A 72,089-nucleotide genomic window follows, 5' to 3' on the forward strand; every position below is an offset into this window, starting at 1 on the left:
ACATTATTGCTTATGATATGATATTCATCACCACGACCATGATTTCCCAAACAAGTTCTAAACAACCCTAGTGTTCTACTTGCACGACTTTACAAACGGGCCTAATGCAAGTATGCAACAATTGTGCAAATTGTCGTCATCAACGGAAAAGTCTGGTCTTACACGACATTTGGTACCCTTTATAATGGTGGACGATTCAAACTTATACTATTTGTTTTCTAAATCTGTCGTTGAATAAAAAATCATCTACCGATTTATTAAGTGGATAAAAAGAAAAAGTAGACTTCCAGGTACTTTTGAAAACGCTTAACCACTAAATTGGTCGATAATTTTATCATGAATTATCGATTTGACAACCAACATAAAAATTAAGTTAAAAAATATTAGTTTCTGCCTAAATTAGTGAGTGTTTAGATTATAGTTTGCAAACGAAAGTTTGCATAAAATTGATTCTATAAAATTGATTTTGATGATAAATAAGTTTGGATTAACGTAATTTATGTTTGGCAATTTTTATATCAAAATTGGTTATAATAAAATAAATATTGTTTGTATTATACAACTCAAAATCACTTTTAGATGAAAAATTACTAAAAGAGACATCAATTTAAATAATTTTTTTTATATACGTGCAAAATCAGAACACTATCAAAAATAATATAAAAAGTATTTATCATATAAATAAAATAAATACAATAAAAAATAAAAATATAAAAGAAAGTACTATAAATTTTATAATGTCAGATAAAAAAATATTCTATAATTTTTTTAGTACCGTCAATACTCTTTAATTTAATATTATTTTAGACTGTAAATTTTTATTATTTATGACTCTATTATTTCTTGTAACTAATTTTTTATTTGTTTTGTCCTTTTTTATAGGATCATAATTTATATTATACAAAATTTTGATAATAAACATAGTATATAATAATAACAATTACAAATTTTACAAAGTCAGAATATAAAATAAAAAAATTAATACAAAATAAAAATAGAGTACATCAAAAAATAGAAAAAAATCATACAGATAAGAAATAATAAAAATTTCATAAAACCAACAACATATATCATATAAACAAAAAAATAGCATAAAAAATAAATAAAATTCATATGAAAAAATAATAAAAGTATCATATAAATTAATAAAATATTTAAAAAATCAGAGCACCATAAAAAATAAAAAAAATTAACAATATTTGTCATATGAATAAAAAAATATAATAAAATAAATAAAAAATCATATAAACAAAACTAACCAAAAATAAAAAAATTATAAAAAATATACATATAAAAAATAATATAGTAGGAAGAACTATAAAGAACGATCCTGAAAGTAATAGTTACTGCTGGTATCATTCTTATAGAAGAAAATGAAGGGTAGGGTTGGTAAAAAATAAATAAATTTTTTACCTAATTTCTAATGGCAGTCAGCAACCATGAACGTGAAACGCAGAAGCTACAAATTTTAGCTTCTGCTGAACGTGCGTTCAGAGGCAGAATCAATTTTGGGTTTAGAAAGATAAAAATTACCAAACATCAAAGTGAAACTTTCAAGAAGCTCAAACGTGCTTCTCTTCTCCTCAACGTATTTGCCAAACACAGTTGTTAGTAATAAAATTCTTTAAGAATATAAATATAAGAAGAGTGCTAGGATCAAGTAATTTGTAGTTATCAATTAATCATTATTAGTGTTTTTAATGATATAAAATTATATTTAATACTGTGAGATTAGCCACTTTTTTGCTATTAAATATTGACCAAATTTTAATAAAAGTACTAATTTTTTAGACTTTTTTTTTTAAATGTAAAGTTTTGTTTATTGAAAACGTAAGTTTTTAAATTGACAATAATATTAAACACTCCATATCTACTGTTGTAAAATATGTATCTAAAAAAATTATCAAATTTAGAAGTAATAAGTTATCTTTTATATTGTAGACAATTATAAAAGCAGATAAAATTGTTTCTTGCTTAAAACTTTAATTAGAAATACGGGTTATTAATTGACTAATGTTGATAATTGAGAGGCATGTCTCCTTTTGGCTCTTGGAGTAATGGTGATGCTGCAGCTTCACCAGCTTTGGGCACAAATTGGGCACCTTGGTAAATTGCGATCAGAATAATGCTTTCTTCCTCATTTTATTCCTTTTGTACTTAGCTTCCAAAAATATCTTGAAAGTTGAAAGTCTTACTCCATTTAATTACTATGACAAATTATGGAAATGAAAATGACTGGAATCACCGAGTCACTGGACACAATATAAGGAAAGAATAAATGTCTACGCGTGTAGATACATTTTTTTTCTTACATATTGGTATAATTTTGGTGTAATACTCAATCATTGGATTTTATGGTGTTTTTTAAAATTGTGAAAACAGTACAATACGCCCCCCTTGTATTGACAATACGCCCCCTTTGTATTGGATATTTTAATTTTTCAAGTTTCTAAAAAAAAAAGACTAAACTTAACTATATATATATATATATATATATATATATATATATAATGTGTTGCAGATTTACACATTAAATTTGCGGATACAGATATTTCTACAATTTATAGATCGAAAATGGATATATATATGATTTGCGAATATTATTCGATTCATATTCACCTATATACACGTATTCTCTCTTCTTTCCATGGGCTTTATATATCAAATTCTTTTTGGACAAGTCTGAGTCCATTAATCCAACCCGAACAAACCTAAACCGGATAAAATCCTAAATTTCCATGTTCACCTATACACACACATTCTCTCTTCTTTCCATGGGTTTCATATATCAAATTTTTTTTTTAGTGGATCTGGGTCGAATAATCCAACCCAAATAAATCTAAACCGGATAAAATCCTAAATTTCAATTACAACTACTCTAACTATTCCCAAAACATAATTTAATCATAGCTAGAATGTGAATCTAGTATGCTTTTTTTTTCTTTTGGTCATACAACACACTCATTCACACATTCCATACACACATACAAACCTAGCAACTGCACTAGGATTCGAACCTAGTATGGCTTTCTTTTTGAAGCAAATATTTTTGTCACTACATCACATGCCTCAACTACACCTGGTATGTTTTTTAATCAAGCAAATATAATTATCACTGAACCAGGCCTTACAGTGCAAGTAAGGCTGGATGTGAGCTGAGCTGAATCAAACTAGATCAAACTCAAGCTCGACTCACAAAAATTGAACTTGGCTCACGGCTCGATTTATTAACAATCGAACTTATTTTTTAAGTTCAAACTCGGCTCACGAAAGCTCACGAGCTGGATCAAATAATAAAAACATAAATACATAATCTATAATTCTATATCAATAATTATAACTTATATATTTTAAAAAATATTTAAAAAGATCAATTTTATATATTATTTATTTATCAATAAATTATAAATTTTGTATTTATGTCCTATATTAAAATTATATGTAAAAAATAAATATAAAATTTTAAATAATTAAGATAATTAATATATATAATTATATTTTATTATTTCATATGTATATATATAATATTAAAAATATAGATTAAATGCATATAGGATATATATATACGAGTTTAGCTCGGCTCATTTAATTTATGAGATCAATTTTAAGTTCAAGCTTGATTTACCAGCTCACGAATTTAGCTCATCAAACTATTAACGAATCGAATTCGAGTTGACTCATAAGTTAGCTTGACTCACTTTCAACCCTAAGTATAATGAACTGGGCACCAGACCATTCTTATGCGAAAGCAAATCCTTTGTTTCTATACGAGTTTTATTAAGCTACTTTGGGTGCCATACTATTCACCTTCTAGCCTAGGAGCCTCAGAAATGGCATGGGCTCAACCGGTAATTTCAAATGAGTGGCTGAGACGTGGCTAAATGAAATTGTCGGACCTTTATTCAATAAAATCCAATTGCAAGCAAGACTTTATCCTTTATTATTATTACTTTTGGACATTTGACTTTGCAGTTTTTGACGACTTTTTGTGTATGTGTGTGCCAGTTTTTTTCCCTCGTTTTTTGGAATTATGTGTGTGATATTTTTTTAAGGGAAAAAGACAAATAGGTCTCTAACTTTTTAAACTTTTGACAAATACATCTCTGACAAAATTTAAATACAAAAAAGTCTCTGACTTTAACAAACGAAGGACAATTTAGTCCTTCCGTCTATTTGCCTCTCATACACCTAACAGAACTGACTGACGTGGCTAAAACGGTGTCCAGGTGTCCGTTACGGTGCCACGTTGGAAGGGAAAAAAAGTTCAAAGGACAAATAAGTCCTTAACGTCATTTTACAAATAAAGTTCGAAGGACAAATAAAGTTCGAGGGTAGATATTTTTTCAAAAAAAAAGAGAAAAAAAATAAAAAAATAAAACCAATTACAAAAAAAACATATCAGCGTGTTTTTAGTAGTTTAAACTTTTATCAAATAATTCAAACAAAAAAAATTACGGCTGTACACCAAAAAAAAAAAAAAACGGCTCCTAAATCAGACCAAAGTATACAAAAGAGTTATTGCTCTGTCATAAGGGTAATTTTGGTATTGTGCGAGTTTTTTTAATCAATATCCACGTTTTGTTTCTTATAATGATAGTTTTAAGATTTAATTTATTATAATAAAATTTATTAACAATTTATTTTTTCAACAAATATTACATTTTTATTAAAAGCTATAGAGGAGCAATCTGTTTAATGAAAATATTTCTCAAAACCTTTTAAAATACTATACAATTTAATGAAAACCAAAATATTCGATATGAAATTCATAGAAAGTAGGGATCACTTTTGGTATTTACTCTTTCAAATGGAATGAAAATATATACTACAAGAAAATGTACATTAATTACGGTTAATTAGTTGTAAAAAATAATTATCATATTAGTAGAACAATTTTTACGGTCATTAATTAATTATAAAAAAAGTGTTTAATATATTTTATGTAAATTGGTAACTAATTTTCAAAAAAAATGATATTCTTAACATTCAAATCATTGTAATAGAAAAAAAATTACTGACATTTAGAAATTATTGTTTTGATAGTAAAAACATAAGTGTCAATAAACTAAAAGTATTACCAAATCATTTTTAATAGTGTTGTAAAAAATATCTTTGAAAATGTTATTTACAGTCATTACACAAATAAAAATAACCTAACAAACTAATTAATTAATTTTACTAATAGTTAACGGTCTAATTTTTCTTCCAGTGGTAGAAAATGAAATTGTCTAATGCGAAAACTTCATTCAGACCCATTTTTTTGGCGGGGAGAAGAGAAAGGGGGGGGGGGGGGGGGATGTGGTTTTATTTTGTTGTGTGTTATACTTTTAATCAGCGTTAGTTTAACTATTTTATTTTATAGGGTGTTAAGTTGAACTTGGAAGAAGTGTATGTGTATGTGTGATCTATATTCTTGTTAAAAATGGGGTAAAACCTTAATTCTTCATCAAGTAAATGACATAATAAGCCTTTCTTGTTGAAGTTACACATAAATCTGATATATGTTCGGGAAGATAATCTAGACATTTTAAGATAAAAGGGTAAAATGAAGATTTTAAATTTTTAGAGGATTCCTTCACTAAAGTATGTACAAAGAAATTCAAAGAGAACTTTAAAAATTTGGCAGTGAGCACATTAATTATTGACTAAATAAAAAAAAAGGGCAAAACTCATTGAGTGGAAGACATAAATTTATTATTAATTTTTTAAATGATATAATTTATATTTCAATTTGATTTAGTGTTAATATTTGTTAAATATTTAATTTGATTTTGATTTGTTTAGTAGTATTTTTAGGTATTTTAAATTTAAATCAAATCTAATCTAATAAAATTAAATTTGATTTAAATTAGTTATCATATCTTTTAAATTTTAATTTAAATCAAATTTAATTTAAATTAATGATGCTAATTTTAGAGCCATATCTAAAAGATGCGGTGGATATTCTAATAAAGATTTTATAATTGTTTGGAATAAATATTGTTTTGGTCCCTAACGTTTAGGGTCGAAATCAAATTCATCCCCAACGATATTTTGGATTTAAAATCAGCCCCAACATTTTAAAACGGTATTAAATTTATCCTTTTTAATAATTTTTTTAAATGACAAAAATACCCCTTTTTCCATCGATTCTTCTTCTATTAATAAAATTTAAACTACAAATCCTTCTTCTTCGTCTATTAACAAAATTTAAAATTACAAATCTTTAAATACAATTAACAAAACTCAAGATTATGATGAACAAAAACAAGAACAAAAATTAGAAAATTAGAGATTGTGATGAACAACATCAAATTCTCAAATCCAACAACAACAACAGATTCAGATTTAAAAACAAAAACAAAAAAAATGAAAAAAATAACAACATCCAGAAGTAAATCCAGAAACAACAACAAAACAAAAATAAGCTTCAAATTTAACAACAACAACAACCACAATAACAACAGATTTAAATTTAAAAAATAAAAAACAGAAAATTAAAAAAGCAACAACAATCTAAAAATAAGAACAAAAATTAGAGAATGTGGTTGCAGTAGCAGCAGCAGCAACGTAGGGAGGGGAGTAGCTCGGCGACGACCTCCTTCATAGCCTCAATTTGAAAATTAGGGATTGTGATGAAATAGAACAGGAATTAGGAACTTGAATCTTAACTTGCCTGTGATGACAATGATGGTGGAGCTGCATGGTGGTGGTGGCAGTGAATCTGGATAGCGGAGAGTAAGTAGGGAAGGGAAATTGAGGCGCGACCGTGATGCTGGAAACGCAAGGAACACAACGACCACCACCACCACCTCCTCAACAACGACAAGGAACAAGAAGCGAGGGCGAGGGCCAGGTACGGTGAGGCAAGGCGAGGCAAGGGCGAGGCGCGGTGAAGCAAGGGCGAGGGGGAAGGCGAGGCACAGCGAGGCGATGTCGAGGGGGAGGGCGTCGGCGACCACGATGGCGACAACGAGACTTTCTTCTCTCCTTTTCTCTCTGAGTCTCTGCTCTGAATTTTTGCTTCTCTCTTCTTTGAATGTGAGTGAGAAGAAGTAAAGAACGAAGAAGAGCCTTACTTCTCTCTTTTTGACTTGTAATATACCCAAGGGTAAAATCATCCAAAAGGATGTTTTTAATACCAAATAAAACGTTGAGACGATTTTAAATTTAAAATAACGTTAGGGACGAATTTGATTCCGACCCTAAACATTAGGGACCAAAACAATACTTACCCCTAATTATTTTCATATAAAGATATTTTATTTTGACCATTACATGATATATTTTAGGCTTTGACTTTTATATGTTATAAAAATGCTATTTTTGTTTAAAGTGTAACAAATAAATAAGTCACATTTTTTAAACCAAAATTATCATGAGAAGATGTTTTTAATATTTTTATTGAAGTAGTAGTTGTTTAACTAAAAAGATTTAACTATTTTTAGGTTAATATGTTAAGAGTCTATTTAAATATTTTTTGTGAAAATAAAAATTTTGAATTACTTTATGTACGTTTTTTTATGTGTCATTATTAAGTAAGGTGGTAATTTGTTTTGCTTGTTGTACAAATAAATTTAAAAGAGCCAACCTAAAGTAATTTTTTAGTACTTCTAATTTTCAGCCTTTTAATATAGGTTGTTAATAATAACTTCTTTGAAAGTCTAATAATTAAAAAAACTTTTGAGTGACTTAAATTGCTAGAAACAATTTTTTTAGTTTAATTTAGTAAAAAAAAAAAATCTGTATCTATTATTTTGTGTTTTCGCGATTCTAATTGTTATCCTTTTCTTCCCCCGGCCTTTCAATTCGTCTGACATTTTCTTATCAAAATCCCTACCATTATATCTCTGAATATTACTTTATTTATAATCATATAGCTAGAGTTATAATAATCTCTCTTTTGGGTCAACAATCAAAGAGTTAGTAGTCCATGTACGAAATTACATAAACCTCGAAAGAGGGATCAAAGAAGAGTAACGTCTAAGGGAAACATTAAGATACAACTACGTACTTTATTTCCTGGCACGGTTTAATTTCTTGGTTGCTACAAACTACAAAGTCTTATTATGCTTATATTATGGGGTATGCTACTTATTAGATTCTCATCATATCAATTCTCATGACACATGCAATATGCTTATTGACTACCATATAATAAAGAAAACAACAGGCATCATGCACACACATATATATAATAAATAATTAATGAAGTGGATTCTATTTAATTACTAACTACATCTGAATAATTTACCAAACTTGTCTTTCTGATTAATCAATGCATGCTGCATGTCTTCTTCGTTACGGCACATGCATAATAATATGTATATGACTTTGAGGACGTTGACACCTTATTTCACAGGGAACATACCTGAATGCTACGCTAGCTGGCTACTGAGTTACCCTATATATTTTTGTTGTAAATTAGTAATAATAATAATAATAATAGTAATAATAATAATAATAATAATAATAATAATAATAAGGGTACAGGGTGACAAATTAACTAAAAAATGATAGAATTTGCATCTTCTTCAATAATGGTATTTAAGTATTTATTACGAGGATTGTGGATGTTATTTTTTCGAAAAATATTATGGGTAGCAGATTTTGTGAGTTATAGCCATCAATAATGTATTTAATGATGTGAGATTTCATCTAATAGTGGAGAATCATTCATTTTTATTTTATTGGCTAAGTGCTGGCCAAATTTTAACAAATCTGCTGGCCCTAAACTTTTTCTATTCATATGTAAGTTTACTTTAACTATAATTTAATTAAACTATATGAGAAATGTTAGAGATTAATATTTTTTATTAATATCAGTACTATTTTCGGTGAATATCTTATTTTTATATTACTAAAATTTAGAGTTAAGATTGTTTATTATTTAAAATTTATTTTTTTATTTAGAATTGGTCAAATATTGATTTTTTTTTACTGAAAATGTAACATCGTTAGTAAATAATTATACTGTTATGAAACCCCATTGTTGTGTGTCAGTGTCACCTATCATTTAGTTATGTTTTGTTTTGTTATGGATGATATAAATAGTTTAATTTTTATTCGGATATCAAGATTGTCTATTCTACTAAAAATATTTTTACAAAAAATATTATATGTCATTTAATTTGAAGAGTTCATATAGAATATTTAAAAGGGAAAACTCATATGTCTTATAAGCAACTTATTAGATTAGTCTAGTAGTTAATATACTAACTTATTTAATAAAAGAGTACAATATTTTAAAAAAAAGACTTATTATTAGAGGTAATAAATAATTAATAGGTTTTAGGATTTTATTTTCTATAATCTTACAAAAAGTGATTAACCTAATTATTAACATATTATTCTTTTAAAATATGAACCATTGATATAGAATATAATAAATAAATAATTAACATTTATTTCATGAACATTGATATAAAATAATTTACAATTTTGATAACTTTGAATATTGTCTTAATTATTTATAGTTTTTCAAGATTTATTTTAACATACTAAATAACTAAATACATTTTTGTAGAAAAATTCTTATTTATTCTATAGAGTAAAAAAAAACTACTTCCCTATTATATATTCATCTATCTTTAATTTTTACTTCTCTCTTTTTTTTCTTTTCTCTTAAGTACTTTTTCAATTTTAATAGATATATTATTTTTTGGAGAAAAAATTTCTTGTTCCATGGTATATATAAGAATACGTCTTATATTTTTATTTAATTAATACTTAAAAATATTATTATTATACGATTACTCTGGTTAAAAATTATGTCCCTCTTCAGTCGGTCCTTTTATGTAAAGTTAACTAAAAATGTGGATAGGAAATTAGGAGAAAAAGAAAACATTCAGCAATAGGTCCAATGTATTAAATGGGATTCAATCTGCTTACATGATTTCAGCCCCACAAAAGCATGTGCTGTCTTTGGCCACTGTCATACCCTTTAACCCTTTGCTGTACGAATATTCGCTAAAGAAAAGGAAGGAACATTATATTTATATGATTTATTGTAATATATTTCTGGTGATGACAATGTTCCACATGATCCTTAATTAATCACTAGCTGTTACAAGCTCAAATGAGATTCAAAATAAATTATTATGCTAAAGCTGGGTGTTACAGTAGGAGGATTTAAGTAACTATTTATTAGCATATTGTTGTTTGGAGTACAGGGTGAGTGGTGACCAACAATTATTCTTTCCAAAAAATAATCTTAAATAAGACATTTTGGATATAAGCTATTATGCAAGGGTATATATATATAAAGTAAGTTAAATGCACAACAATAATGAAAAGAATTTTTAAGAAAGATTTTGTTAAAAATTAAACTGGATAACATGATTGGTTTTGAACGATATTCTAAACCCATCAGATCAAGAACTAATCTGTTACGGATTAAAACTTTATGTAAAGGTTTGTCATTGGCTAATGGATTGCACAATGTGAGATTCAAATATTCGCGACACTTATTTAAACAAATTAATGAGATAATTACTAGACGAAGTTAGTTAACTAGACAACGTGATTATTGACCATTAGATGAATAACTAGGATAGATCATACTACTTAATTTAGTTCATAATTAATATAAGAAGGTCATCAGAATGCTAACTGCTAAATGCTATCGTTTGTTTGATTAGATTTAAAAAAAAAAACAATTAGGTTATTGCATATAATATAATATACCATAAGTGAAATAATCTCTCGCAGGATTTCCTTATATTTTTCTTTTTAAGAAAATGTATTTTCTTTGAACTGACAAATTAAACTAATAAGAACCGAGTGATTGTTGGAAGAGAATAATTATTTATCTTGTGTTACACCTAATTTAGTCAAACATATAGCATATAAATGGAACAACAGAAACAAAGTGGAAAACTCCAGCTCTACCTCCTCTGCTTCAGTATCAATAATAATGTCATTATCACTGAGTTGCAATGTATTCAATGGATAGGATGGGACCTCCCATGCACATCTTACAGCTAATTTTAAATTTGATTAATTTGGAATATGCTTCAATAACATGAGGGAATCCTTCATCATCTTAGAGAATAGTTTAAGTTAATACAAGAATCTCTTATGCTAGAATATAATTGTTCATAGTCCTTGAGCAGGCATTCAATTATTTATTAAAATAGATGTGTTAGTTGTGCTTAATAAACTATACAATACTTAATATTAGATAGAGTATAAAATCTATTTCATGTGAATCTTATACTGCTGATATATACTAATTTATCAATGATTTACTTTTTTTTTTCTTTGTATGAATCATATATTTTTTTGGTTTAATTATTCGGTTGGTCTTTATAATTTCAAAAAAATTTTAATTAGAATCTTATACCTTTTTTCTTTTTAATTGAGTCCTTGCACTAAATTTTTTTTAATCAAATAAGTATACTTTTTTTTCTTTTATTTAATTTAGATTTTTGTACTAATTTTTTTTAATTAGGTCCCTATTTAATTAAACAACTACTGTGAATAAGGATCTAATTGAAAAAAAAATTAGTATAGGGATTAAATTAAAAAAATATATAGGACCTAATTAAAAATTTTATAAAATTATAAAGACTAACAGAATAATTAAACTTTTTTTTATCAAAAATAATTTTATTCGATTAGGAAATGTCTATATTGGGTCATGTTATGATAGAGTATTTTTCAATAAAAGGTGGAGTTACTCATTTTATAACAAAAATATTATATATAATACACACTCTTTTAAAAATTTAATTATAATCCTCATTTTTTTTTTTTACCTAACTTCATTCTTAAAAAAAAAAATTCTTCGGCCGACTAACTTTCTGCCCTACAATTTTCTCCATAATCAAAATTCAAATCCAACACATCCCTTTAAAAAAATAAGCATGTGGCATGGTTAAAATTTATAAAAATATTTCTCTTCCTAAAATACTTAACTAATTAATATTTAATAGGGTCATGAAATGAATATTTGAAGTCATCTAATCTAATCTAATCTAACCTGGTTCGTACGGTACCTATGTGGACTCTTTGTCTGTCTTTAATCACACTTTGTATCCAAGCCAATGTCAACCGCTACACCTTGTCTTCTTCTAATGGTAACCCAACAAACCATATTTTTATTACTTGAAACTTGACTTGATGTGAAAGCATATTCTAGCAGGACCATTTTTCTTAATACACAACTTCCAAGTCAACTTCAAATCACAACATAATACAATGCATAATTTAATAATTTGATAAATTGATCAACTATAATGCATACTATAAATTGTTGAGAGGGATAAAATCTTGGTCATAGTAATATTATTATATTGACATAAACTATTGTAGTATATACTATCTACTCCTCTTAAGTTTTGAACATTTATTAATTATTACAATCTTAAATTCTTTGCAGTATATATATAATTTTTTTTTCATTATTTCTTGATTGTATGTACAACCAATATATTTTTTCTTACTCAATCAACTTCATTTGGGTGCTATACAGATATGAAGAAATACAAGGGAAAATAAAAATAAAATAAATAAATAAAAATAACATATCATGAACAGAGCTTAGGCAAAGATCTTGCATAACTATTGGGTGGTACTTTTGATTTTGTGATCTTTGCCATCTGAGTTTGCATTTTCTTACAGATTTTCTCTAATTCCATAACCCTCCATTGCATTCCTTGCAAATGTGCCTTGAGTCTCTCATTATCAGATGAAGCATCAAAGTCTCCAGTAGAAGAATACAACACAACTTGGTCATTGCTTTTGTCTTTGTTTCCCTTTTGTGCATTAACATTTGTAAAGCAGAAAGGGGGTGATGAGCCATTGAGTAATGGTGATGTAGCTGGAGTAGATTGGATCAAGTTTTTGAGCTTTGATTGTTGTGATATGAGAGCCTGAACTGCTGATTTTGATGGGAATTTTGGGTTCTGAGAAAGGTGTATGCAAGCTTGAGGTGAAAGCTTATCATAGTTTAATCCACAACATATCTTCAACTTTTCTTCTTCTGACAATTGACCATGAACCTACAAAGTAGTAACATAATCAACATTATTAAATAGTCCTTGAATTTTTTAGTTAATTATAAGAAGTGTAAGTTATTTTTTTCCTCAATACTTGTTTAATTTTATTTAATTTTGTTCCTAACATTTTTCGATTATTCAAAATTAATTCTAGACATTAACTCCATCTAAAATATTAGGGACAAATAAAAAAGTCCGGGATAGATTTGAGACAAAACAAAAGCATTAGGATGAAAATTGAAAGAATAAAAAATATTCGGAACAAAATTGAATGAAATTAAAAGTTAAAGAGTAATTTTTAAAGAAAATCGCAAAAATCAGGTAAAAAACATGCTTTACCCTTTTGGGAATTATGTTTCACTTTTCACATACCATATATACTAGCATTTCTAAAGAACAGAACATGGAGATTTAATTCACTTTATGACCGAAATTAAAGACTAGCAAAAAGTTATTAATACCTCAAGGTACATGTCCATGGCATGGTAGAGCTCATCATAAGAATCTCTTGCAGAATCTGGAATTGCTGTGGCAAGAGCCAAGAACTTAGAAGGCCTTAAAGAAGGATCAGGTGCTATCTCTGCTATGTACAAATCTATCAAGCTTGCAACTTTCTTCATCCTAGTGGGAGCAACAACGCCGCCGCCGCGTCGCAAGAACGCCTTTAGAAACTTGAGAACAAGTTTCACATCATACAAGTAACTTATTCCATATGGTGATGGAACAAGCAAATTGTCCAAAGTTGCTTGATCCAAATTGGAACCAATCATGGCCTCCAACTTGTGCCTACAACTTTTGCTTATGTTCAAACTCAAACTAATTCTTAGAATCCCAAACAAGGTCTTAAAAGGGATTGTACTATTATGGTAGTACTCCATATCATAATGCATATCTATGACCATTTCCAAGATCTTAATCTTCTCACTCACATCAATAGTACTTGAAAATCTTGCTTTTTGATAATACATTAGAAACCTACTAATCAAACCATGTTCCAATTTTCTTGTGATCATTGACCTCACCAACATTTCAACCAAAACCGGATTTAAGAAAACAAGATCCTCAAACCACCAACACGGACGCGAACTGAAGCTACTCGTCTTGATACTCTCAGTACTCTTCGAATCACACGAAAACCGGACCCCACCGGAAGAACTATCAGTTGAGCAAGTTGAAGGGCATGGGCTTGCTTCACTAGCAAGAAACATTCTCCCAACAATGGTGTCCATACACTTCTCCAGCATCATTGAATTAGAATAGTAATCCAACACAGTTGATAGATTCTGGCACTGTTTCAAAGCAACCAAAAGTTCAGACCATCTCCAATAGCTTATTTCTTCAAGTGACTTCTCTGTTTGTTCCAACAAATTAGGAACACCAAGAACAGAATCCTTCATTTCCATGTACTCAGCTGCACAATGTGCTTGTAACAAATTGGAAGAGTTCATGTCAATGCTTCCATTGTTGTAACAAAATTTTAGCATAAGCTCAAAACCCTCAGCACCCCCTGGAAAATCATGGAATATTACTTTGAGTTTCCCACTGGGACCACTAGATTTTCCAAATAATCTAGCTAACTTGCTTGAGTATTGAGCAATAATAGCCTGAAAGGGAAAAAAAAAAGTACACATAATAAAACCAAGTTAAATTATTAATTGAAGGAATAATAGTATTAATGCACTATGTTGTAGGAACATGTAATTATGAGAGAAATTCAAGCAAACCATAATGTTAGAGTGTAATGGTGATGATCCAGCATCCTTCCTAGGTTGATGGGGTCAGAATTGAGTAAAAAGAATTAAGCTTTATGAAAAAGTGCTGAATCCAATTCAATGAAGGGTACTTTTCTTTTTGAAAAAAGGAAAAAAAGAGAAAATGATTATTGTGGAAAATGCTATCACTGGATAAAAACAGAGACATGGAAAGGAAAAAATGGAGAGAATATATAAGGAAAAATAAGGAAAATTCCATACCTATAATTAAAAGCTCATAAACCAGAAAGAATGGAGTACTGACAAAGAAGTCGTTATAGGCAATAAATTTGGCATAAAAGGATCTTTAATCTTCTATGAGCATGGAAGGGTATAGAAGAAAGAAATTAATGGCTTGAAAACAACTATATTTGGGGTCCCTCTCAAAAGATGTGAATACAAACAAAATAAAATGAATGGTAAAGAACATTAAAGACCCAGAGAAGACCATGGCAGCAGCATTTAATGTGACATGCATTATTAAAAGAACTTTTCTCAAATTAAAAACATAAGAAGATGAAAAAAAAGGGTGACATGTGGTTTTGATTTGTGAGAAAAATGGACATGAAAATTATTGAAAAAAAGAAAAAAGGTGCCCCCACCTCACTGCTTTGTAGGTGCCAATTAATGATGAGGAAAAGCTACCATCATGAAGTTACTAAGGGTAGCTAGAATAAGCCTAAAAAGACCAAAATAAATAAATAAAAATAATAAAATTACACATTAAAAGTCATGAAAAATCATTGAAGCACAATCATTTCTAAATTCAAGAGTAGCAAAACATTTAGCATAAACGGAAACTAGAATACAGATAATTTAAAAAAAAAAAGAAAGATTGAAAAGTGGATTATGATCCAAACAAAACAGGAACTTTGACAGCAAAGACCGTTTTGACAAATAACAAAGAAGCAAGAGAGAGAAAGAGAGATTAATAAGGTTATTGTTATTTATTTATTTATTATTATTACCTTGTCAACCATGAAGGTCTCGTCTCCATTTACCTCAACTTCAAGATTGCAGTAACAAGATTCCATAACAAAGCTTCTTCACCAGAATATATAAGAACAAAACAAAACAAGGAAGCACCACCAGAAATGAACAATGATGGAGATTGCTTATCAATTATTGACTTTTTGGAACTTGCATAGAAGCCAATCCAAATGAGGGAGATAGAGAAGACATAATAAGAAGAAAAAGAAGAAGGCCAAAGTGGTTTTGATGGGAGAGTGAAGATTGAAGAAGAAGACACAAAGATCAGAGATATTCTGAGAGTAAGAAGAAGACAAATAGGAAGAGGACAAACACAAAGTTCCTGAGATTAGGGTTTGGGTGGTGGAACATATAAGTAAGCTAAGTCAATTGGTTCAGAAGAAATAAAAACAAGAAATGAGTGAGTGAGTGAGAGAAAGAGAGAGAGAGGAAGAAGTAGTTAGCATTCAACAAGACATGTAAAGACACAACACAAGCAGGGAGAGAAAAAGGGAAATAGTGAAATACTTTCTTTGTACATATATATTAAATTAACATGGTATACTCTATAATATAACATATATAGATATAGCATAAGGTACCATTAAATAATAACCCCCCTTCATCTGACATTCCTGAAAAAAATAATATGACTAGGCCCTCAGTTATAAAATAATTAGCAACGTTATTGTTTATGAATGAAAATTATATATAAAGAAAATTCAGCAAACCTTATAATTTAGAACTGAAGATTATTAATGCCTCGCTAGCTTGGCCCTTGTGTTATTCCATTCTCATAGCTGCAATGAAAGAAGAAGTCTCTTTATGTGTGCAGTGCACCCACCCTCAATATTGTAGTGGCCTAAAATAATGCCCCCACATCGCATTCTCTCTCACTAGTCCTTCTCAATGTTAAATTAATTACAGCCATGGCAAGCACAATTGATAAAAGTAAAACATAAAACCTCATCCAAAATTAATGTGGGTTTTTCTTTTGTTATTGAAAATGTTATTTCGGTAGACAATTTGTGAACTAACTATAAAGTGAAGTTACTTTTATAAGCATTCATAAGAATGTCTTAGCCTTAGTAAACTAACTATGCTGTTGAGGATAATTTTATCGTGAAAATGTTTGTGTGTGAAGAACATGAAGTGTATAATCTAATTTAAAAAATTAATAAAAATAAAATAACATATTTTCTTAGATAAATATTTAATTAATTTTCTTCTTCATAGATGTATGTATCTGCTGTTGAAGCCATATAATTCTTTGCTCTTGAAAAGAAACCAAATTTTCATGGTTCCATGGCATGTGCTTTGTTGGAGTTGGGGACCAGTCCAAGTTGTTACTTTATCGTACCCCACAAAGTCATCACCTCTATGACCAAGTCCAATGAATGATAATTTTAAACGTTACTAGACATATTTGTAGTGAAAAAAGGTTAAAATGGTCGATATGTCCGAGTGGTTAAGGAGACAGACTCGAAATCTGTTGGGCTTTGCCTGCGCAGGTTCGAATCCTGCTGTCGACGATTTTGTACTAGAAGTTCAACTACTTTAATTAATTTTATTTCTACACACATTAATTTACCCAATCAATTAATCAACATCAATTCACCAAATATATTAAGAATGGTTCGTCTAATCAGAAGAGTGTGATCTACTCAATATTATACTAGTTTTACTTTTAAATGGTATTAGATATTTGACTAATTTTATAGTGTTTATGATGAGTTAGTGTTTAAATTTTGTCTCCCTTATTTTGTTATAATAAATTTTGATTTTTAAAAATTATTTATTTTTATATTTTTTAATTAATTATTGATTTTTAACATTTTTTTTTAATAAGTAAATACTACTTTTTAAACACCATAACATTTACTTAAATTTTTCTTGACGTACGTATTCAGAATTTGAGTGTTTTCTATATATGTAGTAAAAAAAGAGTTATTAATATAATCTATTTATTAATTTTTCATCCATGGGTAAATTTTCAATTCCCAATTACCATGGTACATTTATCATATTCTGTCCTCTTTTTACTTTTTAATAAATACTTGCTCTTTAAGAGCTTCATGCTATTCTAAGAAATGGAAGACAGTTAAAAGATCATGCGGAGATGATCGTTGGTGTCAAAGGTTTTTAATTAAAACAAAAAGATTGAACTGTTTATATTGATTTAATTAAAAAATCTACTAATTAAACAAAAATGAAGAGCAGAGTTGGATATTTGTTAGAGAAGAAAATAAAACTGAGATGAATAAAAATTAATATATTTCACACTGCTAAATAAACAATACAACTGTTATATATATATATATATATATATATATATATATATATATATATATATGATTTAGAGCTTGATTCCTCTTCAAGAATAATCAAGAAGAACAAGTTTTAACTAACCAAAATCAATAACTAACTGAACAAAATTTTATTAGTTACAGAACTCTGATAACTAACCTAACTAATTAACTGTAAACTTTTTTTTAATACCCCCTTCAACTGAAGTAAGGGTTTTGATATACTCTTAGTTTGTGCTTGAACATTTTAAATAAGTCTTGTAACACCGGCTTAATTAAATAATCTGCTACTTGATCTGGAGAAAAAAAAAATGTATCACAAAGAGATTTCTGATCAACCAAATCTCTTAAGAAATGAAGGTCCAACTCTAAATATTTACACCTACTATAAAGTATAGGATTAGCAGCTAGGAGGCAGGCATTTTGATAATCACAATATATAGTAGGTGGTATTGGGTGTGAAATTTGCAATTCACCCAAGAGTTGTTGAATGGACATGATTTTAGTTTGGGCTGCACACATAGACTGATATTCAGCATTAATGCTGCTCCTGCTAACTTTAGTTTGCTTATTACTCTTTCAAGATATGAGATTTTTGCCTAAATAGATGCAGAAACCATTGATTGACTTTCGATCTCCAAAGTCTCCACCCCAATCTGCATCTGCAAAGGAAAGAATTCGAAAGTTAGTGTACTTACTAAACACAATTTCATTTTTCACTATACCTTTCACATATCTGAGAATTCTTTTGACACTTTTTCAGTATAAAAGAGTTAGATTATATTGAGAGATATGATTGACTGCAAATGTAATATCCAACCTTATCATTGTTAAGTATTGCAATGCTCTAACTACAGATCTATATGTTGTTGGATTGTCAAAAAGTTCAGAATCATTGGAGAATAATTTAAAATCTAAAGTCATAGGAGCTGGTAAAGGTTTAGAATTATCCATTCCAGACTTAACCAATAGTTTTTTTGTATATTTTGTTTGAGATACCATGAGGTCCCTTTTAAGAAGATAAGTGACTATAAATCCCAGGAAAAAAAATTAAACAAGCTAAGATTCTTTAAGAAAAATTTTTCATTCAATTGAGCTATCAAAAATTCAATTTCTTTCGAATTATTCTCTGTTACTATTATGTCATCTACATAAACTAATAAATAAACAACATATGATAAATTATGTTTAACAAATAGTAAAACATCTGACTTTGTGTTCTTAAAATCAAATATCTAAAGAGTGTCTGCCAATGTCTTGAAACCAAGCACGAGGTGCTTGTTTCAAGATATATATGGCTTTATTTAACTTACAAACCAGGTTGGTATTGTCGTTCTCATATTCTTAAGGTCGGGCTTTATAGATATTTTTTTGAGCTTGTCATTCAAAAAGACATTATCAAAGTCAAATTGTCTTAATGGCCAGCCCAGTGACACTGCAATAGTTACTATAACTTTTATAGTAGTTGGTCTGATTATTGGTGAATAAATTTACTCATAATTCATCCCTTTTTTTGGTAGAATTCTTTGGCAACAAATCTAACTTTGTACTTGAGAATGTCACCTTGTTGATTTTTCTTAATTGCAAATATCCATTTGCTTCCTATAACAGTCGCATTTGAAGGAGGTACAGTGAGATTTCAGTTATGGCACTTGTTCAAAGCCTGGATCTCAGCATTCATAGCTCTTTTTCAATGAGAACAATTTAGATCTTACTTAATTGTAGATGGAATATTAGAAACTAGATCAACAAAATGAGTTAAAAGAGTTTTTGGTTGATAAATTTTTAATTTTGCCCTTGTAATCTTGGAATGTGTGTTGAAAGGTGTTATGGGAAGTAAGCATATCTCTAGACTGCTATTGGGAGTGGGTGTGGTGATTTAGGGTAAAGGTGAAGTTTCTAATGTTTGAGAGGTTGTAGAAGTAGTTTTAATAAGAGTACTAATGTTGTCAAGTGGTATTATTAGTGTTTCGGAGATAGTAGGAGATATAGGTGTAATGATTTCAAATTTTGTAAAATCTGTATTTTGGTCTAAATTATCTGAAGAAGGATAAAGGGAAGCAATATGGAACATAGAAATATAAGAAAATAAATTTTCAATAAATGTAACATGTCAAGCAAGGTAAACTTTGCCATTCTTAGCCATGCATTTATATCCTTCGTGATTGAAATCATATTTAAAAAAAAACAAATTTTAGATTTGTAGTCAAACTTAACATTTTTGTATGGTCTTAAGAAAGGGAAGCATACACATCCAAAAACTTTAAAAAATTTACAATCTGGTAGTTGATTAAATAACATTTCATAGGGGATTTTATTGTCAAGAACACTAATTGGTAATCTATTGATTATACAGACAGATGTAATGAAAGCATCTTTCCAAAATTGCACAGGGAGAGATGTTGTCAATATAAGAAAAATATTGAATACCGTCAGGTTTACTGTCAAATTTAGCGTCGCACATTAGTGTCAACTTTTCCGGCAGATTTATGGACAATTTATGTGTTAAATTCGTCAGGTCAAATCATTATCAGCGAATTTTTGTTTCCGACAGTAAATTTGCAGGTAATAACTGGAGGGAAAACGGGGAAAATAGGCGCGAAATGTAGCGTGGAATTTATCCGCCGATAAACCCATTTAGTGGAACGCTGTGTTTTGGTGACCCGCAATGTGTTACCGTCTGATTTATCCGCCAGTAAATCCGATGGTAACCAGTCCTAAAATTTGAAGCGCAAACCCTCTTCCTCTTCATTTCGAATTCCTCTCTCTCTAACCTCTCTTTTTCCACTCTCTCTTTAACCGTCTCTTCTCGTTGCTGCTCTGTTAGCCCCGCTGCCGCTGGCAACGTCTCTGCAGCTTCCTTTCGCCGCCTCCTCTCTCCCTCACCAAAGCCATCCCCTTCCTTTATTCTCTCCCATTCGCAACCCAACGTTAGCCGTAACTCCTTCTCTCCCTCTTTGTTTGTCTTGCCATCTAGCACAGCTGACGCTCCAACAATAGTAGCTATCGCTGTCCACTGCATCTCCCTCTCTTGAGTTCTTCTTTCTCTGTTTGAAGCTCAGGTTGCATGGTCAATTTTTTCTCTATTTAAGTTAATTTAGGATTTAGTTATATGTTAATTTCTAGTTAGTAAGTAGAATTGGTTATCATTTTTTTCCTGCTGGTTAGATGATTTAGATTAAGATTAAGATTTTTCTGATTAGAATTGTTGGTAGTTTACATATAGTTCAACATGCTATTATGTTTCTTGAGTTTGAATTGACTTTGTTTGGACTGGATTGATTGAATTTCTTTCGAATTTATGAAATATGTTGTTGATTGTTGTCTCATTGCTGCTGATTTATGTGAATTAATGTTGAACGAATACTTGGTAGTGTTATTTGTTGTTGTTTGATGCTTTTGCACACCAAGTGCTTGACTATATGCCTCTATCTCTGATTTGTGTTTTAGTTGTTAATTAGTATTATCCTCGAGTTAGATTCAATTTTTAGTTTTAGCTAGAGGAATTAAGTTGTTAAGATATGTTAGATTTGAAGTATTAGGTTATACTGATTTACTATGTCAATGAAAGTGCATTATTTGTAGGATTATTCTAATTCATATGTATAGTTATTGAAGAAATTATTTCTTTTAAGGCAATAATTAACACTTATTTTTTAAATCTTGGTGAAATTTAACTTAATTTCCTATATTTTCAAATAAATGTATAATGATTAACATTACATATAATGATATTTTTTTATTTAAATATCAATATGTATGATGCCTTTATAAATGTATACAATAGTGTAAACAAGTTAATATATTCAGATGAAAATGTTATGAATTTAATTGAGTTTTGATTGATGTTGTGGATTGAGGTTGGTTGGCTTTGTGAGAACCGTAAAAGTGGATATATGTCCAATTTTAAGGGAGGTTATGTCAAAATATTTTTTGAAATAATATAAATGTTGAAGGATTTGTGTTGTATATATGCTTATTAGTATTAATTGGTATTCTCTTTACAAACATGACGACAGGTTGCAGAGGTGTCACGAGTTGGTCTTATGGCCATGGTAGAGAGAGGGTTTCCACCGGTACCTTAGGGACTTCTCAGTCATCACCTTCTACCCCAACTACCTTGTCTACCCTGTCGATCTCTGTGATGTCATAGGTAGGTCTACCAGATCAGCAGTTCATCATGGCTCCGAACCCCAACTATGTTGCTCCTTCTGCTACACCCCCTCTTCCCTCTACAAGTCCAACAACAAAGATCGTAGTAGGTGATTTCTCTATGCGTCCCAGCCAGATGCCCCTCCACCACTGTCTATCATACGGATGAGGATTTGGCCAGATGACATGCAAGCGTGAGTACTATTTTAATCTCTTTTATCTGCAATCTATTTTGAAATTGTTAAGTTTTATGTGCTTTTATATGTTTGATAATCTTAAGTTTTTCATTGATAGCTTTGCACCAAACAACAATGCATGTATACAGGAGATCTCCAATGTGATTAGGTCCATGTACGACAACTCATGGCCGAGCTCCACGAAGATCCATACTGAGACCAGAGATTGATGGATTTAGAAGTGGGCGGTAATAACCCAATATTGTTGAATTAACTGTATTTTATTTCGACTAATTAACTAATATTGTTGAATTACTTTGTGCAACAGAACTTTATATGGGATAAAGAACATGATATCTTGATCAGAAAGATCTACAACCACCAAATAGCTAGGTGACTTCAGCAAATGATGCAGGACACTCGTCAAGGGCGCGACCACCTCACGATTTGGCTCCATTGAGATATTAGGAAGGAACTGGACATCCATTTTTGTACTGATAAGGGTTTCAAGCGTCGTCATCTGATGAACAGAACTAACAGGGCTTTGCTGAGGTCGTCGAAATATACCAGTGTGTCGGCAACTTTCATGAAGACGAAGAACAGGGTGGTATATAGTTTGCCAATTTTTTTTTAATTATTACTTGAATAAATTATTATTTGATTTATTTTATTAGTTGGTTTCAATATATGTAGTCTAAACATTGGAGCGTGAGGTGACATTGGCGGAGACATTTAAGTATACATATACGTTGGAAGCCAATAAGGAGAGATTTACTGATGAACGATCTGCGACTCATTATGTGAGTTTTAATTAATTCTAAGTTTGAAATATATTCAATTTAAAGTCAATTAACTGTCATCCTAATCACAACATTTGTTACATTTGAGGACTACATGCAGAGATTAGAGGCCACGACCCAGCAATCTCAGCCTAGTGGGGACGACCCGACTTCGATGCTTCAGTCGTTGATCCTAATAGGGTTTGGCACAAGACTGCCTCTAAGCTCTACAGATTAGGATCGTTATCGGACAGCAGCCTCTGCACCTCCACATTGGCAGATTCATCTGCCTCTACCTCTGCACCAGTCCTGTCGATCCCCAAAAAGTTGTTGATTTGAGGAAATAGGTACAGAAGCTCATACAAGAGCTTCACCAACAAGCTCAGCAGTTTGATGAGAGGTACAATGAGCTTATTGTACACGTGGGAGACACCGTTTCCATCAGGTCGGAGGTGACGGAGAAACTAGAGCGACTAGAGTGCTTGCGAGACCAGATGGCGGTATACAACGAGCAGATGTGCGCTGGAGGCAGCAGTGTTGCTGATATTAGCGGCGGCGCTACTGGTGGGGCACTGACATCAACACCTAGTCTGCCTCCTCAGCAGAGGAAAGACGACGACGATGATGATTATCGAGATCCGTAGGGTTTAGAGATTTAATTTATTTTATTGTATTTTACTTCTTTGGCTTTTTATTATATTCAGATCCTTAATATTTAATAAAATCATTACTTGATTTCTAGTATTTAGAATTTGTGCACTAATCTTGTAAAAAATTTTAATTTGACTACTAATTGTGAAAAAAATTGTACACGGTCGAATTTACCGGAACAATCCGATGGTAAATGGGCACCACAAAACAAAACATGGTCCCAAAATTACCATCGGAAAATTCGACAGTAACCAACCGCTTATTTTCGTCGTATTAATTGCAAAATTTGACGCAGAATCCACCGGTAGTTAGCGTTGGACAAAATAATTCGCCGGTAAATATTTTCTAGTGCCGTTTATACCATCAAATTCATTCCAACGGTAAATCTGATGGTACTCAACGCCTTTCTTGTACTGTGTTGCTAATAAAGATAGACCCATTTCTGTTATATTCCTATGCTTTCTTTCCACATTCCCTTTTTGGTTATGTTTGTAAGAGCATGACATTCTATGTTGAATACCTTCATCAGCAAGAAAACCAGAAAAATCTTTAGAAATAAACTCACCACGCTTATTTGTTTGTAGGGCTTTAATACTATGTCCATTTTGCTTCTCCATAAGTTTCTTGTTGTTTTGAAAAGCTAATAAGGTTTGAGACTTATTCTGTAGTAGAAAAATAGCTGTGAATTTTGAAAAATCATCCACAAAGCAAGCATAAGATTTGAAACCAATTTTTGAATCCACTGGGGATAGTCCCTAGAGATCTGCATATACATATTGCAAGGGTTGATATATACCATTTTAGTTTGATTAAAGTGCAATTTATGCATTTTGGCCAATGGACAAATTCCACACATGTGTTGCAAAGAAGAACTAGAATTTGAGATAGGAATTAAGCGTTTATTCATTGCTGTATGCATAGTTTTCATGGCATAGTGACCATGTCTTTTGTGCCATAAAATAGTATTATTATTCTCATTACATGTGGTACTGAAAGAACAAAATTTAGGTAAACTAGTACCTAAGTTCCTAATTACAGGAGTAGTACAAGAATGAGCAGAAACGGCATGTAAGTCAGAAGAAATAGCAGAAGAAAAATCAGACGTGCATAGCAGAGTAAATTTCACATAAACAGATTTATAGACTTTGAGGTTATCAAAAGAAGAAATTCCATTTCTAGTACGGCTTGTCGGAGATAAGCTTTATTAGCCTAATCACGAATAATAGAATAATCAAGCCAAAATTCAAAGAAAATTCCATTTTCAGTAGCAAACCGTGACACACTTAGCAAATTTTGTGTGATTTGAGGGACATGAAGCAAGGTTTTTAAACAAAAAGTGACATTAGCATATTTATCATATCAAATTAAAGAACCAGAGTTCTTGATTGTAATACCTATACCATTATCTACAAAGATTTGATCTGAATTAGTGCTATTTGCAGTGGAAGAAAGTAGGTTGGAAGGGTCAGATGATGGCTTGCATCAGAATCTGCAATCCATGATGCTTCACTCAATGATGAAGATAGAGTAGTTAGATAGGCAGTGGGTTGATGAAAGGTAGCTGGAGGTAGATGTGGTTGTGTATTCAAATAGTGAATTTGTTGTTGTGCAGAATTGTTTCCAAAATTGGGGTTGAAAGAGTGATCAAATCTGTGGTAACAATTTCACACCACATGACCCAATCTTCCACATAATTGACATTGCATTCGGGAATTATTGTTGTTATTGTATCCAAAACATCCTCCGCCACGACCATTTCTTGCACCACGACCACACCTATTAGGATTGCCACGAGCATAGTCAAAATTTGATGGTGAATTGTGAACATAGTGAGTTACTGACAATCCAGTTTCTGATTTCTTAAATCACTCAAGCATCTCCTCATAAGTGAGAAGAAATGCCTCAGCCTCAACTACTCGAAAGAACCCTTTGTTTGTGGTGATTGAAGAGATATACATTGTATATTCCTCTAAGAGACCATCTATGATAGCTTGAAGATGATCATCTTCTGGTACTTCATATCCCACAGCAAACAAAGAATCTACGATCTTGCGGATCTTGGCAAGGAAGTCAGTGGCTGATCCAATTTTCTTACATGATTTGAGTTAGCTTTCGAGATTTTGTACACGGGCAAAGGAAGTAGCTTGAAAATATTCATCGATTTTAATTTGTACCACACTTCATGAAATCTAAAAAAGTATATTATTCTGTTCTTGAAACAGTTGGTCATTGAATCGACAAGCTAGGTTGTGAGAGTCTTATCTCGCTGGTGCCAATTCTTGAATTCTTCTATTTTTGTGATGGTCTTCTTTGCAGAATCATATGCAAATTGTTTTGGAAATTTTGTTGGATTAAGGTGACTTTCAAGGCTCAAACTCTCAATGGTAAGAATAATAATAAGTAGAGTAGCTATCATCGTTAATCTTGTTAGTAATGGATGAAAATGTTCTCTTTGTTGAAGCAGAAAGTGTAATTTTCATGGTTAAAAGTGAAAAAAAAATAGTTCTAGATACTATAAAAGATGCAACAAAAATAAAAAAAAATAGTATCACAGATTAAGAAATAAGCTGTGAAAAAATACAAAAAAAATTAAAAACAGAATTAAATATTTGTTAAAGAAAAAAAATAAAATTGAGCTGAATGAAAATTAGTATATTTCACATTGCTAAATGAGCAATATAATTGTTATATATATATATATATATATATATATATATATATAGAATCTTATTCCTCTTCAAGAATAATCAAGAAAAACAAGCTTTAACTAACCAAAATCAAATAACTAATTGAAAAAAATTATGTTAGCTATAGAACTTTGATAACTAACCTAACTAACTAATTGTGAACTTTTCTTAATAGTTATTGCTGTTTAAAGCATTTTTTTTATAAATATTCATATATGAAAAAAAGTGCTAAATAGGCTATAATTGTTATAGTGAAAAGAAACACGTGAAAATGAAAATAAAATCTGTGACTGAAGTCCTCTTAAACTATATTGAGGACTATCCTTATCTCTATATTATTATCAATCATTAATTGATGCCTCACTACAAGAAAATCGGCATATAGCGGCGGTTATTTATTAAACCGCTGCTAAATACAATATGCCAGCAGTTCTTGTAGCGGTTTTAGGAGACGCTACCAAATAATCATATTTTGCAGTGTTTTTTTGGTAACCGCTGCAAAATGTACCGTTTTGTAGCGATTTTTGTAGCGGTTTGAAGGGACACTGCTAAATAATCTCATTTTGCAGCGGTTTTCATATAACCCCTGCTAAATGTCCAGTTGCTGAAAACATTGATATTCGTTTTGCAGCGATTTTCTTGGAACTGCTGCTATATTTTTTTAACTTGAATTTTTTTTTTGTATAAATATTATTGCCTTCTTATAATTGTTTTAATCCTCGCTATTTTTTAAATGGAAAAATAAGGTTCAAATACTGCAACTTAATTAATGCATTAAATAAATTTTCAATTTTGTGTTACATAAAAAATAATTCATTACTTAAAAACAAATCTATACATGAATAACTAAAACCAAATTTACGAATCATGTTTTCTCTTGTAGTCTCAGCCATTTTGAGTTTGTATTTAACCACTGGTACAATAAAAATCAAGTAAACGACGTCCGATGCCACTAACTCAAAACAAAGTTCAATAGAGCATAAAAATCAGAGTTACTAAAGTAGACAAACAAGTTTTGAGTCAAAATTTCTCATCAACATCGTATTGACCTGGCCAGAAATACTCTGGCAAAAAAGCGCTGCACGAACGTGATAACGGATCTGATAAGTCATCTCCAAACCATGGCAACTTGTTCAGATCGAAACCCTTTTTTGCAGCATGTACGACATCTTCTCTGTGTTGGGTGTTTAAAGTTTCATTGTCTTCTTCTGGAACCCTATTAAGCTCAACATCCCTGGAGATGTCATATCTACCAGAGGAGATAGTATCTAAATCATCTTCTGAATCAGTGTCTGCTCCATCTAGAGTGTCAGCAACTATTTCGCCTGAATATTCAGGTGACACTGAATATATGAACATGCAACCAACAACATATTAATTTACTTAAAAGATAATGAATACTTCTAAGTCATTCTAGTTATTAAGGAAAAAAATTTTTGGAATTATGGAAAGAGGACTTTCAAAATTAACAAATACAAATTTAACTATTACCGTCTCCTTCGTCAGTAGTTTGGACAGATTTATTGAAAAGAAGCTCTCTAATAGCACGTTCTATATACTTCAATTCCTCTTTTGAAGCAATCTCCAACTCAACACCATGCGAGTTGTTAAAGCGCATCTGCACCATAATAAAATGTATAGTTGATGGTCTATTTTGTAAAGCATATTGTGTCTCTGTAATTCACTTTTTGTGCTAGAAATTTATTTTCAACCTTTAATTCAGCAAGTATGTCTTCAGATGTCTTACCAGCTACAAATATCACAAAAACATATCCAAATTTCTCCTCGTACCTTGATCCCCATTCATGAAGTTCCTACAAATTTTAGCATGAACGGAACAACTATCACTGGTTAAATGTCATAAGCATATAGCAACTTAAAATATTTATTTTCCAAATAATGTTTAACTCAAGTGTTTAAGGGTACAGCTAATGAACATACCTTTATAGTAGCTTCGTTCGCCGTTTCCAAGTATTCATTAGAACAAGATCGACCCGATAAAGCCTCCAACCAAGACCTAACATTCAACTTACGGGACCATATGTCTCTGGCAACCGTAATTGCATGTTCCAATGAAGAGAATGGAGAGGCCAAAGCCATTTTGTTAGCGAATGTTGTGCCTGCACAGCATGATGAGAAATCTTCCGTTTTCATTTCTCCTGTTACAACACCATTTTATATTAACTATATTTGTCACTGATAACAATATTGTAATTCAAGATAATTTACTCGATGTCATAATTTTCTTTATTGGAGGTTAAGAACAATAACAATGATAATGAGAACAACAAAGCCTTAACAACTAACTTTTAAAAGCAAAAATCGTTGGAAAAAATGAGGAACTGGTGGCATTCATAAATATCAACTTGAAATGAAAACTTAATTCAAATACGAAAACACAGATAGTAATGTAACCAGCAAACTGCGTACATCATAAACATTGTTAAGCTTATCAAACACACACAGATACTCTAAAAATGCTGCACATGTTTTGCCATATTTTTACTATTGCACATAATCTATGTTATCAGAAACATCTGCTACTGGGTCTTCTATATCATCGTTCCTTGTCAACTGTAAATCACTGATGTCACCTGCTGCTGACATGTTCAACCCGGGCTGAGGAGAAAAAGCAGCTTCAACATCCTCATTCTCTCCTCCCATATCATACAAGTCTCGTGTTTTACATGAACCACTACACTCCATTCTTGATCTACTTCATCACGTACATAGTACACGAGCTGAGCTTCTGATGACAATATGTACGATTCATCCTCTTCTCGATCACCGGTGTGAATTGGACGAGCGAAATTAATGCTGGTAAGGCCCAGATGGTCTTCTTTCATTCCTCTTCTCGTAGTTGTATCAGCCCAAATACATTTGAACAAAACCACTGTGAAATGGCAACTGTAGTTCAATTCGATGATGTTCACAATTTTTCCATAATATGGAACACTACCAACAGCCACTCTGTTGTCACGCATGCTGGCATAACTTCTTATATTGGATGAGACATAAACTCCACTATTTTGTGTTTTCAGCCCGTCTTCCTTTGTGATAGTTCTAAACTTGTACCTATTGACGTTGTATGCCCCAAACCGGCTCGCCTGAAGCATGGGACCACATGCCAGTAACTTCATTTCTTTCGAATGTACGGTACTGTCCATTGGAACCTAGCACCATAAAATAGAGTTGTTCGTAGTGAAAATTGGATTTCACAAGAAATAATTCTAGGACACAAATAAGTTGGTCAGCTTAAATTTCTACGAACCTCACGTTTGAACCGGCGAGGAAATTCTGCATGCACAACACAATCTATCCTAGAGTGCGACCTTGTTTGATCCCGTAATTTTCGCTTGGTTTCTGACCTAAATTTAATTTACGACATAACAAGAAATTAGTCCAACGACTAAGTGTTTGAAATTAGTTATAATCGTGCTTAATGATGTGATGTGCATACTTACTCAATAAATGGAGCGACGGCCTCGCAATTGACTAGCACATGACGATGTACCTAATCTCTTTCCATTGGGGTCAGTGCAAAATGTGAGACAGCCCCTGAAGCTTTTCCAATTACAGGGAACATAGTACATCCAGTATTGTTTGTAATATCAACAGGTCGATCATCAACTCGCGCTGGACGGTTGATTCTAGTCTCAGTATTATCCAAATATTTGGAGCAGAATGTCAAAATCTCCTCGGATAAATAGCCCTCCGCAATTGAGCCTTCAGCTTGTGCCCTGTTACGTACGTATTGCTTCAATCGTCCCAAGTACCTTTTACATAAATACGACATAACGTTTAGTATATACGTAACAAAATTGGAAACAGAATTCTTAAATGCGTTTATTAGCACGCTAACCTTTCTATTGGATACATCCACCGATAATGTACTGGGCCACCAATTTTTAGTTCATCAACTAGGTGCACCGTAAGGTGAACCATGACAATGAAGAAGGATGGAGGAAATATCATTTCCATCAGACACAGAGTTTGCACAACATGATCCTGAAGGGCACCAAGCTGCATAGGATTTACAACTTTTCCACAGAGTTCTAGGAAAAATGAGGACAGAGAAGCAATCACATTCGATACCGGACTTGGCAATGCATTTTTCACCAAAATTGGAAGTAATTGTTCCATTAGAATGTGGCAGTCGTGACTCTTCAACCCATACAACTTGCGTTGTCGGATGTCAACACAACGAGCAATATTGCTTGAGTAACCATCTGGAAAGACCACGTTCTGTAGAGTCTTCAGGAATACATCCTTCTGTGGATTCGACATTGTGAAGATTGCTGAACGATATTTACCACCTTCGTCCGGCCACAATTCAGGCCTTATGCCCATGCTTTGTAAATCTTTGCGAGCTTTAAGATTATCTTTTGATTTGACGCTGTCGTTTAAAATAGTGTAGACCCGATTGTCACAAATGTTCTTCTCTATGTGCATCACGTCAAGGTTATGATGCAGCATGTGATCCTTCCAGTACGGGAGTTCAAAGAACACACTCCACTTTTTCCAAACCGAGTCATCTTGATCTGCATCTTCACCAATGCGTCTTCTTTTGGCTGTCAGAGTTTGGTTCTTCCCAAACGATACTTGCAAGTTAGACTGCTGCCTTAAAACATCTGTTTCATAATACTTCATCGGTGGATCTCTGCTTTCAACTTGTCCGTCAAATCTTTTCCTGTCTACTCTATATTTATGGCCCTGATTCAAGAAGCAGCGATGGCCCGTGTAACACCATTTTCGACTGAATGTTAGTCGCTGAGCCTTAGCGTCACGTTACACGTGGGACAAGCTAACCCACTGTACGTTTCCACCCAGATAAATTTCCCAACCCTGGTAAATCGCTAATAGTCCACATTAGCGCCGCACGCATCTTGAAAGTGGTTCCCTTATTAGCATCATAAGTTTCAACGCCATCCCAGAGTTGCTTCAACTCATCCACCAGGGGCTCCAAAAAAATATCAATGTCGTTACCCGGCATTTCAGGACCAGGAATAATCATAGATAGAATAAAAGATGTCTGTTTTATGCATAGCCAAGGAGGAAGATTGTACGGAATAAGAATCACAGGCCAAATGGAATACGTGGTACTCATATTTCTGAAAGGATTAAAACCGTCACTTGCTAAGGCTAAGCGAACACTGCGAGCATCGTTGGAAAAGTCGGGATACTTTGCATCAAAGTCTTTCCATGCTTCAGCGTCCCTTGGATGCCTTAGGTACCCATCGTTATTATCTGCCTTTTTATGCCATAACATGTCAAATGAAGTTTTGCTACACATGAATAACCGTTGCAGTCGTGGTATAAGAGGAAAGTAATGGAGAGTCTTCGCTGGGAGAGGCTTTCCATTTTTTCTGACAGGTATTTTTAGTTTCGTAACGGAACCCTTTCGCGTCTTCTGCTTCCATCGTGAAGTCCTACACTTCTTGCATTTCATCACGTTCTCATCCTCACCCCGATACAACATGCAATCATTCGGGCATGCATCTACCTTTTTGTACTCAATCCCTAACTTTCGGATAGTTTTCTTTGCTTCATACAAAGTTGACGGGAATTTGGCTTGCTCAAATGCATCCCGCAATAAGTCCAGAATCATCGACATAGCCTTGTAACTCACACCACACATACACTTAATGTGATAAAGCTTCACTAGGAAAGATAATTTTGAGTATTTCGGGCAGCCGGGATATAACTCCTCCGCTCCATCCGCAAGAAGATCGGCAAAATCCTGTGCATCACGACTTGGACCATCGTCCAAGTACGGCAACTCTATATCATCGTTTTCTACAGGATCCGCTGTTGTGGTCTCCTCACTTCCAGGAGGCATTGTGAAGTTAAATGCATCGTGTACCATTTGAATATATGGATTCACCTCGGGGGTAGGGTTCTCAACTATCGGTGTGCAAGTAGAGCTTTCCTCACCTGGTTTCTCACCATGATGCAACCACAAAGTATAGCCAGCGGGAAACGACTTCATCAACAGGTGGTCGTATGCATCCTCTCTTGTTTGCATAAATTGAAACCTACATTGAGGGCATTGACACTTTATCATGTTATCCGATGATGCATTCGCAAACGCAAAGTCTAGGAACTTATTAAGTCCTCGTCTATATTCTATGCTATTTCGTGGCTTAAGAATTCAGGTTTTATCCATATTTATTGTACACCAAAAAACGCACATAAATAAATTTTATACAAATGCTTGATTTGTACCGTGCTATTTTAAATTTAGTTTTTAAATTATGTTGATCTAATATAATATAATTTGAATTAAATAGAATTTATGTTCTAGTTAAACTTTAAGTTTTTACTTTAATTAAGTCATTCGAATATTTAGAACATATATTTAAATAAAATTTTAAATTGCTAATACGTATATTTATATACTTATTTATTTAAATTAGTCTCTCAATTTTTTGGTAATAATAACATGTTTTACTCAAGTTATGTAACATATAAGTGCAGAGCGTGATGTATGAGGATGAAGTACAATTAATCAGGATTAAGTACAATTAATCAATTGACGAAGAAAAATGCGTTATTGATAGTGATTATTATATTGGGTTTTTTTTAGGATCCAGAAAATATTTGGGCTCACGCTAAGTTACTTTGCGTTATAAATATGTATAAAAAATATTTGATAAATTACTCATGATTTATTTAATATTATTTTGGGTTATAAATATTATTTTGTTATATAATTATTATAGTTAGTTTTTACTTACTTTGTGCTTTATTTTTTTTCGTAATTTCTTTAATACTCACATCTTTTGTGTATATAATTATTTTTTATGAAATCTTTATTTTTTACTTATATGAATTCTTGTCTTCTATTTTTTTTGTTATACTTTATTTTTGATATGTACAATTTTTTTTATTTGTTTAGCTCAGTTAAAATTTGTAATTGTAGTAGTTGAATATTATATTTATTATCGTAATTTTTTTATAATATAAATTATTCACCCTACTAAAAAGAGTAAAATAAATAAAAAATTAATTATAATTAACAATAGAATCATACCAATAAAAAATGTATAACCTAAAATAATATTAAATAAATCATGAGTAATCTAATTTAATAAAGTATATTTTTATATATTATTCATATATTATTTATGTTTTTTATATAAAGAATATTTTTCACTCTCATGTAGTTAGTTTATATTGTTTATATCTTTCTTCAATTCATGATTAGTTTGATGATGATTTCTCCTATGTAACAGATTTTTGTCTTTTGCATTAGCTCTTTTTCGTAATGTTTTTATGTTGTTACTGTAACATAGTTCCAAACAACAAAGATAATGAATGGGTTACGTTGTTATCATTTTTATTCTCCAAATTGTTCATTCAAAAATTTTTTATCTTCTTTTCACGGAGTTCCAGCACAAGTAGAACAAGCAGTTATAGCACAAGCAATACAAGCAGGAGCTGCTAGATTCTCTTATTTCCACAGAGTTCCGACACAGTTCCAGTACACCGGTGCCTCCCGCCTGTAGTTGCGTCCTCCATCCACCGCCGCTGCAGCACCCCTGTCCCCTTTCTTTTTGCCCTGTTGTAGTTCTATTCTTCCAGATTCTAGTCCATTTTTCTCTTTAATTTTACTAAGTTTGAATAATTTTGGTTAATTATTTGATTTTGGAGCGAACACACTTGGCCCAACTTCTCAAATTTCTTCATTCATCTTCGAATTAACCTGAGGCAAACACTTTTATGGCCTAGATTCACCTTCCCGATTTATTTACTTATTTATTTTTATCTATTAATGTCTTTTATATATTTGTCTATCTCTATTTTTTTTGGTCTTACAGAAGTCGAACCCTTTTCAAATTTAAATTGTATTGTTTGAACTCTGAATAAATGAGACCCAAAAGAAAATAATGTTATTATAAATGGACCAGTACTTTTCTATCTCTACTGAAGTCGACACATGAGAAGTTCATATTTTGGACCTATATATTGAAAATGGACTTATGGTTGTTGCTGTAATTAATGAGATTGTGTGATCCTATTTTTCCACTATATCGATGCTGATTTTGCTGCCATGTGCTAACCGATTCAACTGGATTGTGCGTAAACATTGCTGTTTAGAATTATGTTCATCGTACTATCATGCTATTCTTGAGATTGAATTGCAGTTTGTTCGCTTATCTGATATATTGTTGACATATTGCTACTGGGATTCTTGAGGTTGAGCTGCGTTTTGATTATCTGATTTTGAAAATTAGTTCTTTCTCCAACTATTAATCTGCGTTGATTGTGATTGTGTTTTTACCGTTAGGAACAAGATATGATTTTGTTATTGTTATTCATTCATCCATTGCCTCAAAGATTCTATTGTTCTTTGTGTTTTTTTTTTCTGCTCACTTTTTTGTTTACGTCATTTGATGCTTTTTGTTTACCTCGAGATCTGAAATGTTGATGTCCCTTTTTGTTGATGTTGATTTGGATTTTTTTAATTCTGCCCACATGAAAAAGGTAAGCTAATTAGAAGCTTTGTTGTTTTTTTGTTGGCTTGGGTTGTTCCTCTGGTTTGGACAGGGAGGGATAAAAAAACTAGACTTTGATTAAAACTGGCTTTGTGGTTAAAAAATCTGGTTTTAAAATTTGATGTCAAAAATATAACCAGGTTTTAAATTTGGATATTTTAAAACCAGATTTAAAATCAGATTTTTAATTTCGAAATTAAAAAACTGGATTTAACATCTGGTTAAAAAATACAGACCAGATTTAAATATTAAAGCCGCTATGAAATAGGTTTTTGTTTCTTCAAACCCGTTTTAAACCGGTGTCTCCTTTTAATCCGGTTCCAGTTTGGTTTCACGAACACCAAAATTGGTTCTAAAGTGGATCCTGTTTGGATTTTTGAAAATGCAAACCATGGCGACCCCTACCCAAATGTTATGATACTGAATTTTTCTATTTAACTACTTCTCTAATGCTCGATTTGCTAAGGTGTCATAAATTTCTCATTTTACTTACACAAATGTTTGTTGGGGATGAATAGTTTTTGCCATGTCGTCTTTGACACCACAGAGTTTGTCTCCTTTATTAGCACCTTTGAAAGTTGATAACAAACTTTGAATTGATTATTTAATTTCATTTATTTATTATTATTCAGCAACAAAATTGCTATATAATGTCTTAAATGTTGTTTGAAACTTGATTGATATAATTGGTATAGTCATTGTGCACTATTTGGTATTCCATTGTTGTTCTATTGCTGATTCTCTAATGACCTTGTGTTGTGTAAGGGAATAATCAAATGCCAAAGAAACCTCGGTACACCATTAGTAATGCAGCCAGAATTGTAGCTGGCCCTAATAGTCAAACCCACGCTAATCCGGTGAGTTATTTAATGCAAGAGTTATTTAAAATGTTCATTTGTCTTTAAGTGTATACACCTTTTTAAAAAATAATTTGTGGGAAAATCAAATAAAATAAATTGATGTTCTAACTGCTTTGGTTTTAGCAAACGGATGGAACGCATGATACGGGAGCAGATACTTCAATTGCACAGCGACGTGCAAGAGCCCCTCCACCTCCGCATTCAGGCCACGGTGCTCGACAATTCCGTGTTAACGCTGTACCCTTTCGACCACCTCGCAATGAAACACGGCTGGATTTGTTAGGTGATATTGGGGACGCTCGAGCTCCGACAAATAGAAAGCATCCACCGGATTCACATGAAGGTGTAGATGACCATTTAGAAGACGCAGACTATGACTCGGAGGCGGATGAGATCGAGTCATTTGATGACCATCTAGACAACATGTTTGCCGCACATGAAGTTGAACGTCAAGGCAATGCAAACAGCAAAAAAAAAGAACACTGATTATTGGGTTGTTGATGTCATAGGTATTCTTCTGATGCTTGCTTCTTAGTAAATGTAATGATTCTTTTCCATGCATTATATTCTCTTAGTAAAATAGCATTTGAAGTTTGTTCATTGCTGTTAGAAAATGGTGTGATCTCTTCTATGGAGCTGACTGTTAAGGAGGCATTAGCACTTCCTCCTGGAAAGAAGATCGTTCTACACCATAACAAAGAGTTGCAACAAGTTGATCAGGCAGCGGGCTTATTGAGCGGGTTCTTGAAAACATTGGGGTCTGATTTTCAACAATTACCGATTTGTGCAAAGAGTTGGAAGACAATGAGCAAGGCTTCCAAGGAGCACGCGTATGACCAGGTTAAGGTAATGTTTACTCTTTTGTTTGATAAAGTAAGGCGCTACCAATGCTCGGTGTAAATTGCTGTTTTTTACATATTAAATGAACAATAGAAGGAAAGATTAAGATGCACACACATGATATCGACCATACGAATTTTTATAGAATATTCGATAAATTTCTAAGGAATTTTTTGTATAGTTTAAATTGCAGTATATAATTATACAGCTTAATCCCCAATTAATCTGATCCTTAGTGTATAGCAATGTAACTAATAACTGTAGTAATAATACTAACAATAATAATGATAAAACTTATAAATCTCATGAGAATGTTAAAGCTGCTCGTATTGCTATTAATTAGAGAGTGACTAGCTATTATTTATGATTTTCGGTTAGATGAAAATGTCTGAGGAAAATAAATTTAGACCACATTTGCACAAGTTGCTTATGTTACCGTCCAACGTTTGATATTTTTAATGTTTATGTGGTTTTAATTTTGTCTTGAGAGATTATTTCATTGTTTCCTTTCTCTGGGGATGCTGTTTTTTTGGTGATGCAAGTCTCCTTTAGTAGGTGGATTTCTTTGGTTTTCTATTTTATTTGTTTTAGTCTGGTAAATTAGAGAAGGATAGTGCATGTTGGGTTTCTTGTAGTTGACTACTGTGAATTTTGTTGTTGAGATTTGTTGATTTCATAAAGTATGTCTTTTGATAATACATAAGTCTATTTGAGGTGGTTAATTATTATATGTTGTCTTTTGATCTGAACTTCTTGTAGCGAGTCTTCCACTATGAGGACGATAAAAGAGGGTGGATAAAGTGGGGAATTGTACAAAGAATAGGAAGCTGCTGGAGAAATTCAAGAAATCATTTGTTCCATAAGGTTTATGATGAAGAACTAACTTTTGAGAAAAACATCAGGCGCAAGCCAGCAGGAATAGAGGCAAATCACTGGAAAAAGTTTCTTAAATATCGGTTGGACGGTGACACGAAGGTAACAAATATTTAGTTGAAATGTCATTGTATGCGATTTTAAATGGTAATGAATTACTCCTAACTATGCTGAATTTATTGTGATAGTGGAAAACTACTACCCAAAAGTTCATCACCTTATCATTTTTTTGTTTTCTGAAGTTGTACCCTCAAAGCTGATTTGGCAAATCATTAACAGAGTCTTAATTTATCCCGATAACATTTATTTTTCTTCGTTTTGTGTGTAGGAGAAGTGTAGAATAAATGCCGTTAATCGTTCAAAGCAACAACACACACACACACAGGAGGTTCTAAAACGATGGCAAGAAAGAGACACAAAGAAGTAATTAATTTAACTTTAGTTTAAGAATACTGACGTGTGTCTGGTAATACAGTGTTGTCTTTAATAAAAATGTGTGTTGATGATGGTTATAGGAGCAACGACAGGGAAGACCTATTGGGAGAGGTGAGGGATGGACCATGAGTCATAAAAAAAGAATGGAAATTATATGAATGAAGAAGCGCGTTTGGTTGGGGTAAATTATGTTCATTACTTTTTCAAATTTCCCTTTGAAATTACTATCATTGAATTTAGATTAGTGTAAATCCGGACCGCACATGTTTGCAGGAAGCAATTGAACTTATTGAGAGCCAAGACCCCTCTAGCAAGGAATTTTCACAGAATGATTCCCTTGCACAAGTGCTTGGCAAGGAGCACCCAGGAAGAGTTCCTGGACTCGGTATTGGTACATGTCCGAGTCGGTGTTTTCGTAACATTCCAGAGCAGTCGGACTACGGTGTACAGATTGAGGAGTATCAGATGGAGATTTTGAAACTCAAGGCGGAGGCAGCAGAACTCAAGGCAGCAGCAGCAGAGGAAAAGGCAAAGAGACAGAGAATGGAGACAGAGGCAGCTGAAGGGAAGGCAAAAATACAGACAATGGAAACAGAGGCAGCTGAAGGGAAGGCAAAAATACAGACAATAAAAAATTTGTTGACATACATAATCCAGCAGCAAGGAGGTAATTTGCCACCTGAAATAGCTGCGGATTTGGATTCGTTGAGAGGTGCACCAACCTCATCCCATTCAAGATGATGTGTGGGCACTAATGATTTAACTTATCAGTGTAGGAAGCGGAATACCCTTTTATTATTTACTTTCATTATGACTTTTAAGATATTTATTTGTAGTTTTTTATTTTGTTGGCTTTATTTGTAGTTTACAGTAATGGATGCACTGGATGCAAATTATCATTATAATGATTCACCTTTGCAAAATTAATTATGTTTTGTTTCGTGTGTTGTTTTTGGATTGGCTGTTGCTTATTTTAATAAATTCATGCAATTGAGTGGATGAACATATAAAGAATAAAAGAGGTGTCATATTTTATTATAAATTCTGGTTTTTTTTTTTTTAAAAAGTTTTACTCGATATTTGGCAGCGGTTTTAAATCCGCTGCTATATTCATAACAGGATTAGTAAACGTATGGCATTTTGCAGCGGTTGACAACTGCTGCAATCTCCCTTAAATCATATTTTTACGATTTAGTAGCGGATGAAATCGCTGCAAAATAATTCCGCTGCAAAATACCATCTAACAGCGGTTGTACCAGCGGTTACTAAAAACCGCTGCTAAGGGTTTAGCCGCACACTATCTTTTAGCGAGTTTATCAACCGCTGCTAGACGTTTTGCAGTAGTTAAAAACCGCTACAAATTCTACACATAACCGCTGCTATCTGCCGGATGTGATGTAGTGCCTGCGGCACCGTACCGCACACAAATATTACTTCCTTTTTTTCGCATTATTACTACTAATAGTTAGAGGGACATCGTGCCTAGGTTGGGAAATAAATTGTCGGTAAGTAATTATTGTATATGAAAAAATTGCTAACATATATGTAGAAGAATGATAGTTTGGAACATGAATATTTGAATGTAAGCTGATATCATATTAAAATTAAAATTTAGGGTAAAGTATTAAATTGGTCTCCTATATTTAGACGTAATTCTGTTTTGATTCTTAAGGTTTAAAGTGTCCTATTTGAATCCAAAATAGTTTCATTTAGCATCAATTTAGTCCCACAGTGGGGTTAAAGTTAAATAATTAACGGAATGTGCTACATAACAACCGTAAAAGACAAAATCGATAATCTGGAGAACAAGTACCAGCTCCAGAGACACAAAATCAACAGTTGATGCATCAATACATTTATTTATCATTATCTTTAGTTCTATAAAAAATATTTTATTTATATTATAAGAAAAATAATAAATAAATGTATTGATGCATCAACGGTTGATTTTGTGCGTCTGGAACTTGTACTTGTTCTCCAGATTATCGATTTTATTCTTGTACTATTGTTATGTAGGATATTCCGTTAATTATTTAACTTTGACCTCACTGTGGGACTAAATTGATGCTAAATAAAACTCTTTTGGATTCAAATAGAACACTTTAAACCTTAAGGATTAAAACAGAATTATGCCCAAACATAAATGATCAATTTAATACTTTACCCTAAAATTTAATAAATCTAATTTTATTTTAAAAATTAGCTTATGAAATGAAAAAAAAATCCAAGTGCAAATTCTTATTCCCTTAAGGTCCAAATCGTAATTTTGACTTATTGCTTTTAATATTTAAAGAATAATACTAGGATGAAGAGTAAAATTTTGATGAAAAGTGAATATTACTTTTTAAGTAAATAAAATTTATAAAAAAATATTTATCATGTACAATGCACGTTTTTTTTTAAATATAGTAAAAAATTTTATTCTTTATCTAATTTTATTCTTCACCAAATTTTTTTTTTATTTAATACCACCGTATATAAATCCTAAACAAAATAACTAATGTAAGTATACTTATTTAAATATATGTGTATACAGTTTACAAAATAGACAAAAAATTAATAAATTTTCCTCCTAACAATAATATATCTCTTTTAAGTACAAACGTTTCACTTAACTATGATGTGATTTAATTTAGAATAATAAACCAGCACATGATTGGGTATATATACTGCTATAAGTATATTGATGATGAAATCTGCATAAATTGTTGATAAACATGACAATATGCAACTGTATGATAATAAAATTAATTCAGCATCCATGAACTCGTGACTGCTATCAAGCTAAGATTGTGATGAAAATGATGAAATGATCAAAATAGCATCGCATACTTAATTTACAAACTTGCATAATGAGTTCTGAATTTAAGATCTCATATACATATTATCCAAAATCTCATTACAAATAAATCATTCCTAACAGTTTGTTCACGTAACAGCTTTATAACCATGCTAAAGGCAATCCAGTGAGTCAATGCAAAATAATGCATCATGCTACAATTCAAGAAAGAATAAAATGAAAATTACTAATAAGTATAGTGCCGTTGTCTTCATATAAAATTTTTAGTTAAAAATAATTAGATAATTTAATATATTTAATTAAATTATTATTTAATAACTTTCAATTATTAATTTCATGTGAAGACAACTGTATTAACAAATATTACGTATATAGTTTTGACTCTAGAAAAAAAAATTTAATAGAAATTAAAGTGTAACTATTTTAATTTTTCTATGCATTGACCAAATATATCAGAAAATAAAGAAAACTTCATTTTTATTCCCTTAACAAACACTTCTAAAACATTTTTTTAGCTAAATCAACTTCATTGTTGCACTAATTTTATTTTTGTTAATCACTAATATATATATATATATATAAAATAGCCTACTCGACCTTGAGCCTATTAATCGAAATTTGAATATTCTAAAATGGAGAAATATATAAAATGATAAAATGAAAAATAAAGTAATAAAATATATATTCATATTTAAATACCCTGTATAAAAAATATATATCTAATCCTACTATCATATATATAGAAATTAGTGGTTATTATTAAATGAACCAACATGCGGATCAGAATCTGAAAACTGAACGCTAACTAAAATACATTATCCTCCTTTATATTCATTCAATATCTGAGTGAACAGAGATTTTTCTTTGTGGGAAGGGGTTCGTTCAAGGTTTTCCCGTGAACCCATATAATCAAACAACGACAAACTCATCCTTCTACCTACATAATAACTCAATCAAATCATTGACTTCATGAAATACTTCTATGGTAATGAATTTGATATATATTCCTTGTATTCGGTGGATCAATTATACTCGATTGAATACTATATATCTTACTTTTATTTATTTTTCTATCATCACTGATTCGTCCGAACACTGGATAGGCCGAGTTCAAGCACTTCCGAGCAGGTCGTCAACCGAGAGGAAGAGCTATACGTCGGCCAAGGTCAAACACCGCGGTGGGAATACCTGCAAAAGATACTCCGACGCTCAAGTTAGTAGTGATCTCAGAGAAGAGAGAGAGAGTAATTAAGTGAGAGTGAAATAAGTGAATATGAAAACTGATAGTGGAACCTGATTTTAGCCGAGACTATTAGTCCGGCTTTATAGGGATTGTTTTACCGTTTTCATGTGAATAAGTCCTAGTTTATAGGTTGGTTATGATATTCTGTTTAGGCGCTATAAACCAGCTGAGCACGTTTCTTATTTTCAATTGGGCGATGCTGCTTCGGTCCTGCTCATGTGCCGAGCTTTTCGGACGGCTGATACGGGACCGAGCTTTATGATGCACGTGCCGAGCTTATTGTGCAACCGAGGATAAGGGTGACGTATCATAGCCCCCAAGCTTGCCTTGGTGTGGACAGGACTAAGGCGAGCTTTCGGACCGAGAATACCGCAATCCTCGGTTGCCGAGTTTTGTTTGTGTTATATGGCCCTTGTAGCCCCCAAGCTCGGCTGGGTTCTGTCTGGGAAAACAGAGCGTTGTGAGTGGCTTCGTTCTTCGCGCCAGTGAAATGATTGATGTGAAAATCGCTCCGCTTCTCTAGGCACCCCTGTCCATTGGTTTCTGTAGTGGCTTTAATGCTTCCCTCTTTTTTCAATGACCAGGATTGAATATGAAAGGGTTTGTAACCGTTTGCCAAGGTTTACTTTTTATCACCACTCTTTCTATTTTTACTTCAGAATTTGTTGGTGTTTCTTGGAGGAAAAAAGGAAAGTTCTTGTCTGAGAATAGCTAACAAAGATTAGTGTTGATTTTCATATTCTTCTTTGTGTTTTATTCCTGCTTTGCTTGTGATGGAGGACTGTGGTGGGGGTGATGCATGTAGTTGGGTAGATTCCAGGGTGAAGCAACATGCGTCGCAGTTTAATGATAGTGAGTCGGTCGGGCTACTAGGGTCGAATCTGTGGGTCAGGGAAGGTAGTAATGTTAAGATAGAGTTGTTGCCCTATGGTAAGGATGATCAGGTCTGTGATCAGTTGAAAGATTGGTCCTTTTTTTACATGTATAGCTGCTTGTTTACGGAGTTAGGAGTCAAACTGCCTTTTACCGATTTCGAATGTGGTGTTTTGTACTGGTTGAAATGTGCCCCAACCCAACTTCACCCTAATTCTTGGAGTTTTGTTCGAGCCTTTGAGATACTGATGGAGTTACTAGGCCAGCCGCCTTCTCTTAGGCTTTTCTTCTCGTTGTTCCAAGCTAAAGGGGTGGGTCGTGGTTTGTGGGTGAACCTTAGCAGCTACCCGCGTCGAGCTATTTTTGGTCTCTATAAATCCTCGTTTAAAGATTTTAAGTCTATGTTTGTTAAAGTTAGAAGTGTACCCGAGGAATTCCCTTTTTATTTGAATGAGCATTTAGTTGCAAGATTTCCGTTGTCCTGGTGTTCTGAGCCTTACCAAGCGTTAGACGTAGATGATAGGCTTCCTGAGGATGATGTTGTGATGGACTTCTTATTTAAGTCCTTGGGTCCGAGTGGTTTATTGTCCGTTGCTGAGATGTTGAAGTGGGATACTGATAGACAGGCTGTGTATGATCATATAGGTAACTTGTTCTTATTGTGCTTTCTTTCTTCTTGTTGTGAGATATTTTTTCTGACCTTGATTGTTTTTGTTTTGCAGCCGAGAAGGCTCCTACTATCACCACTGCCGGTTTGAAGTCTTACTTCAACCAACGTAAGAAAAATGAGAAAGAAGTCTCTTCTACTGTCGGGAAAGGTCCTGCTGCTGTCCAGTATGGCCCTGTTCAAAAGTCCAAACGTAAGAGAGGTCAGGCGAAGGATAATGTTGCCGAGTTGTTGGAAGGTATGGGTGATTCCTCTATGATTCTTCAAATGGTTGAATCTGCTTATGAGTCGCAGAAGAGGCTCCATGGGTATGATGAGAATGAGCATGGGAGGTCGTTGTGGGCAAGGCTTTATCCATTTGGTACAATGGCTGATGAGCTCTGTTGTTTTTCGGATGATATGAAACTGATTAATGAGGTTGGTCGGGTGGGTGTTAGTAGATTTCTTCAGGTACGTTAATTTGATTGATGTTGGTTTTATGTAAATTCTGTGGTGATGCTGTTAAGTTTAATTGGTGTTGATGTGATGTGTGTTCCTATAGGTAATTGGTGCCCGACTCGTTGCCATTGGTAGGACGCAAGAGCTTGCTTTGGGTTGAGAGGAGAAAGAGGTTTTAAATCTTGAAGAGCTATCTGGTGTTATTAAGGAGAAAGAGAAAAAGATCTCTGAGTTGTCCTCCTCCATGGAGCAGGTGCAATTGGAGCTTGAGGAGGAAAAGCGCGTCCATATGTCATCTTCTTCGCGTGTGAAGACTTTGGAGTCGGAGAATGGCCAACTGTCTGCTCGTGTCAAGGAATTAGAAGGTGAAGTGTATGAGGCTTTCGCTCAGGGCTTTGAACGTGCTGCTTCTCAGGTTAAGGTCTTATTCCCAGAGATTGATGCTTCAAAGCTGGACATAATGAAAGTGGTGGCTGACGGAGAGCTCGTGGATGATGAAGCTGCTGAGAAGGAGAGTGGTAGCTCTAGTATTGGGGATAAGGAAGATTAGGCTGTTATTTTATGATTGTTGTGTTTTGAATTAGACTTGTATCTGTTTTTTGAATGATTTCGAGTATTGTTTTTCAGCTTTTGATATTTTGCTCTTCGAGTACACAGCTTAGTTCGGCAGTGACTTGGTTTATAAAATATGATGCTTTTGCAAGGTTATGATTAATGATGTGCTGTGTTGTGATAGCAATTGTGTGTGTTGGTGACAGTCGCGACTGTTTCTTGATTGTTTATGAAGGGAGCAGTAGCTCTAATATAAGGTTCATGGTAGAGTGATCCCTTAGGATTTGCTCAGATAACTTGACATTTGTTGTATTTTTTTCCGAGTGTTATGCTCGGTATGCGCATTTTGAATTCCGAGTATGAAGCTCGGATTAACTTTGAATGTGTAATGTGATAGCTATTTTAAAAATTGTTTTGGTTTATAGGGTACATTGGTGAATTGTCAATAAGTAGAGCTGAGGCCCTAGTGAATGGCTTGTGTTTCAATGAGCTTTTAAGATTTTGCTAGGATAACTTGGTGGTTGCTCGTGTTTGTTTGTGACTGTCCGAGTTTGTAGGTTATTCGATTGATCATAGAGCTCGGTCCTTAATGTTGGAACGCTGACCTCTACTGGGATAAGTGCTTCTGTGCCATATACCAGTTTGAAAGGGGTCTCCCCTGTGGCAGATTGAATGCTGGTATTGTAACTCCATAGAATTTCTGGAATGAGGTCGGCCCATTCTCCCTTAGCGTCGCCGAGCTTTTTCTTTAAGCCCTGCAAGATAATTCTGTTTGCCAATTCAACTTGTCCGTTAGTTTGCGGGTGCTCTACTGAGCTGAAATGATGTTTGATGTTAAAGTTTGTTAGAAAGGCAGCGAGCTTATGATCTGTAAATTGTCTCCCGTTATCCGAGATTATCTCTCTTGGGATACCGTATCTGCATATGATATTTTTCCATAAAAAAGATCGCACTTTTTCTGCCATTATGTGTGCTAGTGGTTGTGCCTCTATCCACTTGGAGAAATAATCTATTGAAACCAAAAGGAACTTTACCTGGCCTGGCGCTTTCGGGAAAGGTCCGAGGATATCTAATCCCTACCTATCGAAAGGCCAGCTTACCTCTATGGTATGGAGTTCTTCGGCCGGGGTCTCCGAGAGGGTGGCGTGCTTTTGACAATTATCACATGCCTTGACTTTGGAGATGCAGTCCCGTTTTATCGTCGGCCAATAATATCATGTTCGCAGGATCTTTGCAGCTAAAGCTCGGCCGCCGATGTGGTTGACGCAAACTCCTTCATGTGTTTCGGCCATGACATCCTCGGCCTCCTCCCAGCTGATGCATTTAAGGAGTGGTCGGGACTGTCCTCGTCTGTACAAAGTGTTTCTTAGCACTGTATAGAAGCTTGCTCTTCTTCGGAAGAGCAGCAAGTTCGGCTCGTCATTTGGCATAGTGCCTGTGTTAATGTAATCGAGAAAAGGTGTTCGCCAGTCTAGGACCTGTGTAATACTCAGAATTGTATCCTGCTCAAAACTTGGTTTATCAAGTGTTAGCTAGGACAGTGCCGATGTGTTTTCGGCTTGCCGAGTTGTGGCTAACTTAGATAACACATCGGCCCTGGTGTTTTGTTCTCGGTTTACATGAATAATATCAAATTTTTTAAATTTTGAAATTAGATCCTTTGTTATGAGCCAATATTTCTCTAACAAAGGATCTTTTACATGGAATTCGCCCTTTATTTGATGTACCACTAACGAAGAGTCGCAGTAGGCTGTTATTCGAGGTATTTGCAGTTGTAGGGCAAGCTTTAGTCCAGCGAGTAGGGCCTCATATTCTGCCTGATTGTTGCTTGCGTTAAAGCGAAACTGTAGTGACTGCTCGGCCACCACTTTGTCTCCTTCCTTTAGTAGAATTCCTGCTCCACTGCCCTCTTTGTTTGACGTTTCATCCACATGCATGCTCCAACTGACCTCTGTATATTGTGTATCGTTAGTCATTTCCGATATAAAGTCGGCTAGCACCTGTGACTTTAGTGTCTTCCTTGGTTCGTATTGAATATCGAACTCAGAGAGCTCGATCGCCCATTTTATTAGTCTGCCGGTGAGCTCAGGTCTCGTTAATATCTGCCTCAGCGGCTGGTCCGTTCGTACTATGATTGTGTGGCTCTGGAAGTAATGTCGCAGTCTTCTTGCCGTGGTGATTAGTGCTAGTGCCAATTGTTCTATTTTCGGGTATCTTGTTTCTGTAGATTGTAATACCCTGCTGATGAAGTACACTGGGTTTTGCTTTCTCCCTCCTTCTGTTACTAGAACCGAGCTTATAGCATGGTTAGATACTGATAGATATAAGTACAATGGTTTACCTGTCTCAGGTTTTTGGAGGATTGGTGGTGATGTTAAGAGTTGTTTGAGTTCGGTAAAGGAGTTCTCACATTCGTCCGTCCATGCAAATTTCTTGCCTTTAGAGAATGTTTGGAAAAAATGATAAGATCGGTTTGCCACTGCAGGTAGAAAACGTGACAGGGCGGCTATTCGCCCTGCTAGTTGCTGGACTTCTTTTACTGTTTGTGGGCTTGTCATGTTCAGCACGGCTTTGCATTTCTCTGGGTTGGCTTCTATGCCTCGAGAGGTTAGCATGAAGCCGAGGAACTTCCCTCCTTGGACTCCAAAAGCGCATTTGTCCGGATTGAGTCTCATGTTGTATGCTCGGATTTGTTTGAATATTTCTACCAAGTCATCACAGTGTGACCCTTGTGCTGGTGTCTTTGCTACCATATCATCTACATAGACCTCCACATTCCGGCCTATTTGCTGTTGGAATACTTTGTCCATTAATCGTTGATATGTCGCACCTGCATTCTTTAAGCCAAAAGGCATTACCTTGTAACAAAAATTTCCATGTTCTGTTATAAAAGCCGTTTTGCTTTGGTCCTCTGGATGCATCAGAATCTGGTTATAGCCAGAGTATGCATCCATAAAACTCAAGGCTTTGAAACCAGAAGCGTTATCAACTAATTTATCAATGCAAGGCAATGGATATGCATCTTTAGGGCAAGCTTTGTTTAAGTTTGTAAAGTCGACGCACATGTGCCATTTACCTGAGCTCTTCCTTACCATTACCACGTTGGACAACCATGTGGTGAAGCGCATTTCTCTTATGAAACCTGCGTTGAGGAGCTTCTTGGTTTCTTCCAGCGCTGCTTGCCTTTTCTCCTCTCCGAGGTTCCTTTTTTCTGTGCTATTGGTCGGGCTGTTTTGTCGATTGCTAACTTGTGGCAGATGACCTCTGGATTTATTCCTGGCATGTTATCTGGTGTCCATGCAAATAGGTCAGCATTCTGGCGTAGTATGTGTATAAGTCTTGCTCGGTCTTCCCCTTCTAATGCTTCTCCAATGTATGTGCATTGTTTGTCAGTTGCTGTTAGTGTTATTTGTTGAAGTTTGTCCATTGGCCGAGGTCTTTCGCCGAGGTCTTCCCTTGGGTCAAGGTTGGCCAGTGTCGCCGTGTCTGCAGAAGTGTGGATTGTTTGAACCTGAGTCCGAGCTTCTTGTTTTGTTTGTGTTAGCTTTAGGCTAGCATTGTAGCACTGCCAAGTTTCTTGATGGTCGGCGTATACTGTAGCTATTTTGTTTTCCTGCACTGGAAACTTAACACATAGGTGTAATGTGGACACCACTGCTCTGAATATATTCAGGGCGGGTCTTCCAATTATAATATTGTAAGGGCTATAACAGTCTACTATTAGGTATTGAATATCAATTGATTTTGACATAGGGATTTCTCCCATTGTGGTCTTTAGCCATATGTGTCCCATGATGGGGACTCTCTCTCCGGAGAACCCAATTAGCTCTCCTGAGGAGGGCTGTATCAATTTTTCTGATAATTTCATTTTTATAAAGGTAGAATAAAATAAAACATCAGCACTACTACCTGGGTCCAGCAACGTTTTTCTTACCAACAGTTCTCCGAGCTGGATGGAAATTACCACGGGGTCATCGAGGTTAGGGCTTGCCGATCTGAAGTCTGCTTGGTTGAAGGATATTGTGATGTTTGGGTCTTTGGCCTTCTTTGGCTGTATGGTTCCCTCGATTGCTAGCATCGCCCTGTAGCTTCGCTTTCTGGCCGAGCTTGTTTCTCCTCCGCCTGCGAATCCTCCTGATATGTGGCTAATGACTCCCCTTGGTGGATCAGGAATCGTCCTCTCTTTTTTGCTATCGTCAGCCACTGCTTGCTTGTGCTCTACTCTGTCTGAGTTTTCCCTTCTGTCCTTCCGGCTCTCAATGTACTTGTCCAAGAGCCCTTGGCGTGCCAGCCTTTCCAGGAGGTCCTTCGCGACTATGCAGTCGTCCGTGGTATGACCAAACTTCCGGTGGAAGGCACAATGCTTTGACCTATCCACGAACCTTTGATCCTGGTAGTTTCCTGCTCGAGCTGGTGGCTTTATGATTTTGGCGTTGAGGATTTCTCTGATGATGTTTTCTCTTCTGGTATTGAATCTGGTGTATGTGTTGTATTTTGACGTAGGCTTGGAAAGTCTCTTAGTGTCTCTGCTGCCTGGCGATCTGAAAGTTTTTTCTTCATCTCTCCGATGTGGTTGCTTGTCTGATTTTTGGGCTTTTCGGAGTTCTTCGATCTCCATTTGACCTGCCGCCCTTTCTCGGAATTCCTCTAGCGTTTTTGGCTTTGTTATGGCAATGGTCTCCCGGAATTTGCCGGACCTGAGGCCGGCCTTGAGGGAGTGCAGGTGGACGGCTGGGTCTAAGTCTTGGATCTCCATAGTGGCGTCAGCGAATCTGGTCATGTAGTCCTTTAGGCTTTCGTGCTGACCTTACTTAATGGTGCCGAGGTAGTCTGAGCCATGTACGTAAATTCTTGAAGCGGCAAAGTAATCAATGAATGATCTGGCAAGATCTTCGAAGGAGGAAATTGAACCTTCAGGAAGTTTAGAGAACCAGAGTAGTGCAGCACCGTCGAGGTAGGTAGGGAATGCTCGGCAGAGGACGGGCTCATTCTTAGGGCCGTTGAAAAACATCATCGATTGGAACTTCTTTACGTGGGCTTGGGGGTCGCCGAACCCCTTGTACGGTTCCAGTGCGGTAGGCAGAGTAAAGTTTTTTGGCATCTGGTAATTTGTGATCTCTTCGGAGAAGGGATTGTCAAGGGTGAGCTTCTCCTTTGGCGGGACGATGTTTAGAGGGTCTGTAGCATCTTGAGCCGAGCTTTTGGAGCTTTCTCCATTGTTCTGTGTAGATAGCTCAGCTATTCTTCGTACTTCTGCCTGAAGCTCGGCGATTCGAGCCAGGAGGTCATCTTGTGAGAGTTGTGGACTTTCCTTGTCAGCCATGTTCGAGGATCGGGAATCCTGCAAAATAGGGTAGAAGACTAAACGAAGGAAAAAGTGGGGTTAGATGTACTCCGGGCCCCACGGTGGGCGCCAAGTGATTCGTCCGAACACTGGGTAGGCCGAGCTCAAGCACTTCCGAGCAGGTCGTCAACCGAGAGGAAGAGCTATACGTCGGCCAAGGTCAAACACCGCGGCGGGAATACCTGCAAAAGATACTCTGACGCTCAAGTTAGTAGTGATCTCAGAGAAGAGAGAGAGAGTAATTAAGTGAGAGTGAAATAAGTGAATATGAAAACTGATAGTGGAACCTGATTTTAGCTGAGACTATTAGTCCGGCTTTATAGGGATTGTTTTACCGTTTTCATGTGGATAAGTCCTAGTTTATAGGTTGATTATGATATTCTGTTTAGGCGCTATAAACCAGCTGAGCACGTTTCTTATTTTCAATTAGGTGATGCTGCTTTGGTCCTGCTCACGTGCCGAGCTTTTCGGACGGCTGATACGAGACTGAGCTTTATGATGCACGTATCGAATTTATTGTGCAACCGAGGATAAGGGCGACGTATCAATCACCATCACACATTTCTGTGAGAGATCAGAATACTTAATTATGGGATTGATTCCGGGAAGGGCCGGGGAAGAAAAAAGCTTATGGTGGAAATTAAAGTATGTATATGCGAGCTTGATTTTTATTATAATATATATAAGCTTTTAATTAGGATCATACGATTTTTTATATATGGATCCACGTTCATGATTGTGTTGGATAACCAGCATATAGATTATGCCCGCTATGATGCAACTTGTAACCTTTAACGAATTACTAAAGTTGGAATACTATTTTTAGGGGGAAAATGCGTAATTAGATCGGATATGACTAAAATTTTGATTCGATGTGCACTAAAATCATTTGATTGGATCGGATCCAATATTCGTTATTTTTAAGTTTGGATTCAATTTGATCCACACATTTATGAATTAGATCAGATTTTAAATATATCTGCAAAACAAATAAATATTTTTAAAAAGTTATTTTTATTAAAAAATATTAATAAAAGTTTTTTTTCATTCTTTTAAACATGTTTACTCTTAAAATATTATTAAACATACTTTCTTAAATAATAAAAATAGAATAACACAAAATATATGATAATTATTAATTGAAATAAAACATAAAAAAATATTTATTTATTTATTTTTGCGAATATACAGATCAGATATGTGAATACTTACATAAAATTCGCAATCCAATCCTATTAATATATGAATTGGATCGATATTCATAATTTTTAAATTGAATTCAGATAAACACTACAGATATACAAATTGAATCCAATATATGAACTCTAACTATTTTATTGATAAATGGTAAGAATTACATGTGATAAGTATCTTAAAAAATTGTATTTAATACTTAAATATTAATACCGTTTGTTAGGATACTTATAAATAAGAGGACCTCTTGATCTTAATGAAAAAATAGAAAAAAAAAATCTACAAATACTTATATCAAAATGAAATTATGGAATTACTACGATATATATTACAGAGTAAATGTTCTTTTTTGTTTTTGAGTATTTGTTCGAAAAACAAAGTATTGTTTTATTATTTGAAATTTTTAATTCCCATCCATTTAAAATCCAAGTTTGAGTGCCCTTTATTATTGATCTAAATAGTTCCGACACATATGTAGATTATTGTTTATAAGGACCGATTAAATTTTTTACTTAATTAGATAGTTTAAAATCGATTGAAAATTTTTAAATTATGGAAAGACACTTTTCCTTTTTGATAAATGACCAAAAACCAGCGAAATTAAAAGAATATTTACTCCATGTAATAACATAATCAGTAATTAATTTGAGTTGATCGAGTGGTTAGCTTATTTGTTCAAAAGTTTAAATTTTGTCTTTTGTATGGAGTAATTTATTGTCTAGTGACATATCTTTAAATAAAACCCAAATTCGTAACGAATTAATTTTTAATCTGTTAAACAGAAAGATATTATAAAAAAAATAATAAATATAATTAAATTATATATATATATAATCCGCATTCTCTCTACTTTTTTTTCACCATAATTCTCGTTGTTAACATGGTCCAATTCACATGCATGCATAAAAAGTCCTAAGATCGAGAGATAAAGATCATATATTTTTGGGTTAATTAAAGGCAGAAGTTTGCATGTGACAAAGACCATACGAAAGGGTTGACAAAACCACAACCCTAAAAAGAGGGAACAATAATATAATGAGGATGAGATTAGTCCATGTATAAGGTCAGAATTTTTAACCTTTTTCCCTTAGCATTATGAAAAACCGAACCCATTTGTCAGGTCAAAGTGGACCCATCTGACAACACGTGAGGCCCATATATTACCACTTCTATATGTCAAACAAGCTTAGCTTTAAGGATTGAAGAGTTTCTTATCCAACTATAGGTTAATACTTAATACAAAGCTGATGCCATTTCATTATTGAAGTATTGTATCCTAATGATTTTTCATTTTTCTCATCACTACTGATGTTCTTTTCATTTGTAAAGTTAAATATAATTATTTACGAAAAAAAAAACTATAATCTGATTAATATAATATCACACGATACATAATTTTTGTATTGTATGTTTATATAAATTTATAAAAAAAAAGGAATAGCATTATCAAAATTGGAATGAAAATATCTATTTTTTTTATTTATGTTATCAAGGTGTTTAAAAATTATGAGACATGACTGACAATTTCGTAATCAATATAGTATATATAGTTAACATAAGAAACTTAATTTTGGATCTTACTATTTAATTGGAAAAATAATATAAAGATAAAAACTAATTGCACCACATTACTACAAACCGACCTTAGCTCAGTTGGTAGAGCGGAGGACTGTAGTGGGAAATTCACAGATAATCCTTAGGTCGCTGGTTCGAATCCGGCAGGTCGGATTTTTTAATTTTTGATTAGTTTTGTTCTATGATAAAATATAAAGTATTTTTTAGATAAATCGTAATTATATTTTGATATTTTATTGATATTAAAATATAAATTAAAATTTTTAATTATTTTTAATGTCTTATTTTAATGATATAAAATATTTAAAATATTTTTTTGTTTTAATAAATAATAATATATACTATCTAAATTTATTTTAAAAATACATATTAAGAATAAGACTGGATACGCTGACACGTGATGGTATTTAGGTGTGTCCAGGCGTGTCTGGAGAAGAATCTTTTATTTTTTATTAAGACACGGTTGGACACAGCAGACACGAGTGTCGGTGAGTGTCGTGTCTGAAATGTGTCCGACATGTAGACACGGCAACTCAGCGAAGTTTCCGTGCTTCATAGGTTTTGTTAGATGTTTATTTCAACTATCTGTTTATAGATGTTCATCTTTATATATTTTCAATTATTTTTACATGATAAAAAGTTACTAGCAGAAAAAAAATTATTTTATAATTAAATAAAAAAAATTATTTTATAATCAAATCTTACTTAATAGAAAATAAAATATTTAAATGTGTTTTCTCATACTAGGTTAAATGTGTTTATCTATTTTTTTCTTTATCTTTTTATTTTTCATGTGATCCAAGTTCAACAGATAAATTTTTTTTAAAAGTACAATAGTCTAGTTGGGACGTATCTCATCCAGAGCAATTGCCATTTTTTTTCTTCATAAAGTGATGTATTGTTATACTAATTAATAATTTTCTCTATCTATTCCCTTCCTGATATTTAAACTTCTTCATTTCTGTTCAGATCTCTTGATGGATGCTTATTGTAGGTGAAATGCAGTTGAAATTTCTTATTATTTCATTTGTTGTTATCACGTCATTTAGCACTTTGTTAATTTACTGTTCTATTGACCTTTGCTATTATTTCTTCATACATAATTGGATAAATATACCTCTATCAGTAAAATTTTTTACTGCAATATCATTCTAAAAAGGTGTCTGTGCTTGTGTATGATATTATTAGAAAATTAATAGTAATCAGAAAAATCCTGCATTCATAGATAAAAAGAACGTTAAGCAGAGGATATTTTCACTAATTAATCAATAAAATAATTAATTTTCATTCTTTTAGAATTCTATTACTTGTCATAAACTTGAAGACTTGTGATCGAATTCTATTCTAAGAATAACATTGCAATTGTTAACAAACACCAATACTTCAGGATAATTAGCTTTAAATGCATCTCCAGTAGGTTTAAATTCATACTCAATGTAATTCTTGTATTAAGTGGTACACTATAAGTGTATATAGATAAACACTTCCAAAACTGTTAAGTTGTTGATGACGGCTCAGAAGTTAGTTACACTCAATTAGTTACACACATTCTCAATTAGTTACACTCACTTAACTATCTGTAACCACTTACTCAAGGCACATTTACACTCTATAAGTAGCTGCACTGTAACTCATCACTTTTCCTTTCCTTCTTTCAATACAAATATTTCTCAATAGCATCTTCTCCAACCTTCTTCTCTCTCTCTGAGTGTTCTCTTCTTTCTTCCTTCTTATCCAAGAATCTGATACCGCACATGGTATTAGAGCTTTTTCGGTTCTGATCCTTGGTATCAGGTCGGATTTTTTAATTTTTTATTAGTTTTGTTAGATGTTTTATTTCAACTATTTGTTTATAGATGTTCATATTTATATATTTTCAGTTATTTTCACATGATGAAAAGTTGCTAGTAGCAAAAAAATCATTTTATAAACAAATCTTACTTAATAGAGAATAGGGGTGAGCACGGGTCGGTTTGGTTCGGGTTCAAGGTAAAATTAGAACCGAACCGATCAAAAAATAATTGGTTTGATTTGGTTCGGATTTGCGTTTTTTTGTGCTTGTACTCGAACCAAACCAAACCGATTAAGAGCGGATTGGTTCGGTTCGGGTAGCGGGTACCCGATGACTTTGAAATTCATAAAAAAAAAAACTAAATTGGCAAATTTTTATCTTAAAAATTCAAGAAATACAATAAACATGTAACATCAACAAAAATAATGCAAACATATTAAATACGAAATACATTAAAAACTAAATTCATCAAAATCCAAACATATTAATAGTAAATAATCTTGTCTAATGAAAATATAAAAGTGCAATAGAAATATTAGAAGTTAAATACAAAGTCTAGTGAATAATCTTTGAAAGAAGCTAAAACCAAAACACATTAAAATCTAAACATTAGTGAGATAGGATTAGCGTTGAGTTAGAAAACACATAAAAAAGTCATATATATATATATATATATTTATTTATTTAATTATGATCGGATATACGGGTTGATTCGGGTTCCGCGCCCCCAAAACCAATACCCGAACCAATAATCAGTAAATGTCATTGGTTTGGTTCGGGTTGGACCCGATTACCCGTCGGTTCCAGAACCAATTTGATTGGTTTGGTTCGAGTTCGGGTGGGTAATCGGGTACCCGCTACCCGTGCTCACCCCTAATAGAGAATTAAATATTTAAATATGTTTTCTCATACCAGGTTAAATGTGTTTCTCTATTTTTTTTCTTTATCTTTTTCAGTTTTCATATGATCCAAGTTCAACAGATATTTTTTTTTAAAAGTACAATAGTCTAGTTGGGACGTGTCTCATCCAGAGCAATTGCTGTTTTTTTTTTTCTTTATAAAGTGATGTATTGTTATACTAATTAATAATTTTCTCTATCTATTTCCTTCGTGATTATTAAACTTCATCTTTCCTTCTCAGATCTCTTGATGGATGCTTATTGTAGCTGAAATTTCTTATTATTTCATTTGTTGTTATCACGTCATTTAGCACTTTGTTAATTTACTGTTCCATTGAACTTTGCTGTTACTTCTTCATATATAATTGGATAAATATATCTCTATCAATGAAATTTTTTACTATAATACCCTTCTAAAAGAGGTGTATGTACTTGTGTATGATATTACCAGAAAATTGATAGTAATCAGAAAAACTCTGCATTCATAGATAAAAAAAACGTTAAGTAGAGGATATTTTCACTAATTAATCAACAAAATAATTAATTTCCATTCTCTTAGAATTCTATTTCTTGTCATAAATTTGAAGACTTACTTGTGATCGAGTTCTATTCTAAGAATAACATTATATTGCAATTGTTAACAAACACCAATACTTCAGGATGATTAGCTTTAAATGCATCCCCAGTAGGTTTAAATTCATACTCAATGTAATTCTTGAAACAATCAAGTGGTAACACTGTAAGTGTATATAGATGAACACTTCCAAAACTGTTAAGTTGTTGATGACGGCTCAGAAGTTAGTTACACTCAATTAGTTACGCACACTCTCAATTAGTTACACTCACTTAACTATCTGTAACGACTTACTCAAGGTACATTTACACTCTATAAGTAGCTGCACTTTAACTCACTGAATCACTTTTCCTTTCCTTCTTTCAATACAACTGTTTCTCAACAGCATCTTCTCCAACCTTCTTCTCTCTCTGAGTGTTCTCTTCTTTCTTCCTTCTTATCCAAGAATCTGATACCTCACATGGTATCAGGTCGAATTTTTTAATTTTTTTATTAGTTTTGTTAGATGTTTTATTTCAACTATTTGTTTATAGATATTCATGTTTATATATTTTCAGTTGTTTTCACATGATCAAAAAGTTGTTAGTAGAAAAAAAAATCATTTTATAATCAAATCTTACTTAATAGAGAATTAAATATTTAAATGTGTTTCTCTATTTTTTTCTTTATCCTTTTCAGTTTTCATGTGATCCAAGTTCAACAGATAAATTTTTTTCTAAAAGTACAATAGTCTAGTTGGGGCGTGCAGAGCAAACACTGTTTTTTTTTTCTTCATAAAGTGATGTGTTGTTATACTAATTAATAATTTTCTCTATCTATTTCCTTCCTGATTATTAAACTTCTTCTTTCCTTTTCAGATCTCTTGATGGATGCTTAATGTAGTTGAAATGCAGCTGAAATTCTTTATTATTTCATTTGTTGTTATCACGTCATTTAGCACTTTGTTAATTTACTGTTCCACTGAACTTTGTTGTTACTTCTTCATACATAATTGGATAAATATATCTCTATCAGTGAAATTTTTTACTGTAATACCCTTCTAAAAGAGGTGTATGTGCTTGTGTATGATATTACCAGAAAATTGATAGTAATCACGAAAATCCTGCATTCATAGATAAAAAGAACGTTAAGCAGAGAATATTTTCACTAATTAATCAACAAAATAATTAATTTCCATTCTCTTAGGATTCTATTACTTGTCATAAACTTAAAGACTTACCTGTGATCGAATTCTATTATAAGAATAACATTGCAATTGTTAACAAACACTAATACTTCAGGATGATTAGCTTTAAATGCATCCCCAGCAGGTTTAAATATATACTCAATGTAATTCTTGAAACAATCAAGTAGTAACACTGTAAGTGTATATAGATGAACCATTCCAAAACTGTTAAGTTGTTGATGACGGCTCCGTAGTTAGTTACAATCAATTAGTTACACACACTCTCAATTAGTTACACTTACTTAACTATCTGTAACCACTTACTCAAGGCACATTTACACTCTATAAGTAGCTGCACTATAACTCACTGAATCACTTTTTCTTTCCTTCTTTCAATACAACTGTTTTTCAACAGCATCTTCTCCAACCTTCTTCTCTCTCTCTGAGTGTTCTCTTCTTTCTTCCTTATTATCCAAGAATCTGATACCTCACATTGTATTAGAGCTTTTTCGGTTCTGATCCATGGTATCAGGTCGAATTTTTTTATTTTTTATTAGTTTTGTTAGATGTTTTATTTCAACTATTTGTTTATAGATGTTCATGTTTATATATTTCAGTTGTTTTCACATGATAAAAAGTTGCTAGTAGAAAAAAAATTATTTTATAATCAAATTTTACTTAATAAAGAATTAAATATTTAAATGTGTTTTCTCATACCAGGTTAAATGTGTTTCTCTATTTTTTTTCTTTATCTTTTTCAATTTTCATGTGATCCAAGTCCAACAGATAAAATTTTTTCTAAAAGTACAATTGTCTAGTTGGGGTGTGTCTCATCCAGAGCAATCGCTGTTTTTTTTTCTTCGTAAAGTGATATATTGTTATACTAATTAATAATTTTCTCTATCTATTCCCTTCCTGATTATTAAACTTCTTCTTTCCTTTTCAGATCTCTTGATGAATGCTTATTGTAGCTGAAATGCAGCTGAAATTTCTTATTATTTCATTTGTTGTTATCACGTCATTTAGTACTTTGTTAATTTACTGTTCCATTAAACATCGCTGTTACTTCTTCATATATAATTGGATAAATATACCTCTATAAATGAAATTTTTTACTGCAATACCCTTCTAAAAGAGGTGTTTGTGCTTGTGTATGATATTACCAAAAAATTGATAGTAATCAGAAAAATTCTGCATTCATAGATAAAAAGAACGTTAAGCAGAGGATATTTTCACTAATTAATCAACAAAATAATTAATTTCGATTCTCTTAGGATTCTATTACTTGTCATAAACTTGAAGACTTTCTTGTGATCGAATTTTATTATAAGAATAACATTACAATTGTTAACAAACACCAATACTTTAGGATGATTAACTTTAAATGCATCCCCAGCAGGTTTAAATTCATACTCAATGTAATTCTTGTATCAAGTAGTAACACTGTAAGTGTATATAGATGAACACTTCCAAAACTGTTAAGTTGTTATTGATGGCTCAGCAGTTAGTTACACTCAATTAGTTACACACACTCTCAATTTGTTACACTCACTTAACTATCTATAACCACTTACTCAAGGCACATTTACACTCTATAAGTAGCTGCACTGTAACTCACTGAATCACTTTTTCTTTCCTTTTTTCAATACAACTATTTCTTGATAGCATCTTCTCCAACCTTCTTCTTCTTCTTCTTCTTCTTTTCTCTCTCTCTCTCTCTCTCTCTCTCTCTCTCTCTGAGTGTTCTTTTCTTTCTTCCTTCTTATCAAAAAATTTGATACCTCACATGGTATCAGAGCTTTTTCGGTTCTGATCCATGGAACAAACCATCACTTCTGCACCACAAAATTGCTCAGCTGTATCGATGGTTTCAATCGCAAATTTTCCTGCAACAATTAAGTTAGATGAAGACAATTACAAAGTCTGGAAGCATCAGGCCCTAGCTTGCATCAAAGAAAATTGATTGCAAAGCCACATCACAGTAGGTTCAATGCCGAAGAAGCACAACTCAATGGAAGATCAAGCAGTAGATAAAGTGTCACAAGAATTTGAGGATTGGGAGCAAATAGACGAATGTCTTGTAGCTTGGATGTTGTCTGCTATGGATGAATTTTTTTTTTTGAACAAAGCAGTTGAATATGAATATGTATATGAAATTTGGGAAGTTCTTGAAGAGCATTTCACAGCCAAGATGAAATCCAAGATTAAATTGCTAAAGGCTTAGCTAAAAATAATCAAGAAACATTGTTCATCCGCCTCAGCGTACATTACAAAATTAATAAGGTAGCAAATTCACTTTCTGCTCTTGGAGCTACGTTGACAAAGGAAGAACACTTCGAAAGTACACTTGGAGGGCTAGATGTAGAATTCAGTGCCTTCGTTACTATGGTTAATGCAAGATCCGATCACATGTTCATTAATGGATCTAGAATCACAGTTACTAGTACAAAAAGAGGTAAATGACAGATTCCACAAAATAGGCCTAAACATGGTGCATGCAAACTTAGTGCACAAGAAATCAGATGCGAACAAAGAAGAAGTTGAGTACCAACCTGAAGCAACCTATGAAGCTATTCAAGAGACTAGGGCAGAGGATAAAATGGTCGAAGAGGTAGAGGAAGAAGCTTCTTCAGAGGAGGAAGATCATGGTAGCAAAATGGCAGACCCTAATGTCAACTATGTGGGAGGACAGGCCATACGGTGTGGCAGTGCTACCATAGGTTCAACCAGCATTACCAGAATCCACAGCTCCAGCACCCAAATAATGGACCTCCACCACCAAATGATGGATTTAACCAGCAAAATCAACAAACTCTGAGCCTCTATTAATCCCAAAATTCACAAATATACAGATCACAAAACCAACAAACCCAGCAAATAAGCTAAAACCCCAAGCACTTCTCACTGTTTCAGGCACAAACTCAGATCCAGGATAGTATCCTACTCAGGAGCATCCCATCACATCACCTTTGACCAGATGAACTTGATCAATAGCTCAGAATATCAGGAACCTGAATAGGTGTTTGGAGGTAATGAAAAAGGTATGAACATTGCTAATATTAGAAGGTCTATCATTCATATTTCTATGTCAAACAAGTTTTTTAAACTCCAGAATTTGCTTCATGTCCCCACAATTTCAAAAAATCTAGTCAATGTATCGAAGTTTGCATTAGATAATGAGGTATTTTTTGAGTTCGGGCTTACTTATGTGCTGTAAAATGCCAAGAATTCAAGAAGATTCTATTGAAAGGCAAGCTTAGGAATGAATTGTATAGATTTGACAATATTCAGATTCAAAGACCAATCTAAAATGTTGAAAAAGCAAAGATCGCCAATGTTAAAAAGAGCATTTGTGCAAATTTTAGTGTCAAAAGCTTAGCAAATGAAAAAGAGAAAGAACAAGAAGTTTGGTATCACAAACCAAAAGAAAAAGAAGAAAAACAAGACTATAGTAGTGTAACAAGTAGTAGTGCAGTAAGTAATAGTAGTGCAACAAGTGAAAATAAGAATGCATGCTGTAATTCTTCAAAAGAGAAGAAAACAATAAATAGCAACAGTAGTGTAACTAGCATAGCAACAAGAGCAACAAGCACCAGTAGTGTAAGTAATGGAAATAAGAATCCCTATAGAGGCACAAATATAAATGAAAACTTTGATGCAATTTCTTCTCAATTCAAAAAAATTCCTCTTTCAAGCACTCATGCTCATGCTGTCAATATTCTCTCTTTAAACTGTACTGCTACAACTTCAAATAATTGTGCATCTGATTCTGGCACCATAACAAATAATGGTTGTGGTATTACAACTCTAAATAATCCTGCATATGATCATTGTGTTATGATGACCAACTCAAATGCTACAGTAAATATATCTGTTAACAACCCAACTAGTCCCTTCAATCATAATTCACCAAACACCAGCACTACCTCTCCAACTACCAAAATTGCAGTACCAACCACACACACCAACACCACCAACACCTTAGACCTTTGGCACAATCGACTTGGCCACCCCTCCACCAAAATCACCAAAACTGTTCTAGCCAAACCTAATATTCACCCGCCTCAGACCACTACCTCTGCCACTATAACATGTGAACCTTGCTGCACAAGCAAAATACACTAACTCCCATTCCCTCACTCATAAACATAACACACCACACCCTTAGAACTCATCTACTCAGATCTTTGGGGGCCTTCTCCAATTCCTAGTAGGTCTGGCTATAGATATTATGCATGTTTCATAAATGCATATAGTCGATACACATGTACTTACCTGCTCCAAAAAAAGACCCAAACCTTCTCAGCCTTTTGCCAATTTAAAGTCATTATTGAGAACGAAAATGGCCACAAAATAAAAGCCCTATAAATAGACAATGGTGGGAAATACCTCTCCAAACCCTTCAACCAGTTTCTTACAAACCAAGGAATCCAACATCGCCTCACTTGTCCATACACACACCAACAAAATAGGTGTGTTAAATGTAAAGACATGCACCCAACTGAAACCTGCCTCACTCTACAGTCTTAAGTCTCACTACCTCTCTTCTTTTGGGATGAAGCTGCCTCATTACAACCTTCTTGATAAATCGCTTACCAACCCAAGTTCTCAACCTCAAAACTCTCCTAGAAACCCTCTTCAATACCATGCCAGATTACCTTCACCTAAAATCCTTTGGCTGCACATGTTACCGTCTGCTAAAATCCTATAACACACAAATTTGACCACAAATCCCAAAAGTGCATCTTTATATGTTATAGCTCAAATAGAAAAGGCTACAAATGCCTATCTCCATCTGGCTGGGTATATATGCCTAGAAATGTAATTTTTTGGGAGCATGAGTTCCCTTTCTTAACTCTGTTCCATACCTCATCACCAACACTAACCAGGCCAGCCTTTAACCCACCCTCAACCTTTATATTCTATCAACATCCTCACCTTTAACCCCCACCTATCACCTCTCCCTCACCCACATGCATAGACATACATGATTCACCTTCCACTAATATCAATGTTATATCTAATTCATCACTGAATGCATCTGTTAAAGTCACTAATATCGACAATGCTACTAACACTATTGACACTGCGGATTCCTATGATATTGTACCTTTGCAGGTAGCAATTGAACCTGGCAGTCAATCAGCAGAGGCTGTGTCTTCAGCACCCATCCTTTAGAACCATCATACAATGCAAACACGAAGCAAAAATGGCAAGCCAAAAGTATATACTACTACCTTAGCCACAACCAACGTCGAATGTGTGAACCAATGCCTCCCGAGGTCTATAGAACAAGCCCTTGCTACCCCACACTGGAGAGAAGCCATGGAAAAAGAATACTCGACCTTGCTAAAGAACAACACCTGGTGCTTAGTTGATCCTCTAACCCACTCAGCTTTTATTGTTTGTAAGTGGATATTCAGAGTAAAAAAGAATTCAGATGGTAGCATCCAAAAGTACAAGGCTAGGCTTGTAGCAAATGATTTTCACCGAAAGCAAGGAATCAATTATGATCAAATATTCAGCCATGTAGTGAGACCTGCAACGGTTAGGACCATGCTTAGCATTGCACTTGCAAAGGGGTGGAAAATTCATCAATTTGACTTCAACAATACATTCTTAAATAGTAATCTCTTTGAAGACATATTCATGCAACAGCTAGAAGGTTTTGTGTCTCCCAATAACCAACAAGTGTACAAGCTCCAAAGATTATTCTATGGACTCAAACAAGCTTCCAAGGGCATGTTTCACAAAGTTAAGTATTGCTCTCCACCAGTTTGACTTCACAAGCACGAAATCTGATGCATCCGTTTTCACCAGACTCACAACAACCTTAGCCACCTATATTCTTATCTACTTAGATGATATATTGGTCACTGGTACCTCTGAAAGTGACATCACAGCTCTCATGGCACAACTACACAACACTTTTTCATTGAAAGATCTTGGTGAAATGTATTACTTCTTTGGGATTGAAGTCAGCTCAAGCTCCATAGGGACATTCATATTGAAACAAACCAAATACATCATAGAATTGCTAAAGAAATCTGATATGATCAATGCTAAACCCGTGCCAACCCCCATGACCTCATCACTAAACCTCTCTACCTTTGGTGACAGAACATTCAACAATCATATATTGTATCGATTCATTGTTGGTGGCCTTCGATATGCCATAATCACCAGACCAGAAATCTCCTTCTCAGTGAATAAAGTGGCTCAATTTCTTCACTCTCCACTAGAATCACATTGGAAAGTTATCAAACAAATTCTTAGGTACCTTGCAGGCACCATACGGCACGACTTGAGGTTCAGTAAATTCATCAATTTTAGAATATATGGATTCTGTGACTCTGACTGGGCCAGTGATGTTGATGACCGAAAGTCGACAAATGGCTTTGCTATTTACTTAGGTTTGAAACTGGTATCTTGGGCTACCAGAAAACAAACTGCAGCATCAAAAAGTAGCACTAAAGCAGAATTTAGAGGCATTTCAGATGTTGTCACTGAAATTATTTGGTTGTAAAATCTCCTAGCTGAACTCAAAATTTCCTGCTCTACCAAACCTATAATCTATTGTGATAATCAGAGTGTTGTTCTATTGTCAGCCAACCTAATTTTGCATAATAAGTCCAAACATTTTTTACTAAGTCAATCCTTTGTTAGAAAATTTATCACCAAAAAGGAGATCTTTGTTCAACACATTCCAGCACAGGATCAACTGGTAAACACATTGACAAAGCCTCTCTTAGCAACATCTTTTCTCAAGTTTAGGGACTTGTTAAGAGTATTTGAAGTAGAACCCTGATGTAAAGGCCCTTGGTTTCAAGGGGCATGTAAGTGTATATAGATGAACACTTCTAAAATTGTTAAATTGTTGATGACAGCTCAGCAGTTAGTTACACTCAATTAGTTACACACACTCTCAATTATTTACACTCATTCAACTATCTGTAACCACTTACTCAAGGCACATTTACACTTTATATGTACCTACACTGTAACTCATTGAATCACTTTTCTTTTCCTTCTTTCAATATAACCGTTTCTCAATAGCATCTTCTCCAACCTTCTTCTCTCTCTTTGAATGTTCGCTTCTTTCTTCTTTCTTATCCAAGAATCTAATATCTTACAAATACACAATTTGACTGTTGATTATATAACCTTACTTTCTAAATGCCTTCCCAACAGGTTTAAATTTATACTCAATGTAATTCTTAAAACAATCAAGTAGTAATACACAATTTGATTGTTGTAACCCCTGCAATAAATCACCATAGTACATGATTACTTGTCACAACAAAATTAACGATAAAGTTATAGTTAAAACTTATTCTAAACATTTTAAATAAAATTAAATTATATTAACTATTAAAAATATTTTTAAACAATTTAAAAAATGTTAAAGACAAAAATATACTAATAAAACATGTGAGAATCGTTAAGAGTCAAAGGTGTTGTTATGTTCTTATTATAACAAGTTGTATATGTATTATGTATCGTTATTAAAATTTATTAAATGTATATTATAGTAATAGTAATACATATGAAGTTAATCAAAATAATAAATATTTTAATAAATCGGATATTTTGTTATTTTAAAAAGAATTATTTTATCTTATGATAAATTTTTTAATCTTAATTATCTTATAATAATATTTATTACAAAAATATTTAAAATTTGGATGAAAATAATAAAATAATTAATTTATCTAATGAGAATAATTTTTAAAATTTTAACAGTAGTAAAAATTTGTTAAAAATTAAAATATTCCATCTAAAATTCATTGGGAGTGATTTAAATATTTAGTTATTTACCCAGTATTTTAAAATCTCACACCAAATTTGATCATGCCTAGCTAGAAGTAATATTTTAATTTATAATCTATTCTTAATAAATATATAGCAACTACACCACGTTAACAAAAATATCTCCAATAATGCATCATAGGAGATGTCCTAATATCTATGTAGATGGTTTACCATTTTACAATTTGACAACTATCGCCACAAAAAGGTTTATCTGCACCGACAATAGCTGCAGTTTTGGGAGTGCCAAGAAATTAAACCATTTGGTAGTGATTGAAAGGTATCGAGAGCTGGTAGAGAGAGGATGAAAAGAGAGAGAGAAAGCTTAGAGCAGAGAGAACAAAGAGAAAGAGAGAGAGAATGCAGAAAATTGAGAATGATTGAATTACTTGTATAACAGAAATTAGTTACATCACTTACTATTTGTATTCATTTGGTGGGTGACTCAGCAATAACTAACTTTCTAACTGTCTACCAAAATTGTTAACTTAGCTCTAACTAACTAACTGTTTATACTGAGTACCTAACAGTAATTTGACAAGACATGCATAAAATGAATCATTTTCTACACATAGCAAATAATTTGGGAGGAACTTTTCGTTCACAAAAAATTGATCAAACAAATTAATATCATGGTTCAAAGAAAAGAAAAAGTGGAACGTCAATTTAGAAAAGAGTTTAATTTATTCAAATTCTGATCAGACAGAAGATCACAAGAGCTGTGGTTTAAAAGTGATACACATGAAATAAGAGTCTTTAATTTATGATTTAGAGTTATGGCTGGTTTGACTTGTCTAGCTATGGTTGATTGATCATTTTAACTTTTTAAGACTATTCTCACACGGACAAGGCCAACGTTTTATGGTTGAACTTTGTGTGATGTGCTTGAAATGGAACATACTTTTCTAGAAAACACACATACCACACTACACCATGCACGGTGATTAGTAAATAAAAATTATTAAATATTAACACAATAATAGAAATTATTGTATAATATAAATTTAATTTGTTTAGATTAAAAAATAAATATATTCAAATAACCAAATAATAATAATTTAATTAGTCAGTTACTAAAAGACAAATCTAACTTCTTAAATATAAATTATATATATATATATATATATATATATATATATATTAATTTAGCTTAGCTCTTACATATAATAATTGTTTACTTAAAAAAAAAACCTTCTACCATAAATATTATAGTTTCAACTTTGCAATTATACTAACAAAAAAAATATTTCTATAATTACTTAATAGAAAAATAGATATTATTTTTTATATATCTATACATAAAGTGAATTTTAATTGTTTGAGTCAAATTTTTTTCTTTCTACAATTTTTTTTATCTTGCTCTCATAATTTCAGTTAAAGTTGATTCCTTCGAATTATAATACTTATAAATTCTTTAACTACTGAGCTATAATATTTTTTGTATTATATAAAAATTAGTCAATAAAAAATGTGAGTTGACGGACATGAAATATACTTTAAATTTTAAATATATTGATATTAATTTATTATTATTATTTTTTTGTATTATTTTTGCTTCACTTTTAAAATTTTTCAGATTCGAGGTAAAAGGTTTTTTGTTTTTTTAACGGATACAATGATATGTAACAAGTTTTTTTATGTAAACTGACACCACCAGTTTTTGTTTTCGGTCATGCAACTGGCACAACTATTTGTCAGCTGAATTGAGCTATGGTATTTTCCTTTTTTTTGATGGTTAAGAACTATCTAGTAACTCTGTAATTGTGGTGCTATATATGGGCTGATTTTGGTCAGGCATTTGTTGGGTTTGAGAGCAAAGCTAGGTTCTTAACCAAAAAGAAAACTTGAAGACGATCCAAACCCCATGATTTAAAGGCTCCTGTCGTTTTTCACTTTTTCTCTTGTTAAAACAAAATCCAGATTCTTACTCTTAACCACCCCCCTAACCAAAAAAAATAGGACACATTCTTCTGTTATTATAAGGAACTTTTATGTAATTTTGTTATAATTTGTGTGTTGCTTTCACATGATTAGTGTTAGTTTTTTGGTTGGTTCTACATAATTTCTACTTTAATTTCATAAAATTTTATTTCATATGAATTATGTTAAGATTTAAAAATAGATATACATTTAGATACCAAAAAAAAAAGACACAAAAAAATAGATATACATTTTACATATTAAAGAAGAAGAAAAAGAAAAAGCTGATGCGCAAAGGAGTTGAAGAAAAGGAAAGAAAAAAGAAAACCTGCTAAGAAGAAGAACAAAGAATGGAGAGGTAAAAAAAAAAAAAACTTTTTAAAAATTTAACTATAAAATTATTTGTTTACTTAGTATTTATCAAAAATTCCTAAATATTGTCTATTAATTATTAAAACAAAAATCTTGAATCTGTATATGCAACTTAAATTCCATAGAGTTTAGTCTCAAAGTAATCTTTGAACTTGCACTTGAGTCTCAAAGTAATTTCTGAAGTTAATAATTACTCAAATTCGTCCCTAGACTTATACTATGGGATTCATAATAGTCCCCAAACTTGTACTCCAGAACTCATAATAGTCCCTCAAGCATTTTCCGTTCATCAGAATCTTAAAACAACGTCGTTTTGAACAAAAAAAAAGAAAAAAAGAAAAAAGAAACATAACATAAAACCCCAATAAAAAAAAGAAAGAACGCCTAGTGTACCAGCCCCCACCCCCCCTCCCAATTCCCAGTCTGTTCCCTTCCCTATCCCCAACCCCTTTCCCTCTCCCAACCTTTCCCTTTTCCTTCTCCATCCCCAACCCGTCCCTTTTCCCTCCTCCAACCCTTCCCCTTTTCCTTTTTCTTTTGCTTCCCCAATGCCCTTCTCCTTTCCCTTTCTTTTCTGCTCTCCCAACTTGAGATTCTTTTCCTTCCCTTTCTCTTTTCTAATCTGATGTCTTTCCTTTTTCCAACATACTTTCACACTCATAAGAGCTCTCCTCAACCTTCGCTGTTGCTGCCTTTCGCCGGCTTCCGTTTCACTGCCGCTGCTGTTCGCTCGCCTCCATATCCGCTCGATCTCCCTCTTCTCTCCTCTAGTTCGGTTCTTTCTCTCGGCCATAGTAATTTCTTTTTCTTTAATTTTTTTAGTTATTCAATTATTGTTCTTTAATGTTCTGGGTGATTATTGCTACTGATCCTATTTTAATATAACAACAATGGTTAATTTTAGTTATTTTCTATTCTATAATTATTATTGATTTTTTTATTGTCGCTATTTTTTGTTCTTGTTGCTGTTTAAATTGATTGATATATGCTATTTAAGTTGATTGAACTTTTTTTATTAATGCTGATTTTTTTGTGATATTTTGTGGTGTTAGTTTTTATTTTTGTGACCTTTTGAAAAAGAAGAAGAAAAACAGAGTTGAAGAAGATTAGAAGAAGAACAATAGAGTTGAAGAAGAAGAAGAAGATAATTGTTTTTTTTTATAATATAAAACGACGCGTACGCTTCTATTTTTTGTTCAAAACAACGTCGCTTTCTTTTTTTTGTTCAAAACGACGTCGTTTTAAGGTTCCGATGAACGGAAAATGCTTGAGGGACTATTACGAGTCTCGGGGTACAAGTTTGAGGACGAATCTAAATAATTATTAACCTCAAAAATTACTTTGAAGTTCGAGTGCAAGTTTAGGGACTACTTTAAGACTTAACTCAATTCCATATGTTATTTAAGTTAAATAGATATACAAAAATTTTCCATAAACATGAAATATATATATATATATATATATATATATATATATATATATTACTTCTTCAACCATCGAATTTTAAGAATCTATGAATACTTAAAAGTAAGTTGTTGGTGAGGTAATATATTAACTTCCTTATTTGGATGAAGTACATTCTAGGTAGTAAGCACAATGAGCAAGTACTTACAAAAAGCACTTGAACGCTCAAGTTATATTTAAAAATTTTTATACAATGAAGTATATCTCAAAAAAAGTTGAACTTATCTTTCTTTGTAATTTTTTTCTCCTGTTATCTGTGTTTCATATGATGATATTTGTTAAGAATCTTCTACTGAACATAGTTGATAATACTAAATATTTATCAGTTGTAAGTAACATAAAGGAAATTTGAGTTATAATGAAATTCGATTGTTTTCTTGAACTTTATCTTAGAGAGTTGGACAACAGCGAAATTGTAATGTCCGAATCAAAAAGCAACTTCACTAACAATTAAGGTGTTAGAAAGATAAGAAAGAATAATAAAAAAATATTTGTATGTATTCAAATTATATAGAATGATACAATATACAAATGTATTTATAAGTATTAAGAAAATTAAAATAATAAAAACGTAATACAACAACAACAACAAAGCCTTGTCCCATTAAGTGGGGTCGGCTACATGAATCAAACAACGTCATTGTGCTCTGTCATGTATCATGTCTACAGAGAGACCGTTTACATGTAGATCTCGTTTGACCACCTCATGGATGGTCTTCTTAGGTCTTCCTCTGCCTTTCGCCCTTTGTCCATCTTCCATCTCATCCACCCTCTTGACTGGATGTTCTATCGGTCTTCTTCTCACATGTCCAAACTACCTGAGACGCGATTCAACCATCTTTTCCACAATGGGTGCTACTCCAACTCTCTCCCTTATATCTTCATTCCTTATTTTATCCAATCGCGTATGACCACTCATCCATCTTAACATCTTCATCTCTGCCACACTCAGCTTATGTTCGTGCTCCCCTTTAGCCACCCAACACTCCGTACCATACAGCATAGCCGGTCTTATAGCGGTGCGATAGAATTTACCTTTAAGTTTTAGAGGCACTTTTTTGTCGCATATAAAACCAAATGCACTCCGCCATTTTGACCAACCTGCTTGGATCCTATGATTTACATCATGTTCAATCTCTCCATTATCCTGTATGATGCACCCAAGATACTTAAAACTTTTAACTTTTCATAGGATATTTTCTCCAATCTTCACCTCTATATTGGGGTTTTCCCTTCTCAGACTGAACTTACATTCCATATATTCCGTCTTACTACGGCTTATGCGCAGACCATACACTTCTAAAGCTTCTCTCCATAACTCCAACTTCTTATTTAGGTCTTTCCTTGACTTTCCCATAAGGATGATATCATCAGCAAAAACTATGCACCATGTCACAAGCTATTGGATGTGCTCTGTGAGTACTTCCAAGACTAATGTGAAAAGATATGGACTTAAGGATGATCCCTGGTACAATCCTATACCGATAGGAAATTCCTCTGTCACACCACCTTGAGTTTTTACACTAGTTGTGGCCCCTTATTCTTGTAGATAGGTACCAAGGTGCTCTTTCTCCACTCATCAGGCATCTTCTTTGACCTTAAAATCCCATTAAAAAGCTTAGTTAACCAGTTGATGCCTTTTTCTCCAAGACCCTTCCAAACCTCAATTGGGATATTATTAGGTCCTACTGCCCTGTCATTTTTCATCTGCTTTAGAGCATCTTTTACCTCGAAGTCTCGAATCCTTCGATAGTAGTCAATGTTTTGATCTTCTTCCCTTGTGCATAATCGACCAAGGCTCAGAAGAGTCTTCTGTCCCTCACTAAATAACTCGTAGAAGTAGCTCTTCCACCTTTCTTTAATCTTCTCCTCTTGAGCCAACACCTCTCCATCCTTATCCTTTATGCACTTAACCTGATCCAAATCTCTCGTTCTTTTTTTCCGGCTCTTTGTGATTCTATATATATCTTTTTCTCCTTCTTTCGTGCCCAAAGACTGGTAGAGACCCTCATATGCTCTTGTTCTTGCTTCACTTACAGCCACTTTTGTCTCTTTCTTAGTCGCCTTATAAAAACGTAATATTCTATAATAAATATACAGATATACTAAATAATTATAGTGAATGCTAATTAATTCTAATATATTATAACATTCCCTTCAAATTAAAATAATGAAATAAGAAAAAGCTACGGGAACTAATAAAATGGAGTGCAAACGGAACTACCGAAACGAAGTGTAGATGAAACTGTCAAAAAGAAGCGTAAACGAAACTGCTAGAAGAGTGGTAAACTGCTGAAAAGATGGCAATTTGCTAAAAAAATGCCGAAAAGGTGAGACACTGTCAAAAAGATAGCAAACTACCAGAAAACTGTCAAATAGCTGGTGAACTGTAGAGAGATGACAAATTGCCAAAGGATAGAGAACTATCGAAAGATGACAAAAAATATCTAATTTCTCCATAACAATAGGTAAATATTCCACAAAGATGAAAAATAGTAAGATCAGAGCAAAAAAAAAAATCATGAAAATGGAAGGCAAAATCGGAAAGAAGACACCAAAAAATCCATAAATAGGAGACACATAAGCAAGGCTGACTCAGACTTAGTCGAAGTGTAGGTCAACAACGTAGCGGGTTGGGCCAAGGCACAGGTTACAAGTTGGTTTGGAGCATGCGTGGGTTATAACAGTTGAGATGTTAAGCAAATTGGAGAGTCCATGTTGAATTTGAAGACTTGATAAAGTGAGATGGAGATAGCTAAAAAGGGGTGGTGTGTGGAGGCTCTGACAGCGGCGAGATTGTGTCCATTGGTGGTGTTAAAATATGTCGGAAAGATGACCAAAAAATGAGAAAGAACGTCATGGATGGAGATGAAGGTGATTGATGGTAGAACCCACAGTGACAACGAGTACCAGTGCATCTAACGGCAGGTGAGGATGAAGTTTGGCTTGTTCAACTCGGGACGAAGCAACAGAGAAGAAGAGCTAGCTTTGGGGTGATTAAGCATAAAAAATGTGGCAAAAGATAAGAAGAAAGAAGCATGGCAAAAAAGAAGTCCATGGTAAAGAAACAATAAAATCTGTGTTCCACCGAAAAAGAGAGAATAACCTAAATTCTTCAAGGATGATGCCATGACTCTAATACCATGTTAGAAAGGTAAGAGAGAATAATAGAAAAAAAATTGTGTATAATAAGCCAAACACCATTGTCACATCCACCGCTTGCACCTCCACATGCAGATAGAAACTCCTTGTCTATCTCCAATAGTCGTGCTTCTTCCCGTCGCATTTTGAATTTCTGACATTTTGATCTATCATCAAGCGTCCCGTTCTCTCCACGAAGTCCTTCAGAGTCAAACGAACAAAACTCCACCATTTGCCATCGTTTAACGTGCCACCATACGCCGCCTAAAGTTGTTGCCGTTGCCCACCACCATCTCCATCTCCATCTCCG

At 33.2% G+C, this 72,089-nt stretch overlaps 5 protein-coding genes and 2 non-coding genes across 10 annotated transcripts in view; 5 read left to right on the plus strand and 2 right to left on the minus strand.

Moving 5' to 3' along the window:
• Window positions 1–12,342: 12,342 nt before the first annotated feature.
• Window positions 12,343–16,532, minus strand: LOC130967422 (BTB/POZ domain-containing protein At3g22104). Of its 4 annotated transcripts, XM_057892273.1 has the most exons (4): window positions 16,432–16,532; window positions 16,303–16,335; window positions 13,442–14,584; window positions 12,343–12,983 (listed from the first exon to the last, which is right to left on the minus strand). In XM_057892273.1, the coding sequence occupies exons 2-4, from the start codon at window positions 16,324–16,326 to the stop codon at window positions 12,510–12,512; spliced, it is 1,641 nt and encodes a 546-aa protein (XP_057748256.1). In that variant the 5' UTR covers window positions 16,327–16,335; window positions 16,432–16,532; the 3' UTR covers window positions 12,343–12,509. The 4 variants fall into 4 exon arrangements, with proteins under 4 accessions (XP_057748256.1, XP_057748257.1, XP_057748255.1 ...); XM_057892274.1 differs by lacking the exon at window positions 16,432–16,532 and having other exon boundaries at window positions 16,303–16,364; XM_057892272.1 differs by lacking the exons at window positions 16,303–16,335; window positions 16,432–16,532 and adding an exon at window positions 15,700–16,235.
• A 618-nt stretch (window positions 16,533–17,150) lies between these two features.
• Window positions 17,151–17,232, plus strand: TRNAS-CGA (transfer RNA serine (anticodon CGA)). The gene has a single exon. It is a non-coding gene; the product is annotated as a tRNA-Ser (tRNA).
• Window positions 17,233–29,060: 11,828 nt separating this feature from the next.
• On the minus strand, window positions 29,061–32,476 carry LOC130965651 (uncharacterized). Its single transcript, XM_057890413.1, has 4 exons — window positions 31,265–32,476; window positions 30,314–31,164; window positions 30,029–30,227; window positions 29,061–29,624 (listed from the first exon to the last, which is right to left on the minus strand). The coding sequence occupies exons 1-4, from the start codon at window positions 32,474–32,476 to the stop codon at window positions 29,061–29,063; spliced, it is 2,826 nt and encodes a 941-aa protein (XP_057746396.1).
• Window positions 32,477–35,725: 3,249 nt separating this feature from the next.
• LOC130965652 (uncharacterized) lies at window positions 35,726–38,698 on the plus strand. Its single transcript, XM_057890414.1, has 7 exons — window positions 35,726–35,806; window positions 35,933–36,263; window positions 36,420–36,655; window positions 37,409–37,624; window positions 37,851–37,945; window positions 38,038–38,068; window positions 38,198–38,698. The coding sequence occupies exons 1-7, from the start codon at window positions 35,726–35,728 to the stop codon at window positions 38,696–38,698; spliced, it is 1,491 nt and encodes a 496-aa protein (XP_057746397.1).
• Window positions 38,699–52,706: 14,008 nt separating this feature from the next.
• Window positions 52,707–52,796, plus strand: TRNAY-GUA (transfer RNA tyrosine (anticodon GUA)). Its single transcript is given in 2 exon segments — window positions 52,707–52,743; window positions 52,761–52,796. It is a non-coding gene; the product is annotated as a tRNA-Tyr (tRNA).
• A 9,993-nt stretch (window positions 52,797–62,789) lies between these two features.
• LOC130965653 (uncharacterized mitochondrial protein AtMg00810-like) lies at window positions 62,790–63,599 on the plus strand. Its single transcript, XM_057890415.1, has one exon. The coding sequence runs from the start codon at window positions 62,790–62,792 to the stop codon at window positions 63,597–63,599; it is 810 nt and encodes a 269-aa protein (XP_057746398.1).
• A 7,897-nt stretch (window positions 63,600–71,496) lies between these two features.
• LOC130965654 (serine acetyltransferase 3, mitochondrial-like) overlaps window positions 71,497–72,089 on the plus strand; it is a 6,239-nt gene continuing 5,646 nt past the window's right edge. The window contains exon 1 of the mRNA XM_057890416.1: window positions 71,497–71,512. Coding sequence (XP_057746399.1) covers window positions 71,497–71,512 — 16 coding nt within the window. The remainder of the gene's footprint in view (window positions 71,513–72,089) is intronic.

Source organism: Arachis stenosperma, chromosome 3 (assembly GCF_014773155.1).
Source record: "Arachis stenosperma cultivar V10309 chromosome 3, arast.V10309.gnm1.PFL2, whole genome shotgun sequence".
NCBI lineage: Eukaryota > Viridiplantae > Streptophyta > Magnoliopsida > Fabales > Fabaceae > Arachis > Arachis stenosperma.

What these genes read in the sequence shown, in the direction of transcription:
- LOC130965653 (XM_057890415.1), top strand. Translation starts at nt 62,790, where the DNA reads ATGGACTCAAACAAGCTTCCAAGGGCATGTTTCACAAAGTTAAGTATT.
- LOC130965651 (XM_057890413.1), bottom strand. Translation starts at nt 32,476, where the DNA reads ATGCAAACAAGAGAGGATGCATACGACCACCTGTTGATGAAGTCGTTT. An exon ending in TATCTGGGTGGAAACGTACA is followed by an intron (nt 31,165 to 31,264) that starts GTGGGTTAGCTT and finishes TTCTTGAATCAG; the next exon opens with GGCCATAAATATAGAGTAGA. An exon ending in TGGATGTATCCAATAGAAAG is followed by an intron (nt 30,228 to 30,313) that starts GTTAGCGTGCTA and finishes TTTATGTAAAAG; the next exon opens with GTACTTGGGACGATTGAAGC.
- LOC130965652 (XM_057890414.1), top strand. Translation starts at nt 35,726, where the DNA reads ATGCCAAAGAAACCTCGGTACACCATTAGTAATGCAGCCAGAATTGTA. An exon ending in GTCAAACCCACGCTAATCCG is followed by an intron (nt 35,807 to 35,932) that starts GTGAGTTATTTA and finishes CTTTGGTTTTAG; the next exon opens with CAAACGGATGGAACGCATGA. An exon ending in CAAGAAAGAGACACAAAGAA is followed by an intron (nt 37,946 to 38,037) that starts GTAATTAATTTA and finishes TGATGGTTATAG; the next exon opens with GAGCAACGACAGGGAAGACC.
- LOC130967422 (XM_057892272.1), bottom strand. Translation starts at nt 15,765, where the DNA reads ATGGAATCTTGTTACTGCAATCTTGAAGTTGAGGTAAATGGAGACGAG. An exon ending in AGACCTTCATGGTTGACAAG is followed by an intron (nt 14,585 to 15,699) that starts GTAATAATAATA and finishes TTTCCCTTTCAG; the next exon opens with GCTATTATTGCTCAATACTC. An exon ending in CCATGGACATGTACCTTGAG is followed by an intron (nt 12,984 to 13,441) that starts GTATTAATAACT and finishes ACTACTTTGTAG; the next exon opens with GTTCATGGTCAATTGTCAGA.